This window comes from Oncorhynchus clarkii, chromosome 17, assembly GCF_045791955.1.
Source record: "Oncorhynchus clarkii lewisi isolate Uvic-CL-2024 chromosome 17, UVic_Ocla_1.0, whole genome shotgun sequence".
Classification (NCBI taxonomy): Eukaryota; Metazoa; Chordata; class Actinopteri; order Salmoniformes; family Salmonidae; genus Oncorhynchus; species Oncorhynchus clarkii.
The window spans coordinates 63002775-63065607 of record NC_092163.1 but is presented as its reverse complement, the minus strand read 5'-3'; the positions used below and the strand labels follow the sequence as shown (position 1 = coordinate 63065607).

At 43.7% G+C, this 62833-nt stretch overlaps 3 protein-coding genes across 5 annotated transcripts; 1 reads left to right on the top strand and 2 right to left on the bottom strand.

Moving 5' to 3' along the window:
- Positions 1-2560: 2560 nt before the first annotated feature.
- LOC139371244 (dysbindin-like) lies at positions 2561-21117 on the bottom strand. Of its 3 annotated transcripts, none has more exons than XM_071111465.1 (4): positions 20703-21117; positions 4880-5032; positions 3740-3889; positions 2561-3573 (listed from the first exon to the last, which is right to left on the bottom strand). In XM_071111465.1, the coding sequence occupies exons 1-4, from the start codon at positions 20743-20745 to the stop codon at positions 3314-3316; spliced, it is 606 nt and encodes a 201-aa protein (XP_070967566.1). In that variant the 5' UTR covers positions 20746-21117; the 3' UTR covers positions 2561-3313. The 3 variants fall into 3 exon arrangements, with proteins under 3 accessions (XP_070967566.1, XP_070967569.1, XP_070967568.1); XM_071111468.1 differs by having other exon boundaries at positions 3746-3889; positions 20703-21048; XM_071111467.1 differs by having other exon boundaries at positions 3124-3570; positions 20703-20960.
- Positions 21118-23106: 1989 nt separating this feature from the next.
- On the top strand, positions 23107-29545 carry LOC139369868 (ataxin-1-like). Its single transcript, XM_071109150.1, has 3 exons — positions 23107-23475; positions 25202-26458; positions 26768-29545. The coding sequence occupies exons 2-3, from the start codon at positions 25379-25381 to the stop codon at positions 27122-27124; spliced, it is 1437 nt and encodes a 478-aa protein (XP_070965251.1). The 5' UTR covers positions 23107-23475; positions 25202-25378; the 3' UTR covers positions 27125-29545.
- On the bottom strand, positions 28274-43280 carry LOC139369869 (bone morphogenetic protein 7-like). The gene is made up of 7 exons (XM_071109151.1): positions 42706-43280; positions 32576-32765; positions 31316-31464; positions 30952-31158; positions 30689-30765; positions 30377-30487; positions 28274-30118 (listed from the first exon to the last, which is right to left on the bottom strand). The coding sequence occupies exons 1-7, from the start codon at positions 43103-43105 to the stop codon at positions 29969-29971; spliced, it is 1284 nt and encodes a 427-aa protein (XP_070965252.1). The 5' UTR covers positions 43106-43280; the 3' UTR covers positions 28274-29968.
- Between the last annotated feature and the right edge of the window lie 19553 nt (positions 43281-62833).

Here is a 62833-nt window from a genome sequence, read left to right as displayed (position 1 = left end):
TGCAAAACTGATAGAGACATACCCCAAGCGACTTACAGCTGTAATCGCAGCAAAAGGTGGCGCTACAAAATATTAACTTAAGGGGGCTGAATAATTTTGCACGCCCAATTTTTCAGTTTTTGATTTGTTAAAAAAGTTTGAAATATCCAATAAATGTCGTTCCACTTCATGATTGTGTCCCACTTGTTGTTGATTCTTCACAAAAACATACAGTTTTATATCTTTATGTTTGAAGCCTGAAATGTGGCAAAAGGTCGCAAAGTTCAAGGGGGCCGAATACTTTCGCAAGGCACTGTACATAAAAAATAAAAAATCATAGCAAACCATTCACATCTTAATATAATATAACATCAACATTGCAGAACAGCATAGATACCCTTTCTAAATTAGAATAGTACGTAGAATACATTAAAGTTCAAGCTTCCATCAATAGTCGATTTCAAACTCTGATAAAATAAGTCCAGAATGTGCAGAGTGTACACTTTGCTAACGGCATATTCAGGTCATTTAAGAAATTACAAGATACCAAATCAGTACCATCACTTCATAGCTCAGTAGAGATAAATATGACCGATGTCATGGTATAGCCAGACACAACACCTGGATGACCAGCCTAGGGGAGAATGTGATAACATCTGACAGGTCCTGAGCACCGACAGGAAATGCTGCCTTTCATGTAATACACACAGAACCTCATATGTGTGCATTCATGTATGAGTGTGAGAGAGAGAGAAAGAGGAGGCCTTTAGGAGGAGGTGAGGAGAATATATTGAGAGAACTTTAAGAAATAATTAGGAAACTTGAAGATAAGGTCATACAGTATTTTTGAAGAATCTGCTAATGATTCAAAGTAAAAATTATGGAGTCAAATCCTAAGATTAAATTTACGCTGATGCTTCTGAATTATTAAATGTTGTTATTTGAGTAATTAGTCTACTACTGTGCTACTGTAGGTTAAAGCTGGTGTCTTCCTATACGTTTTGGGTATCATCGGGGTCATGTGTAGTAGGGCACACTGTAGTTGATGTTTTTACAATTGTTTTAGCACAGTGTGCTCCACCCTTGGCAAAATATGTAGAACTTAAACTGCACAATTTTCTCTGCTCCGATGGCAAAATGAGTAGATTTGCATGAAATGAGTTGTAAAATTGCTAAATCCTCTCTCAAGAACTGCAATGTTGCTGGGATTTTCATGCTCAACAGTTTACCGTGTGAATCAATAATGGTCCACCAACCAAAGGACATCCAGCCAACTTGACGCAGCTATAGGTAGCTTTGGAGTCAACATGGGGCAGCATCCCTGTGGAATGCTTATCGACACCTTGTAGAGTCCATGCCCAACGAATTGAGGTTGTTCTGAGGGCAAAAGGGGGTGCAACTCAATATTAGGAAGGTGTTCCTAATATTTTATACACTCAGCTTATTCGTTCGTTAATGGCAAAGTATTTTCTCCCACTCGTCTCTGCTGTTCCTCTCAAAATCTGTCAGGTTGGATGGGGAGCGTCACTGCACAGCTATTTTCAGGTCTCTCCAGAGATGTTTGATCGGATTCAAGTCCGGGCTCTGGCTGGTCCACACAAGGACATTCAGAAACTTGTCCCGAAGCCACTCCTGTGTTGTCTTGGCTGTGTGCTTAGGGTTGTTGTCCTGTTAGAAGGTGAACCTTTCCCCAGTCTGAGGTCCTGAGTGCTCTGGAGCAAGTTTTCATCAAGGATCTCTCTGTACTTTGCACCGTTCATCTTTCCCTCAACCCTGACTAGTCTTCCAGTCCCTGCCACTGAAAAACATCCCCACAACATGCTGCCACCACCATGCTTCGCCGTAGGGATGGTGCCAGGTTTCCTCCAGACGTAACGCTTGGCACTTAAGCCAATGAGTTCAATCTTGGTTTCATCAGACCAGAGAATCTTGTTTCTCATGGTCTGAGAGTTCTTTAGGTGCCTTTAGGCAAACTACAAGTAGGGTGTCATGTGTCTTTTACTGAGGAAAGGCATCCGTCTCTACCTTAAAGGCCTGATTGGTGAAGTGCTGCAAAGATGGTTGTCCTTCTGAAAGGTTCTCCCATCTCCACGGAGGAACTCTGGAGCTCTGTTAGAGTGATCATCGGGTTCTTGGTCACCTTCCTGACCAAGGCCCTTCACCCCCGATTGCTCAGATTGTTCCTAGAGCTTGCCGCCCAGCCAGTCTTGGTGGTTCCAAACTTTTCCATTTAGGAATGATGGAGTCAACTGTGTTCTTGGGGACCTTCAATGCTGCAGAAATGTTTTGGTGCCCTTCCCCATATCTGTGACTCGACACAATCCTATCTCGGAGCTCTACGGACAATTCCTTCGACCTCATGGTTTGGTTTTTGCTCTGACATGCACTGTCAACTGTGTGGCCTTATATAGACAAGTGTGTGTTACCAAATAATGTCCAGTCAATTGAATTTACCACAGGTGGACTCCAATCAAGTTGTGAAAACATCTCAAGGATGATCAATAGAAACAGGATGCACCTGAGTTCAATTTAGAGTCTCATAGCAAATGGTCTGAATGCTAATGTAAATAAGTTATTTCTGTTTATTTTTTTCATACATTTGAAAAATTTCTAAAAAATGTTTTTCACTTTGTCATTATGGGTTGTCGTGTGTAGATTGATGAATATTTTTTTTATTTAATACATTTTAGGATAAGGCTGTAACATTACAAAATGTGGAAAAAGGGAAGGGGGTCTGAATTCCGAATGCACTGTATATATCAAAATGAAAGCAACACTATGCAATATATACAGTACATCCTTAGTTTTTATTTATTTGCAGGTGTTTTGGGATTGGTTCAACATGTTGAGGAATACGGGAACTAAGGGCCAGATTTACTCAGCATTGCAGTTACTCTCTAAAGAATGTTTTTGTGTGTGTAATTGCACAATTGTAAATCCCTGTCTGTAGTACAGTAAAGCATGCGTACATGGTTGCATATTTCACAACTCTATTATGTACATATCCTGGCTGTAGAGTACACACAGGAATGTACTTCCTCAAATGTCCGTATCACACGTCGCCAGACCCTACTAGAATCTCAAATGAGGAAATAAAAATAAATATCTTGTTATCTATATGTCAGAAGTATACATGGAGATCAGCAAGCTTTGAGAAGATTTGGCCTTATATTTACAGTTCAGACAAAACTAAATGAAGGGTAAAGAAAATGTTGTGATAGTGATAGTTGCCAGTCCATGGAACACCTCTGTGTGTGAGTGTCCCGTTTCAGTGATAATTGTCAGCACCAGTATGTCCTAAATGTTAGTGAATATTGGAAGTGAAGCAAGGCCTCTATGAAGAGAAGATGGGCCGATCCTTCTCCTCATCTTTCCCTGGGGTTGATCCCATCAGCAAGAGTGTGCCGACATTCACATCCTCATCATCTGATTGGACTACAGGGGTTTCCCTTCCATCCTCATTGGTGTTCTGGCTGTTGGTGGAGGAAGTGGAGGAGGTGGAGGACATCCGAGACTTCCCCACATAACCACCTGTGTTGTGGGGAGAGCGTCCCTGGCTGATGACCTCATTGTTGTTGTTGTTGCCATGAACTACTATGGGTGAAATGAAAGGGATGTTAGGCCACAGATTATCAATGCTGCACTCAGTATTGCAGTTAATGTTGCCAGCTAGTATAGGGGAGGGACAAAGCCTAGACTCTGCCAAATACTACACTATCAACACGGGACTGCCTCAAATGCGAGTCTCCCCTCCACTCACCTTTACCTGGCAGAGGGGAGGCCAGCACCTCCTCATCCCCCCCAGAGTTGAGGAAGACATCCAGGGCCTCCTGGTCAGAGATGTCCATAAGGTCCATCTGCTCCAGCATGTCCACATTCACCTCCATGGACGAGACGCTGCCAATGGGAGCTAACAACACAAGAGACAAAAGTGGTTGATTAGAGGCATTTACTGTATGTCAGCTTTACGTCTCTAAGGAAATGTTTAGCAACATTTAGTAGTGTTGTTCCACCGATTAGATGCCATTTGAGTAGTTTAACTTGGTGGGAAATAAACATTTTATTTCACCTGATTTTAACATTGTCATAAAGAGCACATGTTCACTTAATGACAAACCATTTTCCCCATCTCAGTAGGTGTAAAAGAACATACTATAGTAAGTGACTATTAAGTGCCAAATAAAGTAACAGGGATGACCGTAAAAGAGTAGACGACGTCATCTTAATTCAGCCCCAAATACCCTTGAGACAGTAGGAATGGAAGTTTGTTGTGTGCAACAGGGATGGGTATGTAAATGCAAGCTTCACAAAAAATTTTACATTGTTAAAACATTTTTTGCCTTCTATCTACGTCTAACAGGGCTGACGTGTTATGCTCGACCCTCTCAGTTTTCCACCACAAAACACCAGAAAATGGCCAAAAGGAGTAGAACAAGCTCACCTGCTTTACACTATGATTTGACTTTGAAATGTTTTTTTACCTTCAAATTAATCATCTTCAGAAATGACTTTGACAACAAAATAGCTAGGGCTTTACAATGACGGTGTATACATGTGGTCTATATTAACAGGCATTTTTACAATTCAGCATTTCTACTTAAAATATCAAAGGGATGCCATTTGGAATGTCTATTCCTTTCTAACTTTTGTGAGTGTAATGTTTACTGTTCATTTTTTATTATTTATTTCACTTTAGTTTCTTTTTCACTTGCTTTGGCAAGTGCTTTGCCCCAAAAAAATCTATTTGATTGAAAGAGAGAGAGAGAGAGAGAGAGAACTTGAAGGTTGTGTAGTTAAATCTAGGGTTAGGGTAATGGTTGAGCTGGGGTATGGACATGAAGCTTAGATTAGGGTCAGGGTACATGTGTGCATACATGTGTGTGATGCCGATTGCACTCACGTCTCTTATAGTCATGAATATGCAGATGGGAAGAGGACAAGTAGACGTCCACATCGTGCTGAAATACCTCTTCAAAGAAGCGCTGTCTCTCTCTCAGTTTCAGCTGCTGGGCTGAGTCCAATTCTGGGACTCTTTGAGCATGCTCTGTTTCCGCTGGAACATAGAACAACAGAACATATCAGTCAGAAACTCTAGTCTAACAGGTATGCAGAATCAACACTTCTCCCCAAATCTGTAACAATCAATAACCAGAAGGGGGCAACAATGAGCCATGGGAACAAGAAACTGTAATCTCAGATTCTGGGGTTGAGAATTTTAGGCTTTTTATATCCTCTTGCAGACTTGGTATAACCAAGTGTAACAGACACATTTAGCATCATAGCACATGTCTGTACAATATTTCATACTGATGCCTTACGTTGAAATATGATTGATTATTGATCCTGTAACCCATATCATAAATGCATTCCTTTGTTCATGTAGAATATGCAATTGACAACCCACTGGGATTCAAAAACATCAGCTCCACAGCTCCATGTATTCTGATTCAATCCAGATAAAGCTAATGCTTTTACTGTTGCAGGTCCATAACTTACCTGACCAGTGTGGATGGCCAGAGAGATGTAGATCAATATATACGATATTCACACTTTACCGTAGTGTACTATATTCAATCCCTCCACACCCACCAATTGCTTTACAAAGGCCAGCTGTCAATTCCCCTACTAGATTAATCTTGTTTAGGACAGAATGCAATCATATTTTCCACCTCATCAGAACCATTGTAATAAAGCAGAGTGCTGCTAGAGCCAGGGGAGGGGACAACACTAAAGTGTATACACAGGGAGAGAGGAAAAAGAAATGCAAGAACCCAGAATGAACTGAAGAATGCCAGTGTGTTCTGGGCACAGAGTAAACCACCCCCCAGTTTTCATCACCTTTTTATGGTGGGCTCCCTGAACACATCATGTATACAGATGTCAAGAAGTCTTCTTCCACTGTTAACATATAACTAAGTCTGTAAACACACTCATTAATGGGTTAGCGAAGTAATATGGAACAAGTACTGTGAGATCATAAAGTGATGGGTAGTGTCGTGTCTTGACTATCATTAACGTGTTTGACTGTTATTTTATAAAATAATTACATACCACATTCAATTATTATGCGATTAAATTAATCATATAACAATTAGTTAAGTAGTCAGGGGCACCACGGGAAAAGTGATTTAACAAGTTACTATCTCCTGACTAAACTCTAAAGTCAATTAATTCATTCTTATTTGCCTTCCGTCTCATTCTGAATGTCGCAAAACTCTTGGATATCTGCACGAACCCTATCATAAATGATGAATCAGCGATATACAATTGTTTTAGTTTAGTTTTATTTAACCTTTATTTAACTAGGCAAGTCAGTGACGCCGGGTGACGCTGGGCCAATTGTGCGCCGCCCTATGGGACTCCCAATCACGGCCAGATGTGATGCAGCCTGGATCAAATTGGCTTAATTGTTGATTACTAACTAAATAATCACACAGAACTACATTAACACACAAACAGGATAGCTTACACATTGACTACTACCCAATGCAATGAAAAGTCCCTAGTGGACTAAACCGATATGACGGCTTGTTACACAAAATGGAGGATTCTAAAGAGAGGAAAAGGAAGAGACAAAGGAATTCCACTAACATACATACAGCTGATAACTATGCTCATGGAAATGTGAATACTTTGCACATGAACGGCCGCTCATTCAAAATAATTGCAATGTACATTTTCATGTGTATGTCTTTGCCTTCTCTCTGTTGAAAACACTCGATGCATTTACGAGGAGTAAGTGGACAGAAACTCTCGGGTTGTGTAAGTCTCTGGTTGTCCTTCCAGAGGTCACCATGTCTTTTGTAGTCATAGCTTCTTGGTTTCAGGTGTCTGTTAGAACGTATCTTCCAGAGGAAGTGCTTGTTAGAATGGATCTTTCAAAATACCACCTGGTGGTTCTCGGTCGAGTTTACTAGACTGAAGTACTCAAACAGCTGCAGACTGAATGTTTCTGTGTAGTCTTCTTCTTCGAGAGTTTCTAACCATTTTGTACCTTTCAGCTCACACTGTTGGCCCCGCTGGTCTTGTAGAGTCTAACCATTCGTAACATCCAGTTCAACACCGTCCGCCTGCTTGTTCTAATATGTTAATTTTCTTAACCATTTGTAACGTAGTCAGCTGGAGCTGCACGTAACTGGTCTCCATTTAAATGGCAACCATTTCAGCGTGTGGACTGCGTCCTCACTTTCTCTGGTCTAATGTAAATTTCGTTAGAGTCCATTTATAAACTCTGGAAAAAGGGGCATTCCATGACGCCGACATAATATCTGTGCTCACGTGGGTGTGGTCACTGACTGGTTAAAACCTTTATAAGAAAAACAATTCTAATTTAGAAGGCTAACATCACATTTCATCTTCTCACAAATAGTTTAATATTTAATCACATAAGTTCCACAACATTTAGATGTAAATCTGATAACTGGGAAATATACACATTCAGAGATACAGTTATGTTGTTATACCGTCCTTAATGAGATCCCAAAACAACAACTGATCTGACATAATTGTTCTTTCAGTACCCACGGACCATTCCAACAGTTTGGTTTGGATTATAGAAATATTGTTTCATTATTCAACCTTTTGATGTTACCATTTTGGCAGAAGGAATCTCCTTGTAACAAAGAGGTCTCTTTCCCCTCCTCCTGCAAAGCGCAAAGGAAAAGTTTCTACAAGGTATTTATGACCATCATAAAACGGCCAACTTCTGTAGAGCGGACCTACTGTAACCTGATCCTTCAGATCTTCACAGGAGAGTCATGACAGTAGCCTACACCCAGCAGACTGACATAGGCTACATTGGGGCTTTCAGCACAGTTCTGTAAGTGTTAATACATCAATTGCCCTCTCTCTTTTCTCTCACCACATCCATATATTGACCTCCTACTGAACAAAACTGTCTGGGGATTTAGGCATAGTGAGAATATACAGGCAGGGATTGGGCTAATTGGATGAGGCTTTTAATCCTGATCTAAATTGGGAATAATGTAAAGATTATGTGGCCTGTGCTGTGATCACTGATCATCCTCAGACAGTAATGAGGCTGTAAGAAGCTGAAGACAGATAGAGGTATCAGGGCAGACATAATAATAGGGGGAAGAGGAACTAGGCCTCTGACCACAGGGCTGCAAGCTCCGTGTGGATGTCTGATAGTATTGTCACTGTGACAACGTCTTTATTGCTGAATTTGTTTTAATCCTTGCTGAGTCATGACAAGGAACCGCATAAAGCAGTGTTGCTTTTGTTTGGCCCATGCTTCTCTAACATTACAGTAAGCAAATGGTATAATGATAATACCAATGGTGTTTCTGGTTTTCCTTTGTATGCAGAACGATTTAAGTCTGTCTGAAAATGACAACAGGTCTCCCCAGTCCAGTCTGCTGTGCCAGCCCCAAACTCCCCATGGGTCCTGTGGAGCCCTCTGTCTAGTGACAAAAGGAGGCAGGCCGGTCACAGCAACTCCCTGTCTCCCCCAGTCTGATAGCCCTGTCCTGGGGCCATCCGGGAAGGGGAGGAGAGACAGCAGAGGAAAGGCTTCACCTCACCCCCCTGGGCCTGACTGTCTGTCTGCACCACTGGGCACCATTGGGAATCACTGGGCAAACACTAAGACACTGATCCATGTGGAGGACAGCCTCTGACACCAGCCCAAGCAAACTCTCAGCGCTCCAGAGGCACAAAACCAAAATGACACAGAAAAAATAAAGAGCTGGTGAGAAGTCTGCTGCATCCTGCCAAACATTCAATGAGTTATGTCTGTTTATAACTGTTACAAACCCATTTGACCCTGCAGTCTAGGGGGGATGGAAACTTTAGGTTTATTTTTCAAACACACAGTAATGGAGGGGGGCGGGGGGCTGAGCTGGACCCAAGGAAAGAAATAATAAATATCCAAAAAACCCTAAGCTAGTCTTGCATGCTTCAAGAACAGCTAGCTAACTAACCAATTAAAATACAGTGGGTCGTCCGCCCAGTTCTAAGTTTTCCTACGGGTAATGTATGCCCAATGTAAGCTTCTGATAGGCTAATTGATGTAATTTTAGTCAATTGGAGGTGTACCTGTGGATGTATTTCAAGGCTTACCTTCAAACTCAGTGCCTCTCTGCTTGACATCATGGGAAAATCAAAAGAAATCAGCCAAGACCACAGAAAAAAAATTGTAGACCTTCACAAGTCTGGTTCATCCTTGGGAGCAATTTCCAAACGCCTGAAAGTGCCACGTTCATCTGTACAAACAATAGTATGCAAGTATAAACACCATGGGACCACGCAGCCGTCATACCGCTCAGGAAGGAGACGCGTTCTGTCTCCTAGAGATGAACGTACTTTGGTGCAAAAAGTGCAAATCAATCCCAGAACAACAGCAAAGGACCTTGTGAAGATTCTGGAGGAAACAGGTACAAAAGTATCTATATCCACAGTAAAACGAGTCCTATATCAACATAACTTAAAAGGCCGCTCAGCAAGGATGAAGCCACTGCTCCAAAACGCCATGAAAAAGCCAGACTTTGGGTTGCAACTGCACATGGGGACAAAGATCGTACTTTTTTGAGAAATTCCCTCTGGTCTGATGAAACAAAAATAGAACTGTTAGGCCATAATGACCATCGCTATGTTTGGAGGAAAAGGGGGAGGGCTTGCAAGCCTAAGAACACCATCCCAACTGTGAAGCACAGGGGTGACAGCATCATGTTGTGGGGGTTCTTTGCTACAGGAGGGACTGGTGCACTTCACAAAATAGATGGCATCATGAGGTAGGAAAATTATGTGCATATATTGAAGCAACATCTCAAGACATCAGTCAGGAAGTTAAAGCTTGGTAGCAAATGGGTCTTCCAAATGAACAATGACCCCAAGGATACTTCCAAAGTTGTGGCAAAATGACTTAAGGACAACAAAGTCAAACTATTGGAGTGGCCATCACAAAGCCTTGACCTCAATCCTATAGAACATTTGTGGGCAGAACTGAAAAAGAGTGTGTGATTAAGTAGGCCTACAAACCTGACTTAGTTACACCAGCTCTGTCAGGAGGAATGGGCCAACATTTTCACTTTTCACACCAAAGTACGTTAAGGCATTTGGAAATTGCTCCCAAGGATGAACCAGACTTGTGAAGGTCTACAATTTTTTTTTGAGGTCTTGGCTGATCTCTTTTGATTTTCCCATAATGTCAAGCAAAAAGGCACTGAGTTTGAAGGTAGGCCTTGAAATACATCCACAGGTACACCTCCAATTGACTCAAATTATGTCAATTAGCCTATCAGAAGCTTCTAAGAAGCCATGACATAATTTTCTGGAATTTTCCATGCTGTTTAAAGTCAAAGTCAATTAGTGTATGTAAACTTCTGACCCACTGGAATTGTGATACATTGAATTATAAGTGAAATAATCTGTCTGTAAACAATTGTTGTAAAGTACTTGTGTCAAGTACTTGTGCCATGCACAAAGTAGATGTCCTAACCGACTTGCCAAAACGACAGTTTGTTAACGAGAAATTTGTGGAGTGGTTGAAAAATGAGTTTTAGTGACTCCAACCTAAGTGTATGTAAACTTCCGACTTCAACTGGAAGTGTATTAATGTACGATAAGTGTTAGATATTGTTAGATAAGAAAGGCTGTCTTGTGACACAATAGCACTACAATACAAACTGTATGTTAGCTCTTAACATTTGTCCCCCCCAAAAAAGGCAGAAAGAAAAATAAAACTCAATGGACCAGTGTGGCTTTACTATGTCAGGTATAGATTGCATACAACAAGGTCACTGTAGAGGTCTGTGTGCTCAGAGCAGAGCTGACACTTGGCATGCGGGGAGGGAGTGACTCCTTTTTCTCTTCTCACGGTCATATGCAATCAGACATGCCCCTGTCTTCTCTTATTATGAGGGCAGTGTGAGAGCCATGCTAACAAAGCAAGATGCCAGCTGAAATTGAGGCCAGGTATATGAGGAATATTAAAACATGCCAGGGTATATCTCAAAATACTGGCTGCATGACTGATGTCTGAATGTGTATCACAGTAATAAAGTCTGATAACGCGGCAGTTTTGGAGAACAGCAGTTTGGTCATACTTTAGATCACTCAGTGTTTTCCTCGTCCTCATGTTAGTGCAATAGTTCCTACAACCAGGTTGACATTGATTGATTGGTGCTTGATGTATTTTCTTAAGAGGCCTGGTACCTGACTTATGCATGAGCTAAAGGGAGAGTAGTTAACAATGCAAATCTTCCCATTGATTTTCCTATTCCATTTTGTTACCATCTAATCACCTTTATCAATAAGGTCTGGGGAACTCACAGCTGACCTTTTTATCTTTGACCCGTTCCCTTTTTCACAAGGGAAAAAACTGGGTCACAAAATGACAAGGTCACAATGTCTCCGATTGCTGAGATCACTTTTCCGGTCAGTCATTCTCCATTCCTTACCCAAACCCCCCACTTCACACCACAAGCCATCCAGAGTGGCAGCCAGTGGGCAACACAGAGCGGCTATTCAGGAGGGAGGAAGAGGAGGGACGCAGATGAGAGAAGACTGAGACAAAACAGATGAAAGCAGATTGTCAGAGGGCTTTAAGTTTGACCTGACTTTCTTACAGAAAGGTTTTTCCGTTGCTTTTACTCACTCCCTCTCTCCCCCTCAGGGAATGAGTTGTGGGTTGGACAAAGTGTGTGGGATTAGGGCTCAGTACCAGCTGGACATGTGGAATGAGCCGGACTCAAACAGAGCCGGACGTGTCAGCTTTCCCACTCTGCCTCCCCACACAAAGACAAACCCAGATCCTCCACTCTGACGGGAAAAACAGAAAAAGCCCTTTGGGACAAACACAAAAGCTAGGCTGTAAGGGAGTGGGCCTGGGCCTGATTCTAAAGACATGACGCCAGTGAGAGGAAGTTATTTTACTCCATAGGCATGTCGGGAAGGTTAGGAAGGGGTACACCATGACATCATCAACACACTGTCCTTTCCAACAGGGACCTCTCTCCCTCTCTGTATCATACTCACATTAGACCTTAGTGCTAGTCAGATACAGAGATAGTGAGAGCTGAGGGGCTGATGACCTCGTGACTGGAAGAGCTGGCCTCAGAACGACAAACAGTGTTTGGGAAGAAAACATGGATGATTAGCTTTCTAGGTGATCCAGTTGCTTTTGGGTTTTTGATCTTTCACTGGGGCTGCTGGTTTGTGGCCTCCCTACATTCCCCAGTGGAGGCAGCTCTCAACACAAAAACCCTATGGGAATGGCCACTTCCTTTAGTGCAAACACTGATTATAAACTTGTTTGTCATTTTCAGGGAATTCTCTACCACCAAGCAAAAGTGGTTTCATAAAAGTGACAGAGTTTATTTCCAAAATAATGAAGTAATCCTACTTAAATAATCATTTGGAATTGACAGTAAACTGCAAAGACAGAGCCATTAAAATGTAGGTTTCCTTGCGGTGGAAGACAAAGAATGAGGGGTGAGCACAGCCTGTGCTATCTCTCTATCTCTCTCTCTCTTTCACAGGATGACAACATGGCACCAGTAATCAGTGTTAGATGTTGTTCAGGATAAGAGATGAATCATCTGCTGGCACATCGCCAGGCAGTGAGACAACAGCAGGTAGTGACAGTGACTCCTGATCAGATTGATCAGGACCAACAAGACGTGACATAATGCTGTTAGGGACTGGGGAAGATGAGACTGGTTAACCTTTACGACAGGACATGTTGCTGAGGGTGTGTGGGAGGGTAAGAGGAGGGATTGTATTTCAACATGCACCATCTCACCGCTTGTTCTGGAGATGTGTTTGAGGGAAGAAGTTGGGAGGAAAAGTGGATAAAAAAAACTAAAAGGAGTGAGATAAGAAAGGTCAACCAAAGAGTAAAAAGTTCAATGGAAGTGCAAAGAAGGAATGTACATATAAAAGAAAATAAAAAAGATGAGGTGTGGAGTAGGCAGGGAGAGCCCAGAGAAAGAATGAGTAGACAGGGAGAGCCCAGAGAAATAATGAGTAGACAGGGAGAGCCCAGAGAAATAATGAGTAGACAGGGAGAGCCCAGATAAAGAATGAGTAGACAGGGAGAGCCCAGAGACTACCGGGGCGGCAGGGTAGCCTAGTGGTTAGAGCGTTGGACTAGTAACCGGAAGGTTGCGAGTTCAAACCCCCGAGCTGACAAGGTACAAATCTGTCGTTCTGCCCCTGAACAGGCAGTTAACCCACTGTTCCCAGGCCGTCATTGAAAATAAGAATTTGTTCTTAACTGACTTGCCTGGTTAAATAAAGGTAAAATAAATAAAATAAAAAAGAATGAGTAGACAGGGAGAGCCCAGAGAAAAAATTAGTAGACAGGGAGAGCCCAGAGAAATAATGAGTAGGCAGGGAAAGCCAAGAGAAAGAATGAGTAGACAGGGCGAGCCCAGAGGAAGAATGAGTAGACAGGGAGAGCCCAGAGAAAGAATGAGTAGACAGGGAGAGCCCAGAGAAAGAATGAGTAGACAGGGAGAGCCCAGAGAAAGAATGAGTAGACAGGGAGAGCCCAGAGAAATAATGAGTAGACAGGGAGAGCCCAGAGAAAAAATGAGTAGACAGAGAGAGCCCAGAGAAATAATGAGTAGACAGGGAGAGCCCAGAGAAAGAATGAGTAGACAGGGAGAGCCCAGAGAAATAATGAGTAGGCAGGGAAAGCCAAGAGAAAGAATGAGTAGACAGGGAGAGCCCAGAGAAATAATGAGTAGACAGGGAAAGCCAAGAGAAATAATGTGCCAACTCTGATTGGGGCTCATTAGCTGATTAGGATGTCTTTTCCGCTGCTCTCTCATCATCAAATTCCACCTTCAACAGTCTAGTGGCTGGCAAAAGCTGGCACTATGGAGATCATCAGCTGGCCATGACTGCCTCTAGGTAACTGGAAGTTCATTGGATCAATTGTTGCAAATAAGGGGGCAACATAGAAAATGCTTCAGAACAACATCAGATTATATGAAGCCCTGTGCAATTACTTTGTTTATTGAAAGAGCACTGTCCCTGGCTATGTAAACTGACCAGGGTGGCAGGCAGTAGCCTCCCTTTCATAAAACATATGACAACATTACAGTTTTATTCGATTGCTAAACGACAGTGGGCACAACTGGAGTCACATGTGCAAAACTCTAACTACAGTCTGCACTAACAACAGTCACCTGAGCTAAACAGTTCACATCACCTGCAAAACTCATTCCAAGCAACAAAACTCTTAACACATGGCTCAAAACACGCTCAGTGCAGCCAAACACTATGCACAACCCTCACTGAGATAACACACACTGTAACTCAGAACACACTGAGAGTAAAAACACTAGCATCAAACACCAATACAGAAAATACAAACTTTTCATCTTTACAGTTTGAACAATTTCAGTGACTTCATACAAAGTAATATTGTCTTCAAAGAAAAGAGTGACATTCTTTCACATGATTTATTAAAATTTTTAGAACATAACAATTCTTTAAGGTAAATGAAAATTAGCAGTTTGCTTCAATAGTCTGTAGTAATTTACGGAATTACAGTAATGAGAAAAAAAAGGTAGAAACTAAAAGTACATACTGTAATTCGAACAAATAATTGAGGGGCTAATCTTGCCTCTCTCTAGCATCAGGCCACAGGTTTTCTTCAACATCACATCTAATGTTTTCTCTTGCCATGCACCTGGGGAAGAACCTTCTGGAGTTCCTTATCCATCCCTGGCAGTCCTCTGGACTCGTGTCCTCACATCCGGCACGCATGGCTTCCAAAAGAGACATTTGGTCATGTGGGTGGTGACCAAACACTTTCCACCTCCAGGCAGAGAAAAACTCCTCTATTGGGTTGAGGAAGGGTGAATATGCAGGCAGGTACAAAACCATAAATCTGTGATGTGCTGCAAACCAATCTGTGACAGCTGCAGAGTGGTGAAAAGCAACGTTATCGCAAACTATGACAAAAACTTGGGGGTTTCTTACTGGCTCCCCCTGTTCTGCTGGCACTAGCTGAGCATAGAGCTGTTCTAGGAAAGCTATAAGCCTTTCTGTGTTGTATGGGCCAATGAGTGGCGTGTTGAGACGCAAACCACCATTGGCCATTGCAGCACACATGGTGATATTTCCCCCCCTTTGGCCTGGAACCTCCACAGTGGCCCTTTGACCTATAACATTCCTTCCTCTGCGCCGTGTTTTTGCAAGGTTAAATCCAGCTTCATCGATAAATACAAATGAATGTGGTCTTTCCAGTGCTTCCACCTCCATTACTCTCTGAAAAACAGTAAGTGCACAGTTTTACTGTAGAAATGCTAGTGTTTTTTTTTACTGTAAATATTTTGTATAGCTGTGTACGTAACCTCAGACGTCTTACCTGGACATATTGGTATCTTTGCTCTTTTACCCGTTCACTGTTTCTCTCGAACGGTACAGTGTATAACTGTTTCATTGTAACTTGGTGTTTCTTTAGGACTCGAGCAATAGTTGTTGTGCTGACAGAATTAACATTTTCAAATATATCAGTATCAGCCAGCACTCTATCTTGAATCTCCCGCAGTTTTATTGCATTGTTGACAACAACCATGTCAACAATAGCATTTGCCTACGCATATGAAAATATTTTTCCTCTTCCCCCTGTTGGGGGCAGCCTTTGGGTCCTGTTGTAAAAATATATTTTACAGTCAAACTTACTGTAATATATATCTGTGTAAATATTCTATAATTGCAATACAAAATAGATTCCTGTAATGTTTTCATTTACTGTAAGGATGTAACTCTCACCTGTTTGCATGATGGAAAATTCGCATTACAGATGCCACTGTGGATCTTTGCAGATTGGGTTGCACCCTCAACCCTGCCTCTCTCAATGAGAGACCATGGTTCACGACATGGTCTATAAGTGTAGCCCTTATTTCATCTGAAATAACAGCTCTTTGTCTTCTTTGTTTTCCTCCACGCATCCGCCCTCTCCCTGCCACCCTTCTCCCTCCACGACCCCATCTTCCTTGGTCCATTTCCAAAATGAGTCTTTCTGAGCTCTACCTATATATACTGTAATATGTGTGTGTGTTCACTAACAAGTCTAAAACAAGACACCTGCTTAGCCTTTCAGCTGAAATTGCAATCAGCAGTGTTTGAAAGGCACAAGGCTGAAATCTATTCCGTTTTGAATGTGTGGTTCACAGTTTTGACAGCAGTGTGTTAGCATTTGAACAAAGTGCTGTAAATCCACAGTGTTGTGCAGGTTGTGGTTAAAGTCATGGGATAAGTGTGTAGAATTTTGAAAACTGTGTTCAAGCAATGAAAAACGAACTAGAGTTTGGTCCACATGAACTGCTGCTGTGCAGACTGTAGTTAGAGTTTTGCACATGTGACTCCAGTTGTGTCCACTGTCGTTTAGCAATCGAAAAAAAACGTTTTTTTGGTTTACACCGTTTATTATTGGGCTTTATTCATCCTCCTGCTCTCTCTCCTGAACCTCCCATTTGGGCTTGGTTCCAATTGCGAAGAGAGTGAATTATTGATGTTGAGAGTTGAGCAGTGTGTGTGTGTGTGTGTGTGTGTGTGTGTGTGTGTGTGTGTGTGTGTGTGTGTGTGTGTGTGTGTGTGTGTGTGTGTGTGTGTGTGTGTGTATGTGTGTGTGTGTGTGTGTGTGTGTGTGTGTGTGTGTGTGTGTGTGTGTGTGTGTGTGTGTGTGTGTGTGTGTGTGTGTGTGTGTGTGTGTTTTCCCACCTTTATTTAACCAGGTCAGCTAGTTGAGAGCAAGTTCTCATTTACAACTGTGACCTGGCCAAGATAAAGCAAAGCAGTGCGACGGAAACAACAACACAGAGTTACACATGGAATAAACAAGCGTACAGTCAATAACACAATAGAAAAAAATCAAGTCTATATACAGTGTGTGCAAATGGCATGAGGATGTAAGGCAATAAATAGGCCATAGTAGCAAAGTAATTACAATTTATCAGATTAACACTGGAGTGATAGATGAGCAGATGATGGTGTGTAAGTAGTGATACTGGTGTGCAAAAGAGCAGCAAAGTAAATAAAAACAATATGGGGATGAGGTAGGTAGATTGGGTGGGCTATTTACAGATGGACTATGTACAGCTGCAGCGATCGGTTAGCTGCTCAGATAGCTGATGTTTAAAGTTAGCGAGGGAAATGTAAGTCTCCAGCTTCAGCGATTTTTGCAATTCGTTCCAGTCACTGGCAGCAGAGAACTGGAAGGAAAGGCGGCCAAAGGAGGTGTTGGCTTTGGGGATGAACAGTGAGATATACCTGCTGGAGCGTGTGCTACGGGTGGGTGTTGTTATCGTGACCCGTGAGCTGAGATAAAGCGGAGCTTTACCTAGCGTAGACTTATAGATGACCTGGAGCCAGTGGGTCTGGCGACGAATATGTAGCGTGGGCCAGCCGACTAGAACATACAGGTCGCAGTGGTGGGTGGTATAAGGCACTTTGGTAACGGATGGCACTGTGCTAGACTAGATCCAATTTGCTGAGTAGAGTATTGGAAGCTATTTTGTAGATGACATCGCCAAAGTTTTACTAGGGTGTGTGTGTGTGTGTGTGTGTGTGTGTGTGTGTGTGTGTGTGTGTGTGTGTGTGTGTGTGTGTGTGTGTGTGTGTGTGTGTGTGTGTGTGTGTGTGTGTGTGTGTGTGCGTGTGCATGTGTGTGTGCATGTGCGTGTGTGTGTGTGTGTGATTGTTGCATGTGTGTGTTTGGACTGTGTGTGTGTGGGGAGCTTGCAATGGGTTGAATCACAGACTGGCACCACCACATGCCCACTCTGTAAATACTACAATGACATCATCTCTCCTCTCCCAGCACACTCCGGACTGACAATAGTGCCATTTATGGGTCAGTCAGCCTCTGTCTCCTATGCCAGTGCCCTCTATGTGGCCCATAAGCAGACTACTCATTACCACTTTGAAGCCAAGAAGCTGAAAACTGAGAGACGTCTCCATTAGACTACACTCACCATGAATGAGCAGAATTTGTCTGGAGTGTTGTGAGGGAGCGGATGTACTTAAAAGCATCGATAGGGTGACACTGTTGGTCAACTAAGTTCCCTCCATCATGACTCATCATGCCCTTTGGCAACACATCAACTATCACATTGTTCACCTTTCCGGGTGTTCCTGGAACCTCTTTGTTGCTCATCCTCTTTTTGTGATGAATAGCCCACATTGCTATTTTCAAATCAATGGAGAGCATCACTGGAATGTTTGGTTGGACACAATAGAATAGTTCTGGCCTTACACTGATCTATTCTGTTGATGTTGGTATTTCTCATGAGCCTGAGTAGTTTGGCACTATCGTCGTGGGTCCATGGTGAACAGCAAAGACCAGAAACCAAACCACTATGTATTTCCCATACAATATTAATGATACCTGTGATACCTGTGTTGATGTGGGAGATGTGTAAGAGATTTGTGGGTCCAGCGCATGCTGACAGATTTATGAATAATGAGTAATAACTGTGTTGTTGTATTTAGTAAACTACAATATGCCTGTAGGCATTAACAAGTATACCTGGTCTGAACCAGGGCTTGTTTTCACCAAGCAGAGAATGGGATGATGGGAGATTTGATCCAAACTAATTAGGAGGACTTGCTTTTAGGCCTTGGTTTTAGGCCTAAGGTTTTAGGCTGTGTAGATTAAAGGATCTAAGTGGAAATAGATATGAACAGACGGTCATTAAAGGCCTGTAGTGTGTACACATACATAATGTACATACACACACATGCACATATACACACACCATGGGACATTGCATGTGCACAGCATCCATGGATATTGTATGTTCATCAAGCTGTTGGTCAGCCATGCATGGGGGAAAAAAACTACATTATCTACACTGCAGCTGTTGCTGTCATAAAGTAATATTAGTACAGGTGGAATAAATCCAGAGGATTTTGTTGTGGCCACCTCTCCATCCAACAGTGGGCTGCACCACCTTTCAGAAATGTACTATGCTGTGTCTGCCTCAGTGGGAGACTGGCTCTGTTTAAAATGAGCACTCTGGCAGCAGCCATCCTGTGAGCCACTAGCATACATGGGGAACAGATAGGAGTTCCATGCAATGCTGCAGGGAGAGACACCAGTCTTATCTATATAATGGAGTTAGTCCAGTCAGAAAAGGAAGGGATCTACCATGGTTGGTGAAGAGTAGAATACCTGAATGGGATACCTGGGACACACAATGTTTGATCACCGAGCATGGTTGGCACCACAACAAAACCATGTCCGCAACAACATAAAAAATATGTGAGAATAAGTTGTGTGTTTGCAATCAGTTATGTCTTATCTGGTGTACATTCAATACGAACTGCGCATTCACTTAATCATTCCCAGCCTGTCATGTAACATTTCAACAGTGTGACAACAGCTGTTCAGTCCTCCAAGCCAATACATACCACTGTGCCCCTCCAAACAAAACATTCCCACACAATACAGAACATACAGGTAGGGCACTGGGCACTGGGACCGGTCAACACATAGATAGCAGATGTCTTCTCTCTCAGTCATGGTCTGATCAAATTTAGCCACGGACTGACTGACCCTATTGCGACAAATTCAATTTCCCATTTCTGTGTTTCTCTGTGAGAGCATCGTCTGTAGGACAGCCTGTCTGTAGCCCTATGTCACTGCAGTCACTCTATAGATACAGACACACAATCTCATTAGGAGTTAGAGATTCATGTCAGTGAAACCATTGGATGTCTTTAAGGCCCCAATTCAAAATGAGAATATACTGTATCCCTTTAAGAACCCTCAACGTCTTGAGTAAAGTCCCACTGATTAAAGCGTTATTATGGTACATTACTCATGGGGATGATTCACCATTCTAGTCTTTATTTGGCTAGCAAAGAGCATACAGTATGTCAGCCTTAGTAACATCAACAAACACCAGGTCCCTACCACATCGGCTGAACAGTCAACGTTTCAATGCACACACACACACACACACACACACACACACACACACACACACACACACACACACACACACACACACACACACACACACACACACACACACACACACACACATATTATTTGCTTTCAATGCACACACACACACACACACACACACACACACACACACACACACACACACACACACACACACACACACACACACACACAACAACAACATCAACAACAGGAATCAGTAATCACCCATAATTACTTGAACAGGTTATGTTGATTGTGGCTCGGTTTATGTTTCTCTTCACTAAATATTTAATGAATTTGTCTGTCTGTTAAGCTACTACAGGTACCCAAATATGGACAGGAATTTTCTCTATGTAGCGTTCTGCTCAGCAATAGGGGATTACAGTGATTGAAACTACAGATGTAGGATATTAATTTGATCACCTTGTTGCAGGAGAACTGTAAAACCTGTAGTGTATTTGAGGTTTAAAAAGGTTTGTAATTTCAACTTTGAAATGTCAGTTTATTTTCCCCTATGAAAAATGTATCAACCCCTACAAAACTGTTAATTACAATCCACATAATAATTTACATTTCCTGTTGCTGCAGGATTATTTTCCTGCTGTAGAAAACTGCCTCACATCTGTATATAGATTATTATTTTTTTTTTAACAGTACAGTACAGTACAGAATAAACGACTAAAATGATCTGTAATGACTTATGGAATATTCCCATTGTGACATAGTCTTTCCAAGTCCTACACATTCGAGTAGTTTTTAAGAAAGGTAAAGAAGCTTTAAAGTTACTCACAGGGTAGACGCTTGTTGTGGAGGTTTGCCCCAGACGAGCTCATGGTTCTGGCAGCTTCGGAAAGAGAGCTGCAGAATCAGATTAGGTGTGCTGTTGAGGAGGACTGGAGGTTCAGGTCACACAGTCAGGCACAGAGATGAGATGGGGTGGGGAACAGTCAGCCCTTCAGAGCCTCAGCAGGACAACTCATCTCCCTCCTTCTCTCCTGGGACAGAAAGAGAGTCAAAGCACTCCCAAGAAACTCACTGGCTCTCTCAAACACACTCTCTCCTTTCTCTATGGAACAGTACAGGACCCTTCTCTCTGAGTGAACTTACTCTGTCAACTACAGTATTTGGATGAGAACAGCAGGTTAGGGCTTTGTGGAGCATACCAATTGGTCATTCACAGGGGGAGGAGCTTGGTGTGAGAGGGGTGGATAGGGGAGAGTGCAGGGTCCTTTATGTAACAGTGGAAGATACCAAGTTAGTAGACAGACACTTGCTTTTGTTATTTTTGTCATCCTCTCTCTCTCTCTCTCTCTCTCTCCCTCTCTCCTTTCTCCTCTGTGTCCCTCTCACTTCCAGGGTCAATTGATGTGCACAAAATGCAATGCGACAGGATACAAGATCTTCTTGCCGTTAATGGAATAGTATTGATGTTATTGAACAAATCAACGTCTTTTTTTAGGCTTGCCTCTGAAAGAGCACACACTGTTCTTCAGAGGAACAGTTGATTTCAGCGCTTCATGTATAATTCAGTTCATGGCAAAGATTCCATTTTTCATCACAAAAATAGCATTAGAAGCCAACACCTCCAAAATAACCTATTGGGTTTAGCTAGGCTGAAAACAATTTCTTCTAGAAATGTATCTTTATTTTAAAGAAATCTTTAGAGAAGTAAAAGCTTAAAATTATACTTAACTTCTTAATTGCAGGGCAGTTTTGATAGCGTACTATGCTTATACCGCATTGTATCAGTAGGTATTTTAGATGTAAGGGTAGTACCGTCCCATCAAATATATGTGTTGCCTGGGACAATAGTGATTGCCTGCAAATACAGAAATAATGATCACTCAGTACAACAACATTGTGTGAATATCAAAGTAATTGACACCATCTAGTGGTCAAAAGATGTATTTCCTTTTCATTGCAACCTGAGCTGTTGTAAATAGATATTATTCTGCATTTAAATAGCTAACATGAAATGTTTTATTTGCTTGATTTGAATAGGCCTTATATAGGCCTTTAATTAGCCTTGAATTATATGGTATATAAATTGTAATATCAATGGGAGTTTATTGTATAGGATGTTTTCCTGTGAGGTGGCATTCTTTCAAATGAAAGCACACACATGCTGCCACCCAGAGAGAGACATATAGAAAGAGATGGAGGGTGGGAAGGACATATGAATAACTATCTGTCTTTGTGGAAACCTTAACAATAACAAGTCTTGGTATCCATGCATGGGTGCAGATGTAAGCTACTGACTGCAGATGCATGTATACTCTAATGGGTGTTTGGAGGACGTGGGAGTGAGAAAATAATACGTTGATTTGTATCAACAGTGATCTTCCTAAATGTCAGAGAAGTGTTGGTTGAGGTAGTGACTCCTCCAGCTTTAACTCTTGACATGTCCTGTACTGTCTGAGAGAGTGTGTGTGGGCAGAGGAAGAATGATGTGACTCAAAATGAGAAGCTCTTTTCGCCTCTCTCTAATGTGTGTGTGTGGGCTTCATCATGACTGGGGTTTCACCCTGCAGAGCATGGGGCATCTGGAGCTACCTGTAAATCAGATTGCTTTCCTATAGATGGGAGATGCTTGAATCAAGGGCCATGATCACTTTTTATTCTGTAGAATGAGAGTAGGGCTGAATAGAAATACAAAGAGAGGAGAGAAAGAAGAGTATTAAAAGAGGGAACATATCTTTTGTGTCCTGAGTTAAAAAGTTGTGTTTGTTCTGAATGTATATAGGTCTAAATACTGATCCTTTTAACTGCTGAATAGAAAGCAATTAAGGCTGATAATTTTCTAACTTTACTGACATTCACACTGTCTGGTATTTGGTTCAGTGTTCACAGTAATAGAGAAGAAATAGAGAAAATTGAGTAATAGAGAAGTGGGTTGCGAGAATTCACTGTGGTCATTTTCAACAACTGAGAATTGCAATAAATGTGAAGCCAACGGAAGTATTTTCAGAATGGGATTTCATTTTCAGAATGTGTCTTCCTATATATTCCCTAGAAGGTTCTGCATTCCAACTGGTTGAACAGGCATGAAAGCTAAAGATGTGTAATGCCCAGAACATTCTAAGCTATAGTTTCCCGCCCGCACCACAACTGGGCAGAGTTCCAAGCCCATCAGGCAGCCATACGCCTACTATCAGCTGACGAGTATCACAGCGGTCTCATGTCTAATTATACACAGAGAGAGAGAGAGGGAGAGAGAGGGAAGGAGAGAGGGATGGGGAGAGAGAGAGATGGAGAGAAAGTCAGAAACCAGAAAGAAGGGTTGTGAAAGGGAAAGAAGGAGGGAGAGGGAGTCAAGACTGAGCTAGAAACGGAGAAAGAGACAGAGCAACAGAGAGGAAGTGAGGGAAGGAGGGAAGGAGAGGGCACAGCAAATCTGGTAGATATGTTGAGAGGGCTAGAGATAGTGGGGGTGTAAAAGAGAGTGGGAGGAAAAAGAGAGAGTGCGTCTGTCTGATAGACATAGTGAGGCTGTCTGGATGTTCCCATTCACTCTGCAGCATGCTGTACTAAAGACTCACACCTTAACCAGAAGAGAGAGAGAGGTAAGGTGTCACCTGTTCAGATGTATCTTGTGAATGTGATAATATGTGTGTAAGTGTGTGGGAGGAAGGTATTCATCTCCTTTGTTGTCATTAGATATGCATGGTATTCCTTTATGTTACGGTTGAAGTGGTAAAAACTCAATAGCAATAATATTGCATCAGTGATAAAGTGCATCTAACCCATCTAGATCATTAGGCTTCACATCAGTCAGAACTTACACAACACGATATGACCAGTTATGTTTGGGGTGTAATTTGTAACTTGGAAATGTGTTGCTTGAGAAAAAGAGCTCTGCACATAATGATAACAATACCAAAAGAAAAGTATGTTTCAGGACTTTCACAGCAATTACTGTTCCACTACAAGTAACACACTGTATGAAGATTGCATTTGCATAGTCGTAGTATGACACGCACAGCAAGGTGAGGTCAATTGATACCCTTAATAGGTTATACTACCAGTCTGCTACTCTGAGTTTTTGCCCAATGATTGGCCTCTGTCAGTACATCCCTCTGTGTAAGGAATGTTTCTCAATTTGAGGGTGTATTCTGTCCCATTCTTATGAGGTCATCTAGTCTGTACACACAATGGAAGGTATGATCCAAGCTATACTTCCAAGACATGTCTGTTAGTCAGAGTGAAAGAGCATCATTCAGCAATCAAGGGAGCTGGTGACTGCTCTGCGGTGGTGTGATGACACCATTCAGGCCTTGGCTTTAGCTTTGCATAAGATTGCACCGTAAAGTCTTGCTCTGTTTTCTTCTATCACTTCTCTTCAGGCTTTCGGTCAAATCATTTAAATAAAGAGCATGTCGATTTGAATAGGTAAACTACTGGCAAGCGTGTGCATTGTGAAATATCTTTATGGTATGAGCTGTACATAGGAAATGCAAGGTTAAGCTCCATTTCTATATAAGGTCATTATTTTGATACAATATTGAGAAGTATAACAGTTTTATCTGCATGTATTTTGCTCAGATTCACATGAATACATTATGCATTTTGTTGCCGTGCTGCATAGTAGGTCAGCTACAGCGAAATGAATAACTCCTGTTGATGGTAAAATCAATGACATCCCATGTATGAAGATCATTGGGTAAGAATGTGATATATTATTCAGACAAAGTAGATTATATTTGTCATTAGTGTTGGAAAGCACAACACAGCACCCCTGTGCAACACCTCCCCTCATCTACACTGTTCCCACAGTATGCACAGTAATATACTGTGTTACCATAGTAACTTCTTCCTAAGTAGATCCAGTTAAAGTTTAGTGTTCTAGTGAGCCAGACTTCAGCTGTCAATCACACTCTCAATGCAGCAGTCCGTGGTTTGAAAGGCTCTAATTTGGAGGCAATGGAGAAATTAGTGATGAGATTTCAAGGGCACAGTCACCATCTGTAACTCCATAGGGGTCTAAGAGAGACAGGGAGAACTGGCAGAGAAAGACCATGTCTATCACTGATGTAGCAAATGTTAAAGAGAGAGGGAGAGTAGGGAGAAAAAGAGGGATATGAGAGAGAGGGCGTTGTGAGAGTGCACAATGAAATATAGTTTATGAAATGCATCATCAAAAGTCACATGACTATAAGCTGAAAAGCCTGTAATACAAGGCTATGAAATGTATAAAATGATCTTGGTGTCCCTTCCTCTTGGGCTTTTGACATAAGGATGAGAGTTAAATTATAATTTATGTCAAACAAACACCTTCATGTCTTTTTTCAGATTGGATCATTGAGACTGAGAACACCTTTGACCGCTCTGTCAGTGATGATTCACCAGAGAGTAACGGGATCCCTTAGGGTGCCTCTTTCACATGAGGCCTATGTGACTTAACCTCTCCACAACAACCTGTAGGCCAGGGAACTGAAGTGTCAGTATATGTGACGGCTGTGTGAACCAATGAGCACCACACTAACCCCAGAGACCAGCCTAGGCAGAGAGAGTCTCCCGCCCAAGAAGAGGGACCCCAGACCAGGCCTCTCAGAGCAGCCTCCTGCTGTCACGTTCAAGGTCCCCTTCCCCTACAAGAGCCATAATGAAGTCAAGCCCTACAATGCATCTTACTCAGACCTGCTCCCTCCTACACCTGCATCTGTGCCCCCGCTATACCAGCCCTGGACCCAGTCTCCCACCACAGCCTCCACCACCAGAGTCAACCCCTATCTCCCCTCTCCTGTCAATGACAGCTATGGCTGGGCTGAGTGGAAGGAGCACTATTACAGTGGTTGGGCTGCAGTGCCTTCAGGGTGGGAAGTTCCCTACATTCTCCATCACCCCTCAGAATACCCACGCCGCCCCTCTATCTGCAGACACATGGTATTGCCTACAGAGGAGCCCAGTGGGGTGGAAGCAGGGTACAGATGGCACCTTAATAAAAAAGTGAGGGAGAAGTTAAGTCCACACACCACACAGCAAAGCAGACAGAGCGGCCCATATATGAGAAGAAGGAAACAGGGGGGCCACCAGCCACGACCCAGCTCAGGAACAGGTTCTGCCCCACTGAACACTGCTCTATCTCCTACCGCCAACAGGAACCTACACCACCACCCTGAACTGGTATACACAAACCTCTCCACAGCCCCTAAGTACCATGCTTCAGGGCAAAGTCCTTTGGAGTTTGAGGCACAATCTTCCATAAGACCATCACTTATTGATCAATCAACAGAGAAATATTGGACCATGGGAGTAACAGAAAAAGTATGTGTGCCTCCACATCTCTCCTCCCATCACTCTTCCTACCCTTCCACCTCTTCTGACCAGCTGCCCTGGTTGCTCCCTCACTTTGCGGCAGGCTCTTTAATCGAGCTCAAAGATGGGCGGCTGAGGAGGGTTGAGGATTTGCAGACAGAAGACTTCCTAATCGGCGCGGAGGCTTGTCCAGACCTGCGCCTGAGCTGCTGCACTGTGCAGCACATCTCCCCCTCCACAGCCCCCTCCCTCTCCCGCCTCCTCATCCTCCTACACGAGGAACACTCTCAGGTGAGCTGGGCCTGAGCCTACTACATCATTACATCACATGAGCTCATGTCAGTGTGTTTGTCATTGTATGCTTGTCTACTGACATTTCCATAATTTATAACATGGAATTCAATATACAATATATCATAAATATTTGCAAATAGTATAACTCTGGATGAGTCTAACCCTAAAGAAAATGAAATACATTCCTGCAGTATCCCTCATTATGACACTACATCAATGCCAATCCCCAATTTCAGAACACTAACACCACTTTAGTAGACAAACAGAGGTACTACATTGTGACTGTAACAGTATTTTTTCCCACAGGAGTTCCTGGATGTGTATGTGGAGTACCCGTTCTTTGTACGTGGGCGTGGCTGGTCCTCCTGCTGTCCCCAGAGAACAGCCAGTCTTTGTGGCCTCCGCTGCCACCAACTTAGTGTGGGTGACGTCTGCCTGGCTCTCATACCCACATCACCCTCCGTTCCCCCACCTACCCAACCCCAGCGTCCTGGCACCCCAGCTAAAGGGCCTAAGCCCCTGCAAACATCCTGCCCCCAGGCTCCTCTTCCCCCTGCTCCAGATAGGCCAAAAGCAGGGCAGAGAGGGGGGTTGGAACCAGCACGGAAGAGGCGTTGGTCAGCCCCTGAGCTGCGTGGCCCAGGCACCAACTGCCCGGACTGATAAACACCACTACCATATGGAAAGGGAGCCAGCAAAGTCTAACTTTTGTTTTATTATCTTTATCTCAACCTCACACTCTTTCCATCCCTGTCTTCGTGGCTGTCTTTTTCTAATTTCTGCTTGTCTTTTTTATATAAAGGTTTATTATGATCAAGGAGGAAAGAAATATAGATTTGACTCTCAGGATTCTGGATCCTAAGCAGAGTACAATTGCAGGTATTGGTCTAAAAGCCATGGATTATCAGGGATGTGAGAGAGAATATATCAGGCACAATATATTACCTTGACCCAACTCTAGAATTGCAATTTTAAAGGAGTCACCCAATATTATTAAAACTTGAAAACATAAACACTCCTAATTTTATCAATGAGATCATTCAGGAGAAATACATGTCATTCTATGCTACCTCTATATTAGCAACTTTAATTGGCAGAACTGATTTCTGTATGTAGAACAGTGAATGTTGAAGTAGGCCTCAGTGAGTGTGAATGGCTCCCTGTGTGCTGTATAGCTGACAGTTGTTGGCATTACATTATGCACCAGATCCCCTTCATTGGTATCCGGTCTGTTCTTTTACCTCAACTTTTGCTACAGTTTGACAATCCTTTATGTTCTGAAATTCTAATTGAAATATTTCTGTTGATGAAGAATAAAACATGTTAAAGGGCTCTATTCAATCCGTATGGCGGAAATTCAGCGTTACAGCGTGATAAACATTTCAAATGGAATGTTCTGCGGAAGCAGAGACTGTATTCACGGTAAATGTATTAGGACAGCGACACAATTTTTGTTGTTTTGGCTCTTTATTCAAGCACTTTGGATTTGAAATGAGTAGAAGGTTAAAGTGCAGACTGTCAGCTTTAAATTGAGGGTCTTTTCATTCATATCTGGTGAACCATTAAGAAATTACAGTGCTTTTTGTACATAGTCCCCCATTTTAGGGGACCAAAATTATCGGTCAAATTCACTTATACAGTATGTGTATTAAAGTAGTAAAAAGTTAAGTATTTGGTCCCATATTCATAGAACACAATGACTACATCAAGCTTGTTACTCTGCAAATTTGTTTAATGCATTTCCTGTCTGTTTTGATTGTGTTTTAGATTAGTTTGTGACCAATAGAAATGAATGGTAAATAATGTATTGTGTCATTTTGGAGTAACTTTTATTGTAAATAAGAATAGAGTATTTTCTAAACACTTCTAAATTCATGGGGATGCTACCATGATTACGGATAATCCTGAATGAATCAAGAATAATGATGAGTGAGAAAGTAACAGACGCACAAATATTATACCCCCCCCCCCAAAAAAATATCTGCCGTTATTGTAATTGTGAGAGGTTAGCATGTCTTGGGGGTATGACATTTCTAGCACGTAATCTGTAACGCTTTGGCAATACAGACTGAATAGAGTCCTAAAGTAGGCTACATTTACTATATTTTACCTCACCAGCTGATGTTTACAATATTTATATACATATGCTTATAGAGCCTATGATAGATTATACATAAACCATCAACGTCTTCAGTTACCATGTTTTGGTTGTCAGTGTGTGAGAGAAGGCTTTTCTGGCCAAGTGATATAAATGTATTACATCTGCTATGCCTATGAGAGTTTCTGTGCAATTTGCTGCTGTAATCTGACATTTAGTTTTTACAGAAAATATGGCCTCGATCGCCCACCTGCAGGTCTGGAAGGACATCAAAAGGAAGCTGGAACAGAATGATATCTCAGAGTTCTCTTGTGGGCAAAACCAAAGGCATCTCTGGGACCACATGCCTTTCTTGTGCTGTGCAGAGCTTGGTGATATATGTCTGTGCCTCCTCCTCCAGGAAACTCAACCCAAAAGGGCATACTCTATCAATCCCACACAGTCTCGTATTAACCGTCAGCTCTGCCATCTCTCACAGCAGCAGCCTCTGAATCTGCACACAGACAGCCAGATGTCTTACACCTGACCTCTGCTCCGCAAAATACATAATCACCTACATGCCGTTCAAAGGAAAAACAGACAGCCATTTTGTTCTCATCGAAATCAAAGTAAACCCAGCTGTTTGTGGAAAAAAATGAACTATGCTGTAAAAAAGAAACGTGTCAAAGTAAACCCATTTCAGAGACTGTCTAATGCAATCAGATGCAGCAGTTTTATCCAGCAATTGTTTTACACAGAGGCGCTGGGTGCACACAGCAGAACTGTCCAAACTGGATTTATCTTGTTCAAAGGCACATCTTAAAATGTCTACTCATGGATAAACAAGCAATTGCTAAATTCTTAATTCTGCTCCGTTTTGGAGCATCTTTAGAATTTCATTTGAGTCTCATGCCTCTATCCAGGGGGACATCTTTTTGTATTCATCAATACTTTCCTTTCTTTGTTCACTTAAGAAAAATGAGATTATAAATAAATGGATGACAGTTCAGTGTCTGTGATGTTTCATTCCTCCACGGTACTGACTGGGAATTCTATTGCGCTCTCTAGATGAGTAGCCTTGTCCCTATCTTTAATGCACCATGTAGTGGAGACAATCCAGATGCCAAAGATCTTCTTCGTAGTTGGGCTAGAGCAGTATGCCTCTACTGCTAGGGCAGTATGCCTCTACTGCTAGGGCAGTATGGCTCTACTGCTAGGGCAGTATGTCTCTACAGCTAAGGCAGTATTGATAGTACTTGTCAGTTTGCAGCCAATAATAAAGGCAGTTGGTCTTCCTGCCAGTCCTGAAGCAGCAGGTCCTTATAGATCAGGCAATAAATGAGTTTTGCTGCATAATCCCCATTTCCTCCTCTTCCTCCTCTTCCTCCACCAGCCCCAGTGTATCCTGAGAAAGGGAAGTCTAATGGTGGTCAGTGACAACCGCAGGCTCTGACCACCATGTTCCGGTACTTCTTCAGAATGACATTGGAGCTGTCGTCAAAGTAGAGGACAGAGATGCCGTGGAGCTGGGTGGGGGCACAGCAGGGTTTGGGCACTGTCTCTGGGTTTATGAAGTGGACCTGAGAGGGGGGAGGGGGGGGGGTAGAATAGAGCACTGTTATTAGAAATATTTAAGTGTGGGGTAAAATGTGCATTGATACTTTTGCAGTTTTCTATACAGGGTGCAGGACATCAAAGAGTGCTTTGATAAAAAAATTATGATAATAATAATAATTTACAATTTAAAGTAAAGACTCTACAGTGAAACCCTGAGAAAATGCCATATTCAACCCCCTCAGTAATGTATATGATAATATGAAAGCTACAAATATTCTTACCAGAGTCTGCACAATGGCATGATTGGTGGCATTCATGTAGGAGTTTAGGGGAAAAGAGCATTCGCCCTGGCAGTAGTATGCTGCATAGCCCTCTGGTGCAATGATCCAGTCCTGAGGGGACAATTGAAAAAATGAATTTCTCATAACAACATCCAACAAATGGGAGATGGAGATAATGTCATATTGAATATATTCAAGTCATACTCCTATCTAAGTGGGTGAATAGAGAAAGAAGAGGGGGTGCTCAGATCATTACCGTACAGAACAGAGATATCAGGACCTGGTGTGATAGAAGGAGTCGTAGTACTGTACCTGCCATCCCAGATCTCTGAAGCTGACATACAGCTCATGCTTCTTACAGCCCTGTTTCGGGTCTGTGCTGAGGGTCTCTGAAGACAAAGGGAGAAATTAACAGCATACAGATTAATCAGCACAATCAACTGTGATCACTGTTACTTAAACACTGTATAATAGAGGTGTTCCTAGTTAAATATTATTCATAGCCTGAAAATGAAGTTTACAAGTTTATAAAATGTTGACTGACTCATTAACCTCCAAGTGGGTAATTTGTGTACCTGCTGCAGCCTCAGCAACCTTCAGTGCGTCCTGGGCATTCCTGGGGTTTTTAGAGCGGTTGGGGTTGCGCCCCTTGTGGCCGTGGGCAGAGCGGACGCTGCGGAGATGAACCTCAGTTCCCTTAAAGAAGGCCACCATAAAGGGCTGCTTGTCCTGTAGCCCACTGCCCCACACCAGCCCTACGAGCCTGGGGTTCACACTCTGGCCTGTAGAGGGAGACAGAAATACATTAACATGTCAGTCCAGATAACATGTTGATATTTTTAAATTCAATGTTATGTGGTGGGTGTACCAGCCCTAGAGATCTACCTCTGTTGGACCAGCGGCCATTCAGTACTCTTATAACTTGTGACAATGACTCACCATCCATGCTCTCTAGAGCTAGCTGCAGGCCCAAGTTCTGGTCCAGGTTCACTACCCACTGGTTACTGGTGGCTGTGATGTCAAACACCAGCCAGCCTTCCTCTATAGCCCACACCACACGCGTGTCCAGCAGGAACAGGTCCTCCTCACTGAGGGGCACATTGACTACTAACATTAGATACACAGCACATAAAGTCTCAGTTAGATACACAACAAAAAGTTACAGACCTAGGTAGTGTGTTCTTCTAAATTCTAACATCAGTTGCCTCAAGTCTGGAAAAACGTATATAGCCTTGCCACTTCACATTGCATTTCAAACCATTCTCCTCAGTGGCAGTTTGGGATGCTGCTATGTAGTGCAGTATGTAAAAGTAAAGTAGTTATATAAAAGTTGATCTAGATAGCTGATACATATTCCAATAAATAGCAGAGACAGAAGAGACTAGCCACCCGGAGAGAACCCAGGATACAGTAAATCCAAAACAAGAGACGACATGCAGTGTCGATCTAACCCCACCGATAGCCATTATTAAAAGAGGTATCTTTATCACAGATGAAAATTCCCAGACTGATTGAAGCAGATATCACAGCTCTGGGGCAGATCTCACAGACAATGGATTTGTTTACAGATTGAGTTTCAGGCCCCCAGGCCAACAACACAGACTGTTTCTTTTTCTTGCCGCCTTGTTGTCTGTATGGAAGGCATGTGTGTCTCTGAATGACAATGGTGTTGTTCTTAGCACCGACATAGCCTCACTGTCACCTCTGTGGGACAGGCCATGCCTACACATGACTGGGCTCTGATGTCACCTAGCAGGACAAGCTGTGTGTGTGTGTGTGTGTGTGTGTGTGTGTGTGTGTGTGTGTGTGTGTGTGTGTGTGTGTGTGTGTGTGTGTGTGTGTGTGTGTGTGTGTGTGTGTGTGTGTGTGTGTGTGTGTGTGTGTGCGTGCGTGCGTGCGTGCGTGCGTGCGTGCGTGTGTGTATGTGTGTGTGTTTTTTCTAGGTGGCCAAATCAAACTGTTGTTCACTACAATCATAACGGATAGTGTGGCCAAAAAGAGAGGGGTTGGGTGGAGGGAGGAGAAGGGAGGGTTGCTAGGTATTAGAGAATGGGGATTAAGTGAATGATGGCGGAGTGGGGAGTGAGGGTGGTGTTTGAGGGGGTGTTCTATATGGTCAAGGTGGGTCTCTTCAGTTTTAGGGAGTAGTATACTGTTTTATAAGGCCACACACATAAAGATTAATGGAAGAGGTGTCACCTGTCAGGGGGCTCCTGTAGCACCTGGTACACGTTCACATGGAAGGTCTCATTCTCATAGTGTTCTCCGATATAGTCCTTGTAGATTCTGAACTCTGCAGCGGAGACAGCTTCTCCCTCTGGGATATGGGACAAGTCAAAGCGGATTTCCCTGTTGCGCCGAGAAGACAGGACGTTCTGATCCAGCTCAACTGTTGAGAGGGGATAGTGGGAGAAAAGAGGTTACTCACTACCCATACCAACTGATCCCGGATCCGCTTTTTCCAACAGCTAACCTCATCCATTAAAAGCTGCACAACTAACACAACGAACACTGACCCTGGAGGGTTAAAGGCACATCCCTTTTCTCCCCATATTCCCTGGTCTGTTGAAACAGTGGGGGGTGCATGTGTACCAACACACTCAGTGCTGTGAATACACTCAGATCAGCAGCCAGGTGGTGGTTTAATTCTGCCAAAAAATGTTGCTGAATCAAAGTCTTCTGATCCACATTGCTCCGCCCACATCTCAGAAGCAGTGTGTATAAAATAGGAAACTCCTGCTTCCATGAGGGAGCTGATTGATCTTAACATCAGTCTGCATAAAGCGCCAATTGGGGGGAGGGGGGGGGGGGGGGCTCCATGTTTAAATTACACACGTGCTGACCACAAGAAAAGCTTAAAGCGATGCCAGAAAAACCACAGCAGCCAATCCAATGCCCATACATACACCCTGCAGAAACTCTATGATTCTAATGTCATAATCCTCAAAATGTTATCCATAATCCACCATAGGAGAATACATTTAACCACTATACATGATACATGAAGTACTATATTCTAGAGGGGAATGATAAGAGTATTTATGTGAATGGTCTTTCTGAGACTAGGCTAGGCCTGATATCAGTCCCCCAACTGAGATCCACGGTGTCCCACCCTGCCCTGAAACAGCTGAGCCACTTTCAGAGTTTCCACAATAATGGTGGTGGGGCAGAGCCAAAGATTTCCTGAAGGTTTCCAGCGCTGTGTTTTTACAGCGTTACCCAATGTGTTTGTCCTTGGAAAGCTTAGTGGAGGTCTCTTGAGCAACGGGGGACTTCCCACACTGGAGGTGTGCAGAGTGGAGCGATGATTACCCATCTTAAACACATCCTGCCCACTAGCAGCCCCCATGACATCATATGTCTGTCTCACTGGTGCCTTGGTATTGTTTCAGTACCGAACACACACACACACACACACACACACACACACACACACACACACACACACACACACACAACTTAATGCAGCACACATGCACCCAATGCCTTAAAGCCCAGAAAACAACTTTTAACCACACACACACACCGTAAAGAGCATTCTGAACCATGCAAGTCATTTGTTAAACGATGGAAAGAAACCAGGGCGTTTTTATGAAGGCAATAATTGCTCGTAAGGTCTTGGTGTGTTTACGTTAGGGACCATTAGCTCCAGAGATCAGCCCTCAGATATGCAAACTTCTCTCTGTGAGGCATTTCAACACTTTTCTTAGCTCATGACACAGGGTTCAACGTGCGGCGCTGGCGTGGCACAATCGATAGCCTGTTTGTTTATAATGAATCATTTTCAGCTGCCAATCAAAATGTATGGGTGAAGTTAATGAATATCCTACATCAGAGGCAAAACTAAAACCTAGAAAATCTACTTGGTATAAAATAAAGTAAGCTGGAATACAATGAAAATGCCTAATGAAAAAACACTTTCTTAATCAGATGTCTAAAATAACCCATTTCACAGCACCTATTTTTTGGTGTATGTGACAATGGTGGTGTATGTGACAATAAAACATGTTATTGTAACCGCGTCTTTAAAAAAATGGAAACCATTTTTAAAAAAGGGATTCAAAAATGATTAGAGGAATTATACAACTTTGAGTATCGAGAACAAATACCCTGCATGAGTCGCTTATTTCCTCCCCAAATCAGATTACTATGACAGTCAGGTTTCAATTTAGCCTGTTGGGTTCACAAACCTGTTACAAGTCAAACTTTGACCATACAGCACCATCTTCTTAATTTCATTTCACATGGAGCAATGTGAAAGATAACTGATAAGCCTGTCTCTTATTCCCATATGCGGCAGGTGTGTTCTCATGGAGCAAGAACATCCCAAAGACATCTGTGTCTGCCTATGGCAGAGTCCCAACAAGAGGAACTAGCAGTACAGGAATGCAGGTCAACTAAGTCCAACCAGGAACCATGCAGTCAGGTTATAGTCATATTGGTTCAGCAGTGTAAAGTCAGACTTGAGCTCTCCACTCCACAGTATGGCTATAGCTCCATTATAACGACACAGATGTGCAGACAAGCTACAGATGTGTGCGGTCAAACTGCAGCTGAATAGTCAGATGTGTTGCATAGTCATGGAAATTAATACATATTGATAGTGGGCAGGCTGGATGGTGGTTGGGGATTCTAACAGTCCTGACTCTGTGGGGAAATGGTATACAGTGGGGCAAAAAAAGTATTTAGTCAGCCACCAATTGTGCAAGTTCTCCCACTTAAAAAGATGAGAGAGGCCTGTTGTAACGGTTTTCTATATGAGAAGGAGAGTCGGACCAAAATGCAGCGTGTCGATTGCGATCCATGTTTTAATAAACAAACGTAAAACACGAATCAAAATAAAGAACGTAATGAAAACCTAAACAGCCCTATCTGGTGAAAACACATAGACAGGAACAATCACCCACAAACACACAGTGAAACCCAGGCTACCTAAATATGGTTCCCAATCAGAGACAATGACGAACACCTGCCTCTGATTGAGAACCATATCAGGCCGAACATAGAACTGGACAAACTAGACATGTAACATAGAATGCCCACTCAGATCACACCCTGAACAACCAAAACATAGAAACATACAAAGTAAACTATGGTCAGGGTGTGACAGTACCCCCCCCCCCCCAAGGTGCGGACTCCGGCCGCAAAACCTGAACCTATAGGGGAGGGTCTGGGTGGGCATCTGTCCGCGGTGGCGGCTCTGGTGCTGGACGTGGACCCCACTCCATAATAGTCTTAGTCCACCTCCTTAGCGTCCCTAGATAGGTTACCCTCCTAAATGACAGCTCGGGACAGAGGGGCAGCTCGGAACAGAAGGACAGCTCGGGACAGAGGTAGCTCGGGACTGATGGGTAGCTCAGCACTGAGAGGAAGCTCAGCACTGAGAGGAAGCTCAGCACTGAGAGGAAGCTCAGTACTGAGAGGAAGCTCAGGCAGGTAGTTGGATCCGGCAGATCCTGGCTGGCTGGCGGTTCTGGCAGATCCTGGCTGACTGGCAGATCTGGCAGATCCTGGCTGACTGGCAGATCTGGCAGATCCTGGCTGACTGGCAGATCTGGCAGATCCTGGCTGACTGGCAGATCTGGCAGATCCTGGCTGACTGGCAGATCTGGCAGATCCTGGCAGATCTGGAAGAGTCTGGCTGACTGGCAGATCTGGAAGAGTCTGGTCGACTGGCAGATCTGGAAGAGTCTGGTCGACTGGCAGATCTGGAAGAGTCTGGTCGACTGGCAGATCTGGAAGAGTCTGGTCGACTGGCAGATCTGGAAGAGTCTGGTCGACTGGCAGATCTGGAAGAGTCTGGTCGACTGGCAGATCTGGAAGAGTCTGGTCGACTGGCAGCTCTGGCTGCTCCATGCTGACTGGCTGCTCCATGCTGACTGGCAGCTCTGGCTGCTCCATGCTGACTGGCTGCTCCATGCTGACTGGCAGCTCTGGCTGCTCCATGCTGACTGGCTGCTCCATGCTGACTGGCTGCTCTGGCTGCTCCATGCTGACTGGCTGCTCCATGCTGACTGGCTGCTCTGGCTGCTCCATGCTGCCTGGCTGCTCCATGCTGACTGGCGGCCCTGGCTGCTCCATGCTGACTGGCGGCCCTGGCTGCTCCATGCTGACTGGCGGCCCTGGCTGCTCCATGCTGACTGGCGGCTCTGGCTGCTCCATGCTAACTGGCAGCTCTGGCGGCTCCTTGCAGACTGGCAGCTCTGGCGGCTCCTTGCAGACTGGCAGCTTTGGCGGCATCCTGCAGACTGGCAGCTCTGGCGGCTCCTTGCAGACTGGCAGCTCCTTGCAGACTGGCAGGTTTATGCAGACTGGCAGCTCCTTGCAGACTGGCAGCTCTATGCAGACTGGCAGCTCCTTGCAGACTGGCAGCTCCTTGCAGACTGGCAGGTTTATGCAGACTGGCAGCTCCTTGCAGACTGGCAGCTCCTTGCAGACTGGCAGCTCCATGCAGACTGGCAGCTCCATGCAGACTGGCAGCTCCATGCAGACTGGCAGCTCCTTGCAGACTGGCAGTTCTGAACAGGCGGGAGACTCCGGCAGCGCTGTAGAGGCGGAAAGCTCTGACAGCGCTAAACAGGCGGGAGACTCCGACAGCGCTGGAGAGGAGGAGGGCTCCGACAGCGCTGGACACGCGAGGCGCACTGTAGGCCTGATGCGTGGTGCTGGCACTGGTGGTACTGGGCCAAGGACACGCACAGGAAGCCTGGTGCGGGGAGCTGCTACCGGAGGGCTGGGGTGTGGAGGTGGTACTGGAAAAAACGGACCGTGCAGGCGCACTGGAGCTCTTGAGCACCGAGCCTGCCCAACCTTACCTGGTTGAATGCTCACGGTCGCCCTGCCAGTGCGGCGAGGTGGAATAGCCCGCACTGGGCTATGCAGGCGAACCGGAGACACCGAGCGCAAGGCTGGTGCCATGTAAGCCGGCCCAAGGAGACGCACTGGGGACCAGCTGCGTAGAGCCGGCTTCATGGCATTAGGCTCGACGCTCAATCTAGCCCGGCCGACACGCGGAGCTGGAATATACCGCACCGGGCTATGCACCCGCACTGGAGACACCGTGCGCACCACTGCATAACACGGTGCCTGTCCGGTCTCTCTAGCCCCCCGGTAAGCACAGGGAGTCTGCCCAGGTCTCCTACCTGGCGTAGCCATACTCCTTGTTAGCCCCCCCCCAAGACATTTTTGGGGCTGCCTCTCAGGCTTCCATCCGCTACGTCGTGCTGCCTCCTCATATCTGCGCCTCTCAGCTTTCGCCGCCTCCAGTTCTTCCTTGGGGCGGCGATATTCACCAGGCTGAGCCCAGGGTCCTTTACCGTCCAATTCCTCCTCCCATGTCCATTTCTCCAGGTGGTGCAGCCTCTCACACTGCAGCTGCTCCTGCTGCTGCTGCCTCTGTTCCTTCTCCTGCTGCACCTTGGTGCGGCTACACTCCCCTGGTTTAGCCCAGGGTCCTCTCCCGTCGAGGATTTCCTCCCATGTCCAGAAATCCTTACTATGTATCTCCTCTTTTCGCTGCTGTTGCTGCCTGTTGACACGCTGCTTGGTCCGTTGGTGGTGGGTGATTCTGTAACGGTTTTCTATATGAGAAGGAGAGTCGGACCAAAATGCAGCGTGTCGATTGCGATCCATGTTTTAATAAACAAACGTAAAACACGAATCAAAATAAAGAACGTAATGAAAACCTAAACAGCCCTATCTGGTGAAAACACATAGACAGGAACAATCACCCACAAACACACAGTGAAACCCAGGCTACCTAAATATGGTTCCCAATCAGAGACAATGACGAACACCTGCCTCTGATTGAGAACCATATCAGGCCGAACATAGAACTGGACAAACTAGACATGTAACATAGAATGCCCACTCAGATCACACCCTGAACAACCAAAACATAGAAACATACAAAGTAAACTATGGTCAGGGTGTGACACCTGTAATTTTCATCATAGGTACACTTCAACTATGACAGACTAAATTAGAAAAAAAATCCAGAAAATCACATTGTAGGATTTGTAATGAATTTATTTGCAAATTATGGTGGAAAATAAGTATTTGGTCAATATCAAAAGTTTATCTCAATACTTTGTTATATACCCTTTGTTGGCAATGACAGAGGTCAAACGTTTTCTGTAAGTCTTCACAAAGTTTTCAAACACTGTTGCTGGTATTCTGGCCCATTCCTCCATGCAGATCTACTCTAGAGCAGTGATGTTTTGGGTCTGTTGCTGGGCAGCACGGACTTTCAACTCCCTCCAAAGATTTTCTACCTATGATGAAAATTACAGGCCTCTCTCATCTTTTTAAGTGGGAGAACTTGCACAATTGGTGGCTGACTAAATACTTTTTTGCCCCACTCTATGTACACACAAAACAAATGAGTAAAAAAGGATACCCTACAGAAGTTTCATTTCAATATATTAAATTCACTTAGGGGAAAGAAGAAAAAATATGTCCACCATTCCACAAGAACAGGGCATGAGAAGCCAAAGCTTTTTCCACTCTTAATTAGTTTAGGAAATGAAGGAAGCAAGACTAATAAAACTGAACTGATTCCATCATTTCCGAGATGCGTCAACATTGGCCACCTAAATACTTGCACATTGAGAGAGGGGGTAGAAAAGTTATCTTTCCCTCACTGGAAGCTGCGGTCTATCGAGGGGAAATGCCTTAATCCAGTTTGGCTTTAAGCTATCACTCCAGGGACTAGAGGTCGACCGATTATGATTTTTCAACGCCGATACCGACACCGATTTAATCAGACGTTTTTTTTACATGTATTTATTTATTTGTAATAATAACAACTACAACAATACTGATTGAACACTTTTAGTTTAACTTAATATAATACTTCTGTGTATGGATTTTAAGAAAGGTTTAAAATATATATACTTGTGTAATGATTTTAAGAAAGGCGTTGATGTTTATGGTTAGGTACACATTGGTGCAAAGAGAGTGCTTTTTTCGCGAATGCGCTTGTTAAATCACCCATTTGGCGAAGTAGGCTATGATTCAATGATAAATTTACAGGCACCGCATCGATTATATGCAACGCAGGACACGCTAGATAAACTAGTAATATCATCAACCATGTGTATTTAACTGGTGATTATGTGAAGATTGATTGTTTTTTATAAGATACGTTTAATGGTAGCTAGCACCTTGGCTCCTTGCTGCACTCGCATAACAGGTAGTAAGCCTGCCACGCAGTCTCCTCGTGGAGTGCAATGTAATCGGCTACAATCGGTGTCCAAAAATGCCGATCACTGACTGTTATGAAAACATGAAATCGGCCCTAATTCATCGGCAATTCCGATTAATCGGTCGACCTCTACCAGGGACCACCAGGACTGTCTCTTTACAAAATGGTGGAACCCACATCTGGAAACAGACTGCCAATCAAATGGAGAGAGGGGCCATGGGTTCATGAGAGGAACGGGGACCCTGCATCCTTCTCATTCTTTCTCTTTTCTCTGCACTTTATATGCACTTACTTCTTCCCTTTTCCTCTATCCCGGTCACTCCACCCTGCCTCACATACATGCTTGCATAGACACATGAATGGGAATAGAAGGTTAAAAGTGCCAAATCTATTCCTGATGATAAATTGAGAACCTTACACACGCACAATAGGCCATGAAGCCCAACCTGTATCCCTCCTGTAAGCCTTGAGGCAGGACAACGAAGGGGAAAGGGTTGACTTTGGATGAAAAGCCCCAGCCGGATGGGAGCCACAGGCACCACACTGTCTGCTGTTTCACCATAGTGATATTAGACCCGCGGTGAGATCTCCAAAGGAAACAAAAGCAGGATTTGGGTTTTATAAACGCAATAATGTCCAAGGAAGCCCCCCCTACTCCTCCCACCCTACCCCCTTGATTTACGCCCACACACACACACACACACACACACACACACACACACACACAAACACACACACACACACACACACACACACAGACACACACACACACACACACACACACAGCCACCTTAGATGCAGTACCTGTGACCAAAAACACTAAGGTAACCTGCCTAAATGACTACCAACTCGTAGCACTCGCGTCTGCAGCCATAAAGTGCTTTGAAAGGCTGGTCATGGCTCACATCACGACTCCAACACCATCAAGTTTGCCGATGACACAACAGTGGTAGGCCTGATCGCAGAAAACGATGAGACAGCCTATAGGGAGGAGGTCAGAGACCTGGCCGTGTGGTGCCAGGACAACAACGTCTCCCTCAACGTGATAACGACAAAGGGGATGATTGTGGACTACAGGAAAAGGAGGTACGAGCACACCCCCATTCTCATTGATGGAGATGTAGTGGAGCAGGTTGAGAGCTTCAAGTTCCCTGGTGTCCACATCACCAACAAACTATCATGGTCCAAACACACCAAGACGTCCAAGTCGTGAAGAGGGCATGACAAAGCCTATTCCTCCTCAGGAGACTGAAAATATTTGGTATCCTCAAAAGGTTCTACAGCTACACCATCGAGAGCATACTGACTGGTTGCATCACTGCCTGGAATGGCAACTGCTCAGCCTCCGACCGCAAGGCACTACGGAGGGTAGTGCGTACGGCTCAGTACATCACTGGGGCCAAGCTTCCTGCAATTAAGGACCTCTATACCAGGCGGTGTCAGAGGAAGGCCCTAAAAATTGTCACTGGCTCCAGCCACTCTTGTCATAGACTGTTATCTCTGCTACCGCACGGCAAGCGGTACCGGAGCGCCAAGTCTAGGTCCAAAAGGCTTCTTAACAGCTTCTACACCCAAGCCATAAGACTCCAGAACAGCTAATCAAAGGGTTACCCAGACCCGTCTTTTACGCTGCTGCTACTCTGTTTATTATCTATGCATAGTCACTTTAACTCTACCTACATGTACATATTACCTCAATTACCTCAACTAACCGGTGCCCCCACACATTGCCTCTGTACCGGTACCCCCTGTATGTAGCCTCGCTATTGTTAATTTACTGCTGCTGTTTAATTATTTGTTTATTTTATTTTCTATTTTTTACTTTACACTTATTTTTCTTAATACTTCTGAAAGCATTGTTGGTTAAGGGCTTGTAAATAATCATTTCACTGTAAGGTCTATTCGGCGCATGAGACAAATTAAATTTGATTTTAGTCTTTATCTCCCTGTTGATTTGTCCTGCCCTCCCCAGGGTACTGAAATGCCTGTCCAAATCATGCTAAACAAAGCCTTGCTAAAGCCGGTATCCCAGAGCACTGAAGGGATTCAGGGGAAATCAGATACAGCCATGTTGTCATAACATTTACAACTCAGAATGCAGAAGAATCTTATCTAAAGAGAACGTTACCATAAGCCTCCACGTTTAGAAGCTGCACACAAATGGAACGTCACTCACACACAAACACTTAGCTCATGCACTCGGTTCAACAGTAGAGTTATGTCTGCAAAGTGCTCACAAACAACAAAACGGCAGTGAAGAAAGCTTTCACCCTTTAATACTTATGCCAACAGGTAAACTGTGAATAAGCCTGCTTTCTACAGTCAACTCCTGTGATTTAAGGCAAGGTTAAGCCAGAGAGACTGACTCCTAACTGGAGCATCTACTGGGTCCTCAGCAGTGCTCTGTCTGACCAGCACAACACAACCACCCTTCACCTTGCCTGACCTCTGCTCTCCTGGTCAGTATTCCTACAGACCAGACAGGTCCAAAGAGAAACCATGGTAGGAAGTTTTGTTAAAAAAAAAATAGAAAATTGTGTTATTTACTGAGTAGAAGGCTACCTACCCTACACTAAAAAAAAAAAAAAGGAGTACCACCTAGAACCTAAAACAGTTATTTGGCTGTCCCATAATAGTTTGGTTACAGGTAGAACCTTTTGGGTTCCATGTAAAACCCTTTCACCGAGAGTTCTATGTGGAACCCAAAAGGGTTCTCCTATGGGGATGGCCAGAAAACCATTTTTTTCTACAAGTGTATGAGCAATTGAGACACTGAATGAGTCAAAGTAAGCATAATGAGTGTATTAGCATTACAGTGCAGTGTCAGATAAATCAGAGTAAACCTAAACAAGCAGCTGTTTAATTATTGTGTTTAGGTCATGTTCATGTGAGATGTGTTGAGTAAAAAACTATTTAGAAGGTATTGTAAGATAAGAGCTTCTGTGTCAAGACTGGGTCATCGATTGTGCAAAGGTGAAATAAACGTTTTTTTTGCTTTTAAAAATAAAGTGAGCAAATCGCGAAATATATGTTTTATATCATGTAGGCTAAACGATAACATATCAATTAATATCCATCGAAATGAATGGATACGTCTCTGGATATGGTGATAAGGAGGACATACCAAGATTGACAAAGCTCATCACCATATCCGCGTCATTGAGGAAAATACTGTTTTGCTGGGTCACCATCTGGGGCCCCTGGGTCGTTAAAACGGGCTTATAAAATGAAACGCCTGCTGGCTGTTGTCCGTCCGTGGAAATAGCGTTGTACAAATCCAGCATGAACATCGGGGCAGCGTTTTGTTTGGTGTAGATATGCGGCCGGGGCCGGTGGGGCAGCCCCAGGATGGAGAGGATTTCCCGCTGCATCTCCCGGCGCTCCTGGCTCCTCAAACGGCGCTGGATGAAGCTGGAGTGATCCTCGTTATCAAGAGTGATGTTAGACAAAGTTGTCTCAGCCAAAATACAATAACCCCACGCAAGAAGCAGCGCCGAAGCTCGTCGACGCAATAAAGTCACCATTTTCAAATGAATGCGTGTAATTAATTGATTGATACAAAGATAGAGATATGCTATCTAAAATTACTGTCCCAAGTCCTCATGCATTGGAGAGCGAGCTTCGACCCTGATAGCCTACTTTAGAAGCTGAATCAAACATCAGCCAATCATCATCAGCTTTGGTGCGCACTGCAATGTCAGGCAAGGCTCCCCTCCTGCCACCGGACTTTACTGAGTTGCAGTATCTGAGGGGAGGGGTCGGTGGGCTTTGGCATGGGATTTCCCTATGGTGGCGGTGGGGGGGTCGACGACATTTGAGGACATTTTTGCACCTCTATCTTGATCATAGAATAATGGTTGGGGACAAATTTACCCGCGATAACCGTTTAAAACCTTTATTGTCCTATCAAACCTTTGTTTGGACATGATTACAACACCTGCAACAGTTGATAAACTTTTGGAATTATGACTAACTAAAACAAGAAGTCAGTCGTTTAAAGTACTGAAGTAAAAATACTTTAAAGTACTACTTAATTCGTTTTTGGGGGTATCTGTGCATTTTGGCATATGTATATATTTTTATTTATAGAATTGTTTGTATTGTTTTTGGAGATTGTTAGAGGCATGTTAATCTTGAATATAGGCCAATAATACTGGTCAGATTCTGCAGAACAGCACTTTTTTTAGGAGTTTTGATATTCTTATATTGTTACGGTACTTTTTGATACTGTTTGTAAGTATCCATGTTATGTACAACGTTATGCACTGAATTTGTATTTCAATGTGAAATGAAAATAAAAATTATTTTTCCAAAAAAAAAAAAAAAAAAAAAATCTGTACTTTACTATTTATTTTTTGGCAACTTTTACTTCAGTACATTCCTAAAGAAAATAATGTACTTTTTACTCCATACATTTTCCCTAACACCCAAAAGTAGTCCTTAAATTTTGACAGGAAAATTACTCTAGTAGTATTTTACTGGTGTCACGATCGTCGTATAGAGTAACCCAAAGCGCAGCGTGGTGTGAATGCATACTTTAATGATTGACGAAAAACACGAAGTACACTAAACAAACAAAACAAACTAACAAGACGAACGTGACCGCTATCGAAACTCTGTGCAAACATGCAACATAACATAGACAATAACCCACAAACCACAATACAAAACGGGCTACCTAAATATGGTTCCCAATCAATCAGAGACAACGACAAACACCTGCCACTGATTGAGAACCATATCAGGCCAAAACACATAGAAACAAACTAACTAGACATGCAACATAGAATGCCCACTCATATCACACCCTGACCAAACAAAACATAGAAACAAACAACACAAATAATGGTCAGAGTGTGACAGTACCCCCCTCCCCCCCTTAAGGTGCGGACTCCGGCCGCAAAACCTACCTATAGGGGAGGGTGTGGGTGGGCATCTGGCCGCGGTGGCGGCTCTGGCGCGGGACGTGGACCCCACTCCACCATAGTCATTTCCCTCTTCAAGGGCCAGAGTGGTGACCCTCGCCTCCTAATTAAAGGCCCCACTGGACTGAGGAGCGCCTCTGGACTGAGGGGCAGCTCCGAACTGAGGGGCAGCTCCGGACTGAGGGGCAGCTCCGGACTGAGGGGCAGCTCCGGACTGAGGAGCAGCTCCGGACTGGCTGACGGCTCCTGGCTGACTGGCGGCTCTGGCGGCTCCTGGCTGACTGGCGGCTCTGGCGGCTCCTGGCTGACTGGCGGCTCTGGCGGCTCAGGACAGACGGGAGAATCTGGCGGCTCAGGATAGACGGGAGACAGGCGGCTCAGGACAGACGGGAGACTCTGGCGGCTCAGGACAGACGGGAGACTCTGGCGGCTCAGGACAGACGGGAGACTCTGGCGGCTCAGGACAGACGGGAGACTCTGGCGGCTCAGGACAGACGGGAGATTCTGGCGGCTCAGGACAGACGGGAGGCTCTGGCGGCTCAGGACAGACGGGAGACTCTGGCAGTGCTGGGCAGGAGGAAGGCTCTGGCAGCTCTGGGCAGGAGGAAGGCTCTGGCAGCGCTGGACAGGCGGGAGCACCTGTAGGGATGAGACGGAGAGACAGCCTGGTGCGGGGGGCTGCCAGTGGAGGGCTGGTGCGTGGAGGTGGCACCGGATAGACCGGACCGTGAAGGCGCACTGGAGATCTTGAGCACCGAGCCTGCCCAACCTTACCTGGTTGAATGCTCCCCGTAGCCAGGCCAGTGCGGCGAGGTGGAATAGCCCGCACTGGGCAGTGCTGGCAAACCGGAGACACCATGCATAAGGCTGGTGCCATGTATGCCGGCCCGTAGAGACGCAGATGCGTAGAGCCGGCTTCATGGCACCTGGCTTGATGCCCACTCTAGCCCGGCCGATACGAGGAGCTGGAATGTACCTAACCGGGCTATGCACACGCACCGGGGACACAGTGTGCTCCACCGCATAACACGGTGCATGCCCGGTTCCTCTCTCTCTCCAGTAAGCACAGGAAGTTGGCGCAGGTCTCCTACCTGGCTTCGCCACACTCCCTGTGTGGCCCCCCCAATACATTTTTGGGGCTGCCTTTCGGGCTTCCAGCCACGCTGCCATGCTGCCTCCTCATACCGGCGCCTCTCTGCTTTCGCTGCCTCCAGCTCCGCTTTGGGGCGGCGATATTCCCCTGGCTGTGCCCAGGGTCCTTCGCCGTCCAGAATCTCCTCCCAAGTGCATGAGTCCTGGGTTCTTTGCCGCTGCTGCTTCTGGCCGTACCACGCTGCTTGATCCATTGGTGGTGGGTTATTGTCTATGTTATGTTGCATGTTTGCACAGAGTTTCGATAGCGGTCACGTTTGTCTTGTTAGTTTGTTTTGTTTGTTTAGTGTACTTCGTGTTTTTCGTCAATCATTAAAGTATGCATTCACACCACGCTGCGCTTTGGTCTACTCTATACGACGATCGTGACAACTGGGTAACTTTCAGTTTTACTTGAGTCATTTTCTATTAAGGTATCTTTACTTTTACTCACGTATGACAATTGAGTACTTTTTCCACCACTGAAATTGTGCACCTGGTAAACTTGCAGGCTGGTGTGCAAGCAGTGTATCATTATGACCACAGGTTTATCTACTTTAAGCCTTTCATATAGAGAATATTTACATTTTCTTATAGCTCCCTTTACAAAAAAATATTGCAGAGTGCAGTTTAACTGCAGTACAATGCAGTATAACTGCAGTTCAACTGTAGTACATTGAAGTACACTGCAGTTATTCTGCAATTACTGCGTCCAAAATACCACAGTTCACTGCAGTTACTGCACTTTTACTGCAGTTTCAGAACTGCAATCTTTTTTCGTAAGGGTCTGCATGTACACATACCTATGCACTCACATCCGCACGCAAAAGGACACAAATGTAAAAGTTACAAGAGCTGAAAGCACCTGTTTCCAGTAGGTCAATCCAGACTTAAAGTTTCTACTCCAGCATCATTTTGGGCAGCAAGTGAAGCATGTGACAGTTAGGGACATTTGATGACTTCTTGGCACAGCATTAACTCCTGCTGTGTCTGTGCCCACCTTTCCCATTATGGCAAGAGGCCTCAGGCCTGGCATCCAGCGGCATCCCCTCTGCTGGGGGCCATCCCAGGATTCCCTACTGTGCTCTACTGTTGAGATAAAATACATTCTAAACACTATAGTGGACTAAACACTGATCCCCTTTTTTAGGCTTTATTATCTATGCATAGTCACTTTACCCCTACCTACTGTACATGTCCATATTTTATCAATTATCTTAACTAACCCGTACCTCCGCACTTATTATCTTGACTAACCGGTACCCCCTGTATATAGCCTCATTATTGTTATTTTATTGTATTACTTAATCTTTTTACTTTAGTTTATTTACCAAATATTTTCTTACTCTGCATTGTTGGTTAAGGGCTTGTAAATAAGCATTTCACTGTAAGGTCTACACATGTTATTTTCTTTTTGAACGGTTAATTGGGGATCTGATCAAAAACAATTATTTTTCCTTCTATACCCCTCTGAAAAGTTTACATCCCTCCAACAATATCAGTCTGAAGAGCATGCTTTTTTAATTTTCTATTTAACTAGGCAAGTCAATTAAGAACAAAATCTTATTTACAATGACGGCCTACTGGGGAACAGTGGGATAACTGCCTTGTTCAGCAGCAGAAAAACAGATTCTTACCTTGTTCTTACCTTGGGATTCAATCCAGCAACCTTTCGGTTACTGGCCCAACGCTCTAACCACAAGGCTACCTGCCGCACCTGCCACCCCTGCCGCCATTTCAGCCTATGATATTAATAAATCACAAATCCCAATAGAATTTTTCTAGGGCCCATTACTCCCCTGTGGTCAATGAAAAGGTAATGGGGGATAATCCCCTAATCCGTCGTTCACACCTGCGGACACCTTTGAACCTTAACAATGAGTCAGGGTCCTCCCTTGTGTGCGAGTGATCAACAGCAGCACTATGGAGACACATGACAAGGGAGGTGCTAATGTTGCCGCTGAATTACAGGACAAGGTGCGAAGTACCCCACAGCGAGGGGTTGTTTGTGTGGGAGGAGGATGTGGAGAGGCTGAGAACCTGTGGCAATATCCCAACCAGACAAAGCACCCATAAGCCTTACAGACACCCACACACTCATCTTTTCTATTGTTCACGTTTTTAATAAATGGGACTGCAGATTGATTTGAATGTAGAGGCACTGTACGTAACTTCTGAAAATCCACAGCGTAGAAAGAAAACCCCTCATTTGCAGTCCCTGAGCCACTGAACTGAAATTACCTCCTGGCTATGTTATTCTAATGAAGTTCCATTCAAGTAACATGCATACATACTTTCACACCCAAAATAGCAAAAATAACTATGCAAAGGTACGTGTGTGGTGTATGTGGAGAGACCTCATGCCAAGAACAAAGCCAGTTGTTACCCACATCCAGCTGCCTCAGTCCAAACCATGTCCCAGTCAGAAGTTATGTCTCATGGATTCGGGGTGGAAATAATCCCTTATTCACATGGCTGGATTAATCTAAAGGAAAATATCAAAAGACATGGTTTTCACATGTGGCTAAACTCATATCTTGCCCTATGACAAACAAAACTTCTCATTGGGTGTCATTGCTTGCATTTAAATAGTTTCAGTTATGATTTCAAAACAACTTCCCACTGGGCCCACACTGGTTCAATCAAATACTGTTTCCACGTCATTTCAATGAAATTACGTTGAACCAACGTTGAATTGACTTCTGTGCCCAGTGGGTTCTAACTACCACACATTGACATTTTAATTTGGGTTATAATTCAACCACTTTACGTTGGGTTAGAGGATGCTGTGGAAGTTTTATATTTTATAGCTGCTGAGAACAACCATGGAAAACAAAATTCCCTTAACTCTTACTGCAGCATCTGCAGCATTTAGTGTTACATACACAGTCCCATGCTGCCCTCTTGTGAATCAATGTGGTAATCGGGAATGTGAACCAAGACTACAGTAGTACATTTCTTTCCTCCTCACCGATCTAATAAAAAAGTTGTATATGCTCAATATTTGGGCTGGATAATAGTCCATGACTGAGAAGAAGGTCAGGTCAGCTCAACAATGTTGCGTATTATCATTTGCCACAACACTGTACATGGTCCTGAAAGTTTTATTTTTAAATTAGACAGGAATTGACGTAGTTCAGGCAACAGTGGCTAATGCAAATGTTTCATAACAGTATGTGTTACCGCCACTCAGTGTGTATCCATTAGTACTTTTATTATTATGTGTTTTACTTTTCTATTATTTCTCTATTTTCTTTCTGTCTGCATTGTTGTAAGTAAGCATTTCACGGTCCGCTTCATCGGACTACTTCCGTATCGAGCGCATCACTGGTACTTCCTGTTTGAGTTTTTGCTTGTAAGCAGGAGGTGTTATGGTCTTATTTGCCAAAGGAAGGGCAAGGTAGAGCCTTGTATGCGTTTCTGTTTGTGGAGTAAAGGTGATGTAGAATTTTGTCGCCTCTAAGTGCACAGGTGACATGCTGGTAAAAATTTCCCTGCATTAAAATCACCAGCCACGAGAAACGATCCCTCTGAATGTGCATTTTTTTTGTTTGCTTATGGCCCTATACAGCTCATTGAGTAAGGTCTTAGTGCCAGCATTGATTTATTATATTACGGAATTTTTCCATTGGTGCTATAATTGGTTAGCTGGGTCCCAGATCTGTTTGCACTATCATGTCAACTCCTTGTAATATTTGGCATGACAAGAAGTGACAAGGAGTGCCATGATGGCACAGTCACGAATCCAATGATTTAGTTGGGGTTGTTTACTTTATTGTGTCAGTATTTGTCTAAAATGTGATTGTGATACCCATTATGAGAATAAACAGAGGAGGAGTTGATGTGCTCTTGTCAGTCATTTAAATATTTGTGCTTTTACTTGAATTAATATGAGATACAGTTGAAGTCGGAAATTTATATACACTTAGGTTGGAGTCATTAAAACTCATTTTTCAACCACTCCACAAATTTCTTGTTAACAAACTATAGTTTTGGTAAGTCGGTTAGGACATCTACTTTGTGCATGACACAAGTAGATTCCAATAATTGTTTACAGACAGATTATTTCACTTATAATTCACTGTATCACAATTCCAGTGGGTCAGAAGGTTACATACACTAAGTTGACTGCGCCTTTAAACAGCATGGAAAATTCCAGGAAATTATGTCATGGCTTCAGAAGCTTCTGATAGGCTAACTGACACAATTTGAGTCAATTGGAGGTGTACCTGTGGATGTATTTCAAGGCCTACCTTCAAACTCAGTGTCTCTTTGCTTGATATCATGGGAAAATCAAAAGAAATCACCCAAGACCTCCACAAGTCTGGTTCATCCTTGGGAGCAATTTCCAAATGCCTGAAGGTACCACGTTCATCTGTACAAACAATAGTACGCAAGTATAAACACCATGGGTGTCACGCCCTGACCAAAGAGAGTATTTTTATTTTTGTTAGGTCAGGAAGTGACCAGGGGGGTGTTCCTATCTAGGGGTTTTATTTTCTATGTTGGCCTGGTATGGTTCCCAATCAGAGGCAGCTGTTTAACTTTGTCTCTGATTTGGGATCATATTTAGGCAGCCATTTCCCCACTGTGTTTTGTGGGATCTTGTTTCTGTGTAGTTGCCTGTGACCACTGCTTGAGCTTCACGTATTGTTTATTCTTTTTTCTTTTTTTTGTGCGTTTGACTATCAATAAAATTTGTTGAACCGATTCCACGCTTTGGTCTGAATGTTCCTACGACGATCGTGACAATGGGACCAAGCAGCCGTCATACCACTCAGGAAGGAGACGCGTCTTTTCTCCTAGAGATGAACGTACTTTGGTGCGAAAAGTGCAAAACAACAGCAAAGGACCTTGTGAAGAGCAGGAGGAAACAGGTACAAAAGTATCTACAGTGCCTTGCGAAAGTATTCGGCCCCCTTGAACTTTGCGACCTTTTGCCACATTTCAGGCTTCAAACATAAAGATATACAACTGTATTTTTTTGTGAAGAATCAACAACAAGTGGGACACAATCATGAAGTGGAACAACATTTATTGGATATTTCAAACTTTTTTAACAAATCAAAAACTGAAACATTGGGCGTGCAAAATTATTCAGCCCCTTTACTTTCAGTGCAGCAAACTCTCTCCAGAAGTTCAGTGAGGATCTCTGAATGATCCAATGTTGACCTAAATGACTAATGATGATAAATACAATCCACCTGTGTGTAATCAAGTCTCCGTATAAATGCACCTGCACTGTGATAGTCTCAGAGGTCCGTTAAAAGCGCAGAGAGCATCATGAAGAACAAGGAACACACCAGGCAGGTCCGAGATACTGTTGTGAAGAAGTTTAAAGCCGGATTTGGATACAAAAATATTTCCCAAGCTTTAAACATCCCAAGGAGCACTGTTCAAGCGATAATATTGAAATGGAAGGAGTATCAGACCACTGCAAATCTACCAAGACCTGGCCGTCCCTCTAAACTTTCAGCTCATACAAGGAGAAGACTGATCAGAGATGCAGCCAAGAGGCCCATGATCACTCTGGATGAACTGCAGAGATCTACAGCTGAGGTGGGAGACTCTGTCCATAGGACAACAATCAGTCGTATATTGCACAAATCTGGCCTTTATGGAAGAGTGGCAAGAAGAAAGCCATTTCTTAAAGATATCCATAAAAAGTGTTGTTTAAAGTTTGCCACAAGCCACCTGGGAGACACACCAAACATGTGGAAGAAGGTGCTCTGGTCAGATGAAACCAAAATTGAACTTTTTGGCAACAATGCACAACGTTATGTCTGGCGTAAAAGCAACACAGCTCATCACCCTGAACACACCATGCCCACTGTCAAACATGGTGGTGGCAGCATCATGGTTTGGGCCTGCTTTTCTTCAGCAGGGACAGGGAAGATGGTTAAAATTGATGGGAAGATGGATGGAGCCAAATACAGGACCATTCTGGAGGAAAACCTGATGGAGTCTGCAAAAGACCTGAGACTGGGACAGAGATTTGTCTTCCAACAAGACAATGATCCAAAACATAAAGCAAAATCTACAATGGAATGGTTCAAAAATAAACATATCCAGGTGTTAGAATGGCCAAGTCAAAGTCTAGACCTGAATCCAATCGAGAATCTGTGGAAAGAACTGAAAACTGCTGTTCACAAATGCTCTCCATCCAACCTCACTGAGCTCGAGCTGTTTTGCAAGGAGGAATGGGAAAAAATGTCAGTCTCTCGATGTGCAAAACTGATAGAGACATACCCCAAGCGACTTACAGCTGTAATCGCAGCAAAAGGTGGCGCTACAAAGTATTAACTTAAGGGGGCTGAATAATTTTGCACGCCCAATGTTTCAGTTTTTGAATTGTTAAAAAAAGTTTGAAATATCCAATAAATGTCGTTCCACTTCATGATTGTGTCCCACTTGTTGTTGATTCTTCACAAAAAATACAGTTTTATATCTTTGTTTGAAGCCTGAAATGTGGCAAAAGGTCGCAAAGGTCAAGGGGGCCGAATACTTTCGCAAGGCACTGTATATCCACAGTAATGCGAGTCCTATATCAACATAACCTGAAAGGTCACTCAGCAAGGAAGAAGCAACTTCTCCAAAACCGCCATAAAAAAGCCAGACTACGGTTTGAAACTGCACATGGGGACAAAGATCAAACTTTTTGGAGAAATGTCCTCTGGTCTGATGAAACAAAAATAGAACTGTTTGGCCATAATGACCATCATTATGTTTGGAGGAAAAAGGGGGAAGCTTGCAAGCCGAAGAACACCATCCCAACTGTGAAGCACGGGGGGTGGCAGCATCATGTTGTGGGGGTGCTTTGCTGCAGGAGGAACTGGTGCACTTCACAAAATAGATGGCATCATGAGGTAGGAAAATTATGTGGATATATTGAAGCAACATCTCAAGACATCAGTCAGGAAGTTAAAGCTTGGTCGCAAATGGGTCTTCCAAATGGACAATGACCCCAAGCATACTTTCAAATTTGTGGAGAAATGGCTTAAGGACAACAAAGTCAAGGTATTGGAGTGGCCATCACAAATCCCTGACTTCAATCCCATATAAAATTTGTGGGCAGAACTGAAAAAGAGTGTGCGAGCAAGGAGGCCTACAAACCTGACTCAGTTACCCCAGCTGTGTCAGGAGGAATGGGCCAAAATTCACCCAACATTTTGTGGGAAGCTTGTGGAAGGCTACCCGAAACGTTTGACCCAAGTTAAACAATTTAAAGGCGACACTACCAAATACTAATTGAGTTTGTGTAAACTTCTGACCCACTGGGAATGTGATGAAAGAAATAAAAGCATAAATAAATAATTCTCTCTGCTATTATTCTGACATTTCACATTCTTAAAATAAAGTGGTGATCCTAACTGATCTAACACAGGGAATTTTTACAAGGATTAAATGTCAGGAATTGTGAAAAACTGAGTTTAAATGTATTTGGCTAAGGTGTATGTAAACTTCCGACTTCAACTGTATACACTACATTTCCAAAAGTATGTGGACACCTGCTCGTCAAGCATCTCATTCCCAAATCATGGACATTAATTTGGAGTTGGTCCCACCTTTGCTGCTATAGCCTTCACGATTCTGAGAAGGCTTTCCACTAGATGTTGTAACATTGCTGCGTGGACTTGCTTCCAATTAGCCACAAGAGCATTAGTGAGGTCGGGCACAGATGTTGGGCGACTAAGCCTGGCTCACAGTCGGCGTTACAATTCATCCCAAAGGTGTTTGATTGGGTTGAAGTCAGGGCTCTGTGCAGGCCAGTGAAGTTCTTCCACACCGATCTTGACAAACCATTGCTGTATGGACCTCGCGTTCTGCACGGGGGAATTGTCAAGCTGAAACAGGAAAGGGCCTTCACCAAACTGTTGTGACAAAGTTCGAAGCACAGAATCATCTAGAATGTGTGCTGTAGTGTTAAGATTTCCCATCACTGGAATTAAGGGACCAAGCCCGAACCATGAAAAACAGCCCCAGACCATTATTCCTACTCCACCAAACTTCACAGTTGGCACTATGCATTGGGGCAGGTAGCGTTCTCCTGGCATCCGCCAAACCCAGATTAGTCCGTCGTTCTGCCAGATGGTGAAGCGTGATTTATCACTCTAGAGAACGTGTTTCCACTGCTCCAGAGTCCAATGGTGGAGAGCTTTACACAACTCTAACTGACGCTTGGCATTGCGCATGGTGATCTTAGGCTTGTGTGAGGCTGCTTGGCCATGGAAACCCATTTCATGAAGCTCCCTACAAACTGTTATTGTGCTGACGTTGCTTCCAGGGGCAGTTTGGAACTTGGTCGTGAGTGTTGTAACCGAGGACGGACGATTTCTGCTCACTGCGCACTACACACTTCAGCACTCGGTGGTCCCGTTCTGGCCAAGCAGCCTCACACAAGCCTTGTGTGGCCTACCACTTCGCGCCTGAGCCGTTGTTGCTCCTAGACATTTCCACTTCCAATTCACATAGTGGTGTTTGCCTTAGCAATCTCACTGGAATAAAGACATCCTTCATTCCTGTCATTAATGAAAAACATTGTAATAATACTTAGATACTCATAGACATTGCACTAACGCTAGTTAGAAATTGCGCTAGAGCAAGTTAGCAACTTCCTTAAAACTGCACGCAGAGACATCAAATTAGTATCCACAAGTTCATCTGACTCTAAGGAAGTAAATAAAGAGCCTCATTGACAAAATCCCTATGTATCCCTTTAATGTTATATCCCTCACTTCCAAGGCAGTCATAGTCAATTAAATAATAACTGATCATAAACTCGGTGTGTGGCGTGACTGAAATATGACTTGAGCCTGATGAATTTACTGCACTAAATGAGGTCTCTCCTCCTGGTTACACTAATTACCATAAGTCCCACAAATCCCGCAAAGGCGGATGTGTTGCTAACATTTATAACAGCAAATTTAAATTTATGCAAAAAATAATTACTGCATTTTTGTCTTTTGAGGTTCTAGTCATGAAATCTATGCAGCCTATCAATCACTTTTTATAGCTACTGTTTACAAGCCTCCTGTGCCGTACTGTATTGGACCTCGTAGTATGGCATTTTTGGTTACGTCAATATTCACATGGAGAAGTCCCAAAGATCCAACATGTCTCAGGACCTACGCATTGCCACAGTCATATCCTGGATCTAGTTTTGTGCCATGGAATAGATATTGTGGATCTAAATGGTTTTCCTCATAATACTGGACTATTGGACCACTATCTTATTATCTTTGCAATCGCAGCAAATAATTCAGTTAGACCCCAACCAAGGATTGTCAAAAGCTGTGCTATAAATTCTTGGACAACCCAAAGATTCCTAGATGCCCTTGCAGACTCCCTCCACCTACCCAAGGACGTCAAAGTACAAAAATCAGTTATCCACCTAACCAAGCATTTAAAACTTAAATAATACCATAGATGAGGTCACACTGCTCAAAGCAAAAAGCCAACAAAGAAAATTGTCACAATTTATTTGATTTGGATGGTTTGTTCTCAGAAAAATCTATGGAAAGTTTCGGTGTTCCTCAAGGTTCCATTCTATACCACTATTGTTCTCACTATATATGCTACCTCTTGGTGATGGCATTTTTGGTTACGTCAATATTCACATGGAGAAGTCCCAAAGATCCAACATGTCTCAGGACCTACGCATTGCCACAGTCATATCCTGGATCTAGTTTTGTGCCATGGAATAGATATTGTGGATCTAAATGGTTTTCCTCATAATACTGGACTATTGGACCACTATCTTATTATCTTTGCAATCGCAGCAAATAATTCAGTTAGACCCCAACCAAGGATTGTCAAAAGCTGTGCTATAAATTCTTGGACAACCCAAAGATTCCTAGATGCCCTTGCAGACTCCCTCCACCTACCCAAGGACGTCAAAGTACAAAAATCAGTTATCCACCTAACCAAGCATTTAAAACTTAAATAATACCATAGATGAGGTCACACTGCTCAAAGCAAAAAGCCAACAAAGAAAATTGTCACAATTTATTTGATTTGGATGGTTTGTTCTCAGAAAAATCTATGGAAAGTTTCGGTGTTCCTCAAGGTTCCATTCTATACCACTATTGTTCTCACTATATATGCTACCTCTTGGTGATGTCATTCAGAAACACAATGTCAACTTTCACTGCTATGCCTCTGACACAGATGTACATTTCGATGAAACATGATGAAGCCCCAAAATTGCCTACCCTAGGAGGCCTGTGTTTAAGACATATGGAAGTCGATGGTTGCAAATGTTTCACTTTGAAACTCTGACAAAACAGAGATGCTAGTTCTAGGTCCCAAGAAACAAAGAGATCTGTTTTCTGATCTGACAATGAATCTCAATGGTTGTACAGTCGTCTCAAATTAAACTGTGAAGGACCTTGGCACTACTCTGGACTCTGATCTCTCTTGACGAACATATTGCCAGGATTCTTTTGCTATTCTCGACTTGAGTGGGTTGAGTCACTGACTTGATCTTCCTTTCTGGTTTTCATGCAATACTACATCATTTTCTATATAAGCAGAATATGTTTTAATACCACTCAAATTATTGAAATTACAGGCTAAGAATGGACAGAGAGATAGCACACTCTTATCATTTTTCTCCAATGTCAAATCAGTGTATCTGTTTACAATGAAACTGTCCCTGTTTGCAATAATTAAATCTAAGACATTATTAGGAATCTGAGTATGGTACTTTCAAAAGCTAGGCCTACTTTTACACCCTAAACAGTTGGTCTACCGATGCAGAAAAATGTAAGCTATAGCTGCTGGCTACTCTTCTTCTGTGGGTTAATTCAACAAGTGTTTCCCTGAAAGCTGTCTGTATCACGTTTAAGGTGTGATCCAGATAAAGACAGTGTCGAAGAAACAAATGTTTATTTCTAAAACAGAGGCAGGCAAAGGACAGGTCAATGGCAGGCAGGGATCAATAATCCAGAGAGGGTGCAAAGGAACCAGAACGGCAGGCAGTCTCAGGGTCAGGGCAGGCAATGGTCAATAATCAAGTAAGGTGGGGTAATGTACAAAACGGTAGGCAGGCTCAGGGTCAAGACATGGCAGAAAGTCAAAACCGGGGAAGGGCTAGAAAACAGGAGCAAGAAACAGGCAGGAGCAGGGGAACAAACACTAGTAGGTTTCACGAACAAAACGAACTGGCAAAAGACAAACAGAGAACACGGGTATAAATACACAGGTGATAATGGGGAAGATGGGCGACACTTGGATGGGGGTGGTGACAATCACAAAGACGGGTGAAACAGATCAGGGTGTGACAGTCTGGGTTCAAACATCTTCTATTGTACAGAAAGTGAATAACTTAATTAAAACCTCTTAAGGATCTCTACAGATCGGTGTCCCACCCTCGGGACGGTTGAGCTAATGTGTGCTAATGCGATTAGCATGAGATTGTAAGTAACAAGAACATTTCCAAGGACATAGACATATCTGATATTGTCAGAAAGTTTAAATTGTTGTTAATATAACTGCACTGTCCAATTTACAGTAGCTATTACAGTGAAATAATACCATGCTATTGTTTGAGGTAAGTGCACATAACTTGAAAAGTTATTAATAAACCAATTAGGCACATTTGGACAATCTCAATGCCAAATTTTGAACAGAAATGCAATGGTTCATTGTATCAGTCTGAAACTTTGCACATACACTGTTGCTGTCTGGTGACCAACATCTAAATTGTGCCTGGGTTGGAATAATACATTATGGCCTTTCTCTTGCATTTCAAAGATGATGGTACAAAAAAATAAAATAAAAAGATTGTTTATTTCTTTGTATTATCTTTTACCAGATCTAATGTGCTATATTCTCCTACATTAATTTCACATTTCCACAAACTTCAAAGCGTTTCCTTTCAAATGGTATCAAGATTATGCATATTCTTGCTTCAGGTCCTGAGCTGCAGGCAGTTAGATTTGGGTATGTATTTTTAGACCAAATTGAAAAAAAGGGGTAGATCCTTGTTAATCCATTGATAGTGACAATTTCCCAAGCAAAGTACATATTTGTATCCTTGGCTATAGAAGGTTGTTGCTCAGCCACTGAATGTCAAAGAAACAAAACAATGATATCCCCATCTGCATCGGAGTCACCTCTTACCCAAGTATTTTACAGCTTGCTCCTAGCATAAAGTATTGTGGAACAAAGCAGTTATAATCAGATCTGTTTAATAGGCCTGTGCTATTTGAAAATAAGAATTTGTTCTTAACTGACTTGCCTAGTTAAATAAAGGTAAAATAAATAAATAAAAAGACCTAGTGATGCCTTTAATTGTCCTTTCCAGCATGATTCTAGCAACTATGTCCAGTGACATAAGGCTACCTGGCAAGCTAAATTACATCTAAATTACATCTATGCACTTACAACTGCGACGTGGACAAGATAAAGCAAAGCTGTGCAACACAAACAACAACACAGAGTTACACATGGAATAAACAAACGTACAGTAAATAACATAATAGAAAAGTCTATATACAGTGTGTGCAAATGAAGTAAGATTAGGGAGGAAGGCCAATAAATAGACCATGGTGGACAAAATAATTACAATGAAACACTGGAGTGATAGATGTGAAGAAGATGAATGTGCAAGTAGCGATACTGGGGTAAAAAAGGAGCAAAAGAAATAACAATATGGGATGAGGTAGTTGGATGGGCTATTTACAGATGGGCTATGTACAGGTGCAATGATCTGTATGCTGCTCTGACAGCTGATGCTTAAAGTTAGTGAGGGAGATATGAGTCGCCAGCTTCAGTGATTTTTGCAATTCGTTCCAGTCATTGGCAGCAGAGAACTGGAAAGAAAGGCGGCCAAATGAGGAATTGGCTTTGGGGGTGACCAGTGAAATATACCCGCTGGAGTGCGTGCTACTGGTGGGTGCTGCTATGGTGAACAGTGAGCTGAGATATGAATGGGGCATGCTTATTTAGGATGGTGAGGAATTGAATGGGGCATGCTTATTTAGAATGGTGAGGAAAACACTTTTAAAGAATAACCAGGCATCCTCTACTGATGGAATGAGGTCAATATCCTTCCAGGATACCCGGGCCAGGTCGATTAGAAAGGCCTGCTATCTGAAGGGCTTTAGGGAGCGTTTGACAGTGATGAGGGGTGGTCGTTTGACTGCAGACCCATTAGGGCCGCAGGCAATGAGGCAGTGATCGCTGAGATCCTGGTTGAAGACAGCAGAGGTGTATTTAGAGGGCAGGTTGGTCAGGATGATATCTAAGGGTGCCTGTGTTTACGGATTTGGGGTTTTATCTGGTAGGTTCATTGATCATTTGTGTGAGATTGAAGGCATCTAGCTTAGATTGTAGGACGCCAAGGTGTTACGCATGTCTCAGTTTAGGTCACCTAACAGTACGAGCTCTGAAGATAGACGGGGGACAATCAATTCGCATATGGTGTCCAGGGCACAGCTGGGGCTGAAGGTGGTCTATAGCAAGCGGCAACGGTGAGAGACTTGTTTCAGAAAAGGTGGATTTTTAAAAGTAGAAGCTCAAATTGTTTGGGCACCAGACCTGGATAGTATGACAGAACTCTACAGGCTATTTCTGCAGTAGATTGCCCCCTTTGGCAGTTCTATCTTGTCGGAAAATGTTATTGCTAGCGATGGAAATTTCAGGATTTTTGGTGGACTTCCTAAGCCAGGATTCAGACACGGCTAGGACATCCAGGTTGGCAGAGTGTGCTAAAGCAGTGAATAAAACAAACTTACGGGGGAGGCTTCTAATGTTAACATGCATGAAACAAAGGCTTTTGTGCTTACAGAACTCAACAAATGAGAGCGTCTGGGGAATGGGAGTGGAGCTAGGCGCTGCAGGGCCTGGATTAATCTCTACATCACCAGAGGAACAGAGGAGGTGTAGGATAAGGGTACGGCTAAAGGCTATAAGAACTGGTCGTCTAGTGTATTCGGAACAGAGAGTAAAAGGAGCAGGTTTCTGGGAGCGGAAGAATAGATTGAAGGCATAATGTACAGACAATGGTATGGTAGGATGTGAATACAGTGGATGTAAACCTAGGCATCGAGTGACGATGAGAGAGACACCATTTAAACCAGGTGAGGTCACCGCATCTGTGGGAGGTGGAACAAAAGAGCTAGCTAAGGCATATTGAGCAGGGCTGACTGGAGGCTCTACAGTGAAATAAGACAATAATCACTAACCAAAACAGCAATGGACAAGGCATATTGACGTTAGGGAGAGGCATGCGTAGCCGAGTGATCACAGGGTCCAGTGAGTAGCTAGGCGAACTGGAGACACAGCGATTCAGACAGCTAGCGGGCCGGGGCTAGCAGGCTAGCAGAACGGCCTTTTAGGGGGACGTCGCAACGGAAGAATCTGTTGTAGCCCCCTCGGACAGTTACGTCGGCAGACCAGTCATGATGTATCGGCAGGGCTCCATGTAGGCAGTAAAAGGGTCCAGACCAATTGGCAAAATGGGTATTGTAGCCCAAGAAATTGGCTGATGGACCTCTTCAGCTAGCCGGGAGGGGGGCCTAGCTCGGGGCTAGCTCCAGGCTAACTGGTGCTTGCTTCGGGACAGAGACGTTAGCCAGGAGAAGCCACTAGGATAGCAGCTAGCTAGCTGCAAAGATCCGGTGTAAAGGTTCAGAGCTTGCGATAGGAATCCGGAGATGTGGAGATGTTGTAGAGGGGGAAAAAACAGTCCGATATGCTCTAGACCGCTAGTGGGCCACAGCTAGCAGGCTAGCAGATGGGCATTCAGGGGACGTCACGACAGAGGAGCCTGTTGAAACCCCCTCGGTAGTAGCTAGTTAGCTGGCTAGCTTCTGTTGGGGGTTCCGGTTCTAAAGTATAGAAAATAGCAGATCCATATCACACTGGGTGAGGCGGGTTGCAGGAGAGTATGTTGAAATTGAGGTTAAAAATATAAACAATATATACAAAATATATACGAAGATTTTTTTAAATTTATAAACGTGACACGACAAGACAACGACAAAGACGTCTGACTGCTACGCCATCTTGCATTACCAGGACATGTACTCAGAGCATGCACTGACCAACTGGCAAGTGTCTTCACTGAGTCTGTAATACCTACATGTTTCAAGCAGACGACCATAGTCCCTGTAGCACTCACGTCTGTAGCCATGAAATGCTTTGAAAGGCTGGTCATGGCTCACATCAACACCATTATCCCAGACCCTCTCCAATTTGCATACCGCGCCAACAGATCCACAGATGATGCAATCTCTATTGCACTCCACACTGCCCTTTCCCACTTGGACAAAAGAAACACCTACTTGAGAATGCTATTCATTGACTACAGCTCAGCGTTCAACACCATAGTGCCCTCAACGCTCATCCCTAAGCTAAGGACCCAAGTACAAAACTCCTCCCTCTGCAACTGGATCCTGGTTTTCCTGGCGGGCTGCCCCCAGGTGGTAAGGGAAGGCAACAGCACGACTCTGAGTTTGAGTTTAGTTTGAATTTATTTATATTATTTTTTACAGGGACAGTGCTCATTAATCAACGTTTCAGTAAAAGTGCCGGTTTTAGCCAGCCGGCTCATTTCCAACCGCAGTCCCTGGCCAGGTTATTTAAAAAAATTACAATATAGACAATCATTGAGCAGTGAGCACACGCAGAACAACATAGGACAAGCAAGACATAGCATACAGACAGAGCAACATAGGACAAGCAAGACGTAGCATACAGACAGAGTAACATAGAACAAAAAGCAACAAGACAAAATTCATAAAAGCAACAAAGCGACAGACAACAGACAACATGGAAAGCGGCTATGTTCACAAAAATTATTGACCTTCAGCCATGTCTTCATGCATTTTGTGAAAGTGTGATATGTGGTGCAGTTGTGTGTGTCTGATGGCAGTGTATTCCAGACATGGGAAGCTCTCACAGAGAAAGCGGATTTACTAAATGTGCTTTTCCTTAAGGGAACTGCTGCCATATGTTTGGATTTTCTGTTTAACAAAAATACTGAGTGGAGGGAGAGCCAGGCCATTTAGGATCTTGAATACAAGACATGCATCAGTGTATTGCACAAGATTTTCCAAACTCAGGAGCTCATGCTTTCTGAGGATGTAACAGTGATGATGGCTATTGGGCTTTCTATCAAGCACTCTGAGAGCCTGATTGTAGACAGACTGAATAGGTTTTAATGTTGCACAGCAAGCAGCTCTAACACCATCGTTAAGTTCGCCGACGATACAGCGGTGGTAGGCCTGATCACCGACAACAATAGACAGCCAATAGGGAGGAGGCCAGAGACCTGGCAGTGTGGTGCCAGGACAACAACCTCTCCCTTAATGTGATCAAGACAAAAGGAGATGATCGTGGACTACAGGAAAATATTCACATCGACGGGGCTGTAGTGGAGTAGGTTGAGAGCTTCAAGTTCCCTGGTGACCACCTCATCCAAACACATCAAGACAGTTGTGAAGAGGGCACAACAACTTCTATTCCCACACAGGACACTGAAAATATTTGGCATGGGTCCTCAGATCCTCATAAAGTTGTACAGCTGCACCATCGAGACTGGTTGCATCACCCCTGATATGGAAACTGCTCTGCATCCGACAGCAAGGACTTGCTGTCGGATGCAGTACACCACTCGGGCCAAGCTTATTTGCCATCCAGGACCTCTGTACCGGTACCCCCTGTTAAGCCCTGCTATTGTTATTTACTGCTGCTCTTTAATTACTTGTCATCATCTACAAAATAGCTTCCAACACTCTACTCACAGCAAACTGGATGCAGTCTATCACAGTGACATCCGTTTTGTTACCAAATCACCTTATACCACCCACCACTGCGACCTGTATGCTCTAGTCGGCTGGCCCTCGCTACATATTCGTCGCCACACCCACTGGCTCCAGGTCATCTATAAGTCTATGCTAGGTAAAGCTCCGCCTTATCTCAGTTCACTGGTCACAATAACAACACCCACCCGTAGCACACGTTCCAGCAGGTACATCTCACTGATCATCCCCAAAGCCAACACCTCATTTGGTCGCCTTTCCTTCCAGTTCTCTGCTGCCAGTGACTGGAATGAATTGCTAAAATTGCTGAAGTTGGAGAATTGTATTTCCCTCACCAACTTTAAACATCAACTATCTGAGCAGCTAACCGATCGCTGCAGCTGTACACAGTCCATCTGTAAATAGCCCACCCAATCTACCTACCTCA

Coding starts and splice junctions, on each gene's coding strand:
- LOC139371244 (XM_071111465.1), bottom strand. CDS start 20,745: ATGAGCTCGTCTGGGGCAAACCTCCACAACAAGCGTCTACCCT. Junction 3,890..4,879: donor TATTCATGACTATAAGAGAC/GTGAGTGCAATC, acceptor TTGTGTTGTTAG/CTCCCATTGGCAGCGTCTCG. Junction 3,574..3,739: donor CTCCCCTCTGCCAGGTAAAG/GTGAGTGGAGGG, acceptor TTTCACCCATAG/TAGTTCATGGCAACAACAAC.
- LOC139369868 (XM_071109150.1), top strand. CDS start 25,379: ATGAGCACCACACTAACCCCAGAGACCAGCCTAGGCAGAGAGAGTCTC. Junction 26,459..26,767: donor TACACGAGGAACACTCTCAG/GTGAGCTGGGCC, acceptor TTTTTCCCACAG/GAGTTCCTGGATGTGTATGT.
- LOC139369869 (XM_071109151.1), bottom strand. CDS start 43,105: ATGGTGACTTTATTGCGTCGACGAGCTTCGGCGCTGCTTCTTGCGTGG. Junction 30,766..30,951: donor GGTTGCTGAGGCTGCAGCAG/GTACACAAATTA, acceptor CTTTGTCTTCAG/AGACCCTCAGCACAGACCCG. Junction 30,119..30,376: donor ATGCCATTGTGCAGACTCTG/GTAAGAATATTT, acceptor CCCCCCTCTCAG/GTCCACTTCATAAACCCAGA.